This window comes from Cibotium barometz, chromosome 43 (genome assembly GCF_041138505.1).
Source record: "Cibotium barometz isolate CiBa-2024 chromosome 43, ASM4113850v1, whole genome shotgun sequence".
In the NCBI taxonomy this organism is placed as follows: domain Eukaryota; kingdom Viridiplantae; phylum Streptophyta; class Polypodiopsida; order Cyatheales; family Cibotiaceae; genus Cibotium; species Cibotium barometz.
The window spans coordinates 47,581,629-47,653,717 of record NC_141088.1 but is presented as its reverse complement, the minus strand read 5'-3'; the positions used below and the strand labels follow the sequence as shown (position 1 = coordinate 47,653,717).

The 72,089-nt window shown below is 43.0% G+C and overlaps 1 protein-coding gene across 1 annotated transcript; it reads left to right on the top strand.

Annotated features, from left to right (window-relative positions):
* Positions 1 to 22,645: 22,645 nt before the first annotated feature.
* LOC147613993 (cytochrome c oxidase subunit 5b-2, mitochondrial-like) lies at positions 22,646 to 58,865 on the top strand. The gene is made up of 6 exons (XM_086781979.1): positions 22,646 to 22,960; positions 23,319 to 23,398; positions 23,484 to 23,534; positions 49,724 to 49,790; positions 49,907 to 49,986; positions 58,447 to 58,865. The coding sequence occupies exons 1-6, from the start codon at positions 22,774 to 22,776 to the stop codon at positions 58,495 to 58,497; spliced, it is 516 nt and encodes a 171-aa protein (XP_086638105.1). The 5' UTR covers positions 22,646 to 22,773; the 3' UTR covers positions 58,498 to 58,865.
* Positions 58,866 to 72,089: the final 13,224 nt, after the last annotated feature.

Genomic DNA, 72,089 nt, shown 5'->3' with positions numbered 1-72,089 from the left:
TGCTGCAATTTCCCATTTTGCATGTTAGCCTGCTTCTTATAACAATCTGCCTACACATGTCCAGGCTTACCACAATAAAAGCATCCACGTGTATCATTATACCACCTTTGCGAGTTTCCACGACCTCTTTGACTCCCCCTGCCTCTGAATTGGCCTCTTCCACCTGCGTGTTGTTGTTGTGTGAATTCTGGGACTGTTGTTGTTGCTGCTCTACTGGCCATAATTTTGATTACCTATTCGGCCACTTCCTTGGCCATCCACGGCCTCCTCTACCTCGTCCTCTTCCTGAACTTGTGTAGAGGGCCAGTTGCTTTGAATTGTTTTTGTTTTGTGAAGACTGTTGGTCTTCACCCAAGCTCTTCTCTTCTATAATCAACAGACACCAAATCTGTGAAATTGGGAATGTTTTCCAGAGTCTGAATAGACGTCTTGAACACCTGGTATTGTGGCCCGAGACCACGTAGACAGACTTCCACCTTATCATCATCATCTACTGAAACGCCAATAGTTGCAAGGGATTCCACAATACCCTTGATCTTCAATGCATAGTCATTCACAGACATACTCTTTTTCTCTATAGTATGTTCATTCTTCAACTGTATCTTTCGTGCCTTGGTATTCATTTCATAGAGTTTTACCAAGGTGTCCCATATCCCTTGGGGGACTTGGCATCCTGTATGTGCCCAATCAGGTGTCCTCTGGTATACTGATAGAGAGCCAATACATAACTTTCTGGCATCCTGTATATGCCCAATCATGGTGTCCTGTGGTATACTGATAGAGAGCCAATACATAACTTTTCTGGCTCCCTGGTTCCAATCCTTGAACTCTTTCACATCTGCAGCAGTCGGATTGATCTCCAGTATCTCTGGTGTCTCTTCATGCTCACCTTCTATTTCTCACCTTCTATGTAGTCCCAGTAACCCTTTCCCATCAGAAAATTTGTCAACCTGAATCTCCAAGCATGAAAATTGTTATTATCAAGCCTCTCAGCAACAATCTGGTTTATGCCATCATTTGACATCTTGCCAGACACACAAATTTACTAGAAACAACACTCTGGTTTGTCCTGCACAAATTGCTGTATTTTCTACAACGGTATTGTACTACACTCAAATGTCACAACAACCAGTGACCTCAATGTGCATACATACACCCAATGGCAACTGTTCCTTGTAGCACACACAATGTGTGCATAACCAATATGTCTTCTTGCAGTTCTTAAAACAGAGTTTTGCATAGAAATGATGACTTACTGAAATCACCTGCTTTCTGAAAAAGGGAGGTCCTAACGCGCCTGAAACGCGTTTTTGGCACAAAAAATGACGTCTAATAGGACAACAAAGTTGCCCTATAGCTTTACTCCCGCGAAGAAAGCTCCTCAATCGGAGATCATTTGCTGGTGCCTCCCATAGAGCTCCCGATAAGGGTGTAGTCACCAACACAAATAGGGAAGAGTAGATGAAGCTCTTACCCTCATACCACTTCCTGTGCTTCTCTTGCTTGCAGCTCAACTCTGATACCATGAAAAGATGCAGGGGGGAAGAGAGCTTGAGCTCTTTCAAGCACACACACACACACACACAAAACCCTAAAAGAGAACACACAAGGTGAGAGGCTGAAAATCTTCTTCTTCTTCACTCAACACTCAACACACCATATACAAAGATAAGAGTACACACGATATGAAAAGGCACTCAACCAAATACATACTAGGGTTCTCTATAGTGTGAACCCAACTAAATGAGTTGGCGCTATAACTATGCCAGTCTCTAGAATGGTTGTCACACAGCCTGTCATCCCACTGGCCGCATATCACCCATGATCTCACCAACCATGCCAGTGGTGTAAGTGTGGGGCCTATCTCCCAGGCAGGTCATCAGTGTCCACTGCCTCTCACTAGATGAGCTTGATATCTCAACATGTGTAGAGTTCCCTCTTGGAGATGTGGTAGCCCATAACATTTTTGGCTTCGTTGTTGCTGGGGAAACGCCTTTGTTTCTTTCATCCTCTTTGAGTTTCAGCTCCCATTGCATAGAATTCATTATTGCCTTTGTATTCTGGTAGTGTATTGTATGGAAAACGAAGGGATAAGGTATGTGTGGTAGAAAAAAAAAGATATGGTTTTTGATACTGTGAATGTTGTGGTGGAGTAGTTTAGGAAAGGATTCATTGGGTTACTTTTGATAATTTTGAATTTCACGTCACCAAAAACACCAACATGAAGGAGCAGGTTGTGTATTATTTTCTTCTTTTTTAAAAAATTTATAAAAATCAAAAACATAAAATACCATTAATTGAGCCAGGAACTTGCATTTCATTCCTTAGGAGTGGCACAATCTAATTATCATCATTTGGATAAGTATTATGCACCCAAAATCATAGACTGCCTACAAGTTCCACGTGAAAGTGCAGCAAAGTCGTTCATGCCGTGAACCATTTTTCTGTGCCGGGATTATTGCCAAAAATCACGGGATGACCTTCCAAAAATAGAAACCCTTATCGTGACACCTCTGACACGATGCAATCCACCGACATTTTGAGCACGTGAAAGTTCAGTAAACCTTTCACGGCGTGAACCATTTTGGAAGCGGTTCATGGCATGAAACACTTACTATTTCCACGACGCAAAATATTTTTTGCAGATTCACGTGTAGGCCAAACCAACGGATAGACAATACCAAGGCTGCGAGCATCGACTAAGGAAAGGGACTTTGAGTAAAAGAAGGAATTTAACCCTAGGTGGAAAATTTTTGAGCACGTGAAAGTGCAAGAAAACCATTGGATGACGTGAACCATTTCTTGCAGTTTCACGACATGAAACACATCCTACAGTTTCACGACGTGAAACATTCTTTGCTGTTTCACGGCTCCTGAACAGAGCCATAGAATTAGAAGTAAAATCAATTTGGGTCGATTAATAGCTTATCATATCGTACATACATGCACTTAAAATCTGGGAAACTCATCGGGGATGATCTATCATATAGTACATACATGCACTTAAAATCTGGGAAACTCATCGGGGATGATCTTACGCCTGACAATAGTGCATGTATGAACTTCCTACCAAAGAAGTGTGGGATCAGGACATTCCGTAAAGCACACACTTGAGTGTTTTGAGAAACGTGACCACCGCTGAAACTAATAGCGAAGAATCCATGGAAGAAGGGTTGAGATACGATGGGTTTGGGGAAGAGGATAAACCACACTCCCCAACCAATTCTAATGGGATCATTGATATCGCCCGGGGATTTTTTGGTCTCCAAACTAGTCATGATGAAGAAGCATCTGCGGGCATGGGTCCATCAACTAGTGCTAGACTCGGTCCAAGACAAGAAATGCCATTCCAAATGTTGAATTCTAGGCCGTCAAATACTGGCACCCCTCGAATTAGACGAGGTGTGGAAAGTGCGGCTAGGTTGGATCAAATATTTTTTCCCACCACTGAGGAAGTGGAATTAGACCTCCAATGAAGTGATGTAGAATGACAACTCCTAGAATTGAGCTTAAGGAAACAAAAGCTTGATACTTGTAGAACAAGAGTTGAGAGAAAGGAGACAGGAAGTGTTAACCCACTCCAATCACAAGGAAAAGAACCTGAATTTGTTACAAGTAGAAGTGGGAGAAATTCCAAACTTGGAACCCGTCAACAAGGAATCCAGAATGGAGGAAGGGTTTACAACCAGAGAAGAAGAGAGTAACCTAGCTAACATGGCTGTAGAAGTAGAGAACTGACTCTATACCAAAAATGATATTGAGCTAATGATCAATAACCCTACATTCTTACAAGACATGGAGCTCTTAATTACACAAAGACACACAGAGGCGACTAATGGGGAATCCCACCAGGGTGGTACAAGAACTCGACCATTCCATGAACCCAAGATACCTAGAAGAGCCAATACAGGCAGGGGACGAGGTCTAGGAAGGGGGGAGCAATTCCCCAAAGGCCTAGAAACGATCTAGCCATGGACCTTAATGTGGCCCACAAGGGTAGACCTGTTAAATACGGCAGCAAAGATGGGCCGGGGGATGGTCAGGGAACTAGGCTCTACTCGAGAACCCCGACCTTCTGTTGAAATTACAGCAATGTGATGAGCTATGGTGGATCAAATACTAGAATCAACATCATTAACAATAACAAATAATTAAGATGTGATTAGTGAGTAATTAACAAATAGTTTAATGTAGGCATGAATAATCAAAAACTAGCAAATTCTCATTAGGCCAATGCCTCAATTTATAGAGTTTACATCCAAGCATCTAATCCCACTGATTTCTCCTTGATTCACTCCACCTCTTTTGCTTGATTCTCTCCACCTCTTCACTTTTCCCAGAATATCTCCCAAAATATCTCCACACTACCTAAATCTTCTCATGCTACCCTTTATTCTCTCCCAGTAGATTCTTCTCACCTTTTCACAGGTTCTCTCACATTTACAGATTCTCTTTTACAGCCTCTTGCCAAGGGCTTGTTCCCGCACACACCCTATTCACTTGTATATTTCAACACCTCCCCTCAAGTGAATACTCCTAGAACACCTGGACCCTATACCAAGTTTCCCTCTTACTTGATAGTCCGTGACCAGTGTCTAGCACTCCTCCCCTCAAGTTATCTTAGCACACCTAGAGCCTGTACCAAGTTTTTCTCTTACTTAATAGTCCGCGACCAGTGCCTCAAGTCCCTAAACTCATAGTCCTTGACACTCTCTCTCTCTATGTGTCCAAGGCTTACTACAAGTGCCCGCGACCTTGACTAAAGTCCTCACACATACATCTACCACGTGGCCTACATCATCGGTAGCTCTCAGAGGTGGTTTTACTTTGTTGGGGCAGGTTACATTGGGTTGTGGGGTCTCTCTCTCTCTCTCTCTCTCAGAGATTTTCACATGGCTCCTCACTCTTTGGAGCCTCACATCTTCTCTTGTCTTCAGTCTTCTTGTCGTGAGACAACTTCTCTTCATGCGTCCATGTCTTCCTCTTCTTTCAGTCTTCTTGTGGCAGCTTCTCTTCTCATGTCCATGTCTTCCTTCAATGCTTCCTTTAGAGTGTGGATCTTCCTCTTTTGGAAAGAGATGTGCCATGAGCTTGTCCGTCTCAGGTCTTTTTGCTCCATGTGAGCAACATGTTTAAATGTTTGATTGACAGTTCTTTTGGGCTTTTGATGTTTATCTTGTATCATTATGCAATGCAAACCCAAATTTATGCAGGAGGTCTTACCTCTTGCCTTATTCTGGGGACAAGGGCAGTGTTTGATCCCATTTTTACACTGATGCAATGTGCCCAATACATAATGCGTATAGCATGCACATTCCCAAATGCAACTCTGGATGTGAATAATCTTGAATTTGAGTGTGCTTTATAGGTATTAACCAAGGGTTAAATGCAAAATTATGATTATCACAAATTTATCAGCACAATTTTACCAGAAATTACATTAAATCAAGGGTAACCAATTTGTACGAAATGGTTGGAGTATCAAACCAACTCTGAATTGAAATCTGAAGTTATAGGGATCTGTATCAGATACCTAATGGTTAATTTGAATCCTCAATTGCACCAAAATACAGTGATTAGCATTGATTAATCATTGATTAGCAAATTAATCCTCTGTTTTGTGTGCAAAAAACAGAGTATGCGGGGAGTCCAGATCTGGGACCTTAGACTTCAAATGAGCTCAAATGCTTTCAAGGCCATCAATAGCAATGAGTCTAGTAGAGGATTAAGCTAATAAACACAAGATTTGACCAAACATTGAATGTTTAATCTCTATTTTACCAAAGTCACCTACAGATTTGATGAAGAGCTTGGATCTCACTGTAGACTTGATCAAATTGAATTTTGCTATGACCTTTATGAGAAAGATAATACTACTCCATAGCTTTTCTTTTAAAGAAAGAATAGTATGATGTAACCCTGCAAGAGAAGGCTACTTTGCCATAGACCTTCGAAAGAGAGAAAAGTCAGAGTACGAGTAAGACGAGATAAGGCTTGGGAATGATCGAATGATTTCAATCGTAAAAGAGAAGGTATTAGAAGATTCTCGATTCTCATATATCAAGTTCTGAAACTCTTATTAGCTAGCAAAGACAACGATAAACGATAAATTTTTAAAAGGTATATATATATATATATATATTATTTTTTAATTATATATCATTCTTAAGGGTTGAGGTATGGCCCCGACTTCTCTATTAATTGTTAATAGTGATCTTTGAATGATTTACTAGTTAAAGTTTTTATTCTTTTAAACAATAGCACATGCCTTAATAAAGAATGTCTTATCGCAATCTCAAGTTGAAATGCTAAAATCTTTTTGAAAGGGTTGTTTTCTTAAAAAGGTAACGTGGATTCTAGTCCTGTAGTGCATGGATAATCAAAAACCAGCAAATTCTCATTAGGCCAATGCCTCAATTTATAGAGTTTACATCCAAGCATCTAATCCCACTGATGATTTCTCCTTGATTCACTCCACCTCTTTTGCTTGATTCTCTCCACCTCTTCACTTTTCCCAGAATATCTCCACACTTCCTAAATCTTCTCATGCTACCCTTTATTCTCTCCCAGTAGATTCTTCTCACCTTTTCACATGTTCTCTCACATTTACAGATTCTCTTTTACAGCCTCTTGCCAAGGGCTTGTTTCCGCACATACCCTATTCACTTGTATATTTCAACACCTTCCCAAATTAAGCCCTATATCATTTCAAAACTTGTCCAAAAGTTCTTTGGGGATGGGGATCCTATCTAACATGTAGAGATTTTCGAATCCACATGTGAAACCTGTGGACCGGTCAGTGATGTGACAATGATACATGCCTTCTTGACCTTAGAGGGAAAAGCTCATCAGTGGTTCCGAATCCTTAAGCTTGAGGATAAGGTTAACTTCACAAGGTTAAAGACTATTTTTGTGCCCAAATTTTCCCACAGTGGTGATGAGACAGATAGAGCCCTATGGCACAGTTACATAACATCAAACAAAAGAAAGATAAGTTGATAGAGACTATGTCTCTTATCTAGAAGCACTTAAATTCAAGGTGCAAACTTCGGGAAAGGTTAACAGATGATCAATTGTTGCCTTGTTTTCAGAGAGGGGTTAGAGACCATAAAATGCATGATTACTTGGTACTTGCCTGACCAGCTACTCTTGATGTATGCTGCAAATTAGCAATCAAATATGAAGATAATATGTTAGAATTGCCACAACCCGAAGATGTTAAATTCAAGGTGCAAACTTCGGGAAAGGTTAACAGATGATCAATTGTTGCCTTGTTTTTAGAGAGGGGTTAGAGACCATAAAATGCATGATTACTTGGTACTTGCCTGACCAGCTACTCTTGATGCATGCTGCAATCAAATATGAAGATAATATGTTAGAATTGCCACAACCCGAAGATGTTAAAACATCTACAGCAAACCACGACTTCGCGTGTCTCGAGGCACCAAGAAATTGGAGCTCAAAGTAAACAAGTCGAAAACATGACTGTGGATGAGCTCAGCAATTCCATATTAGAAAAATTAAAAGTCAGGGAGGGAAGAGAGACATCTGGGCATGGGCATAACCACCTTTACCCCCTTGGCGCAACAGGGAATTGGTGTGGTGCTCTATGTGCAGATTAAATCATACCACCACCAAATGTCCACAGTTAAGAGCAAGGCCATTACTTTATTGTGCTCACTGTGTAAAATTGGAAAATCATGACACTTCAATGTGTAGATATCCAAGGTTTCAAAATGTGGCACAGCTACCCGCAATTAGAGCCCCATTGGCTCTGCCGGTACCACCTATGCAAATCGCCGCCATTGCTAGAAAACCAAACTCTTCTTACTTACCTAGGGGGATGTTTCGGGTACAAGACGCTTCACCCTTTCCACAACCACCACAGGCGAAGATCAATCAAGTAGTGATTGAAGAGCCATCAGAAGATGTTGACATGGGTGCGAGAAATAGAACTTAGCGGGGAATACTATGAGGACACGGCTGAGGTTACGCCAAAATATTACATCCTACAGAATAACATGCCAATACCTGTGTTTCAAACCATGGTACAATGGAAGGGCAAGGAAATAAACTCAAATTTGAGAAGAGAACCTTTACAATGCTTGGTTGCGGTGGGCCACATCAAGTAGCCGAGTGCCCAAATAAGAATATGAATTATACACACCAACCACAACAAGTGGCAGCCATGCCCAATGACATGCCAGTGCTCACTTGCACTAAATGTGGAATTGATCACTTGTCCCTATCGAGCAAGTGGCTCTGCTTCTACTGCTAAAATCAGGCCACCATCTGGACCATTAGTGTACAATCTGGGAAGCTAACACCACTCAATGTCCTAACATGAGCTCAAGCTCAATTAGGAGAAAAGGGAAGAAACTGGGCAGATGTGACTATTCCCATATCTGGCCGCTGAGGAGAAGAGTGAAGAAAGTAGGAAAGGGGGACACACGGGTTCCAATCCAAGATGGATCCGAAGAAGATACAATTGATACTGGATCCACCCAATCAAAGGAAGAGGGGGGTCAAGGGATCCATCTTGGAGGATTAGACCAAGGAAAACAAGGAGAACAACCAGCAAATCCTAAGGGGGTTGGTGAATATCCCAATGCCGACGAAGAAATAAGAAAGCTCGAAGATGCCAAGGCCTTAGTCGAAGAGTACCAATGACTTCATAAAACTAAGCTAAGGACCAGCCGAGTAAGGGATACCATCTATACACGAGATGAACCGACCCAAAATAGGGTATTGAACATGCCAGGCCTGATTTCGGAAGGAACAGAAGAGGACTCCCAAAAATGCTACTATGAAAGTGACGACACGAACGCTACCACCCGATATATCATAATGGATACCAAGCATTGGCTATCTTGGAAGGTGAGGTAGGGGTTAGCATCATTACCAAACGTTGCTGGGAAAACTTGATCTAAAAAAAAGCAGACTTAATCGTTAAAATGGCTGAAGGAACATTTCAAGACCCATTGGGGTCTTGGAGAATGCTAAATTCAGACTTTTTACATTTCGCCTATCGTCATACATTTGTGGTCATGGACTTACTACGCCAACCTGATACATATGACATAATATTGGGAAGACCTTTCATGAGACAATCCAAATTGGTGCATGATTGGGCCTTGGATCACGTATATGTACACAAGGATTCACAAATCTTGAAGATTAATCTGAGAGCATGGAAAGCACACCCCATGGAAGGGCAGTTGTTTGGTAATGATTCGGTCACAACGGAACGAACCACATCCATACAGATATGCCAACCTCCTGCAAAGGAGGAATCCAAGGATGAGGAGGAAACGAGAATGTATGTGTCACTACCTCCTCTGGACTTTAGTGAAAAATGGATGCATGTGTTGGCTACCATTGATGTTATACAGCCCAAGGGAACCTAGTATTTGGAATCTAGAACTGTTCCCACGACTTCTATCTACATGGTTAATTGGCAGACAATTGATGAGGAATCAGGAGGGAAGACATCAAGTACAAAAAATACTGTGGCACGAAGCTGTACCAGTGCTCAACGCCTCAGAAGACGATGGCGTAGACAGAAACAGTATCTAGCCCAATGAAGCACCATGCTACAAAGCAAACCTATGGATGCCCAGTGGTTGAGATACCTTGAGGCTACTAAGGTACATGATGAATTCTCAAAGGACTAGGGCGAGGAGTTGAGTAAAGTATCATTGGAAGGAAGGCACAAAGAGAAAATCGCCCTTCAAGAAATCGATGCACCTAAGCTTACAAAAGCAGAGTGTCAAAAACACAACAAAGCCCTAGCAGAGGCAAAGCGTGAGGCCAAGAAGATCATGGCAAAAGCCAAAAGTGACAATGAGGACAAACAAAACTTGCTTTCAATACCCAACCATTTCAAGAACTATACGGTGGATGATCAGAGAGTGGTCTGGCTAACAGCTACTAGGGTAAAAGAGGAGGGGCTGTCGGCATCATATGATGGCTTGGCAGAAGTCAAGGAGGTTGATATTGCGGGACCACGGGAAGAAGCACGGCCCATATACATTGCTAAAGATTTGACTTCGCGGAGGAAGAGGAGCTCATTGTTCTCCTCAAGGAATATAAGGAATGTTTTACCTGGAATTACAAGGAAATGAAAGGGGTACCGCCTGAGGTGGTATAACATACAATTCCAATCATGGAAGGTTCGAGACCAGCCAGGCAGAAACCATACCAGATGAATCCTAAGTATGCATCAACTGTAAAGGAGGAAATCGATAAGCTCATGCTGCTACGGGCTTTATTGAGATCGAACATACAGATTGGTTGTCACCAATTGCGATAGTGTCTAAAAAGAATGGGAAATTGAGAGTATGTGTCGATCTTAAAAAAGTAAATGCGGCCACTCGGAAGGACCATTACCCATTATCTTATACCGAACATGTTTTGGAAAGAGTGGCTGGGAGGGAAGCGTACAGCCTCTTGGATGGGTTTTTCGGGTACAATCAGGTGTCCATAGCACCAAAAGACCAACATAAGACAACCTTCAACACAATGTGGGAGACATTTGCATACAAGGTTATGCCGTTCGGTCTCACAAATGCCCCTGCAACCTTTTAACGGTTGATGTGCATAGCTTTTAAGGACTACTTTGCAAAAGTAGTTGGAGGTATTCATTGATGATCTATGTGTGCATTCTCGATGGGAAGATCATATGATGGCCTGCTTGAGGAAAGTGTTTCAACGTTGCCGATTATATTGTATATCACTAAACCCCTTGAAGTGCCAGTTCTGGGTTAAGCATGGTGTGATATTAGGACACGTTGTCTCAAGGAATGACATATCCATTGATGATGATAGCAAGGTCAAACTGATCTTGGAGCTACCACCACCTACCAACTACAAAGGAGTGCAAAGGTTTATGGGCCATGTGGGGTATTATCGACACTTCATCATTTTCTATGTTGATATAGCCAGACCTTTGTACAAACTTCTCTTTGTCTTTGAGTGGACTAAGGAGTGTCAAGAAGCTTATGATCGTCTGAAGCAAGCATTGGCAAGCGTGCCTATTTGCAACCCCCCAATTGGGATCTCATATTTCACGTACACATCGATTCATCAAATTTTGCTATTGGTTGCATGGTGCTAGCCCAGCCTGGTGAGTTCAAATTGGACTATCCAGTTTGCTTCACTAGTGTCAGTTGAATGATGCATAGGTGAACTACACCACCACGGAGAGAGAAGGATTATCCATGGTCTACGCCGTCAAAAAATATTGACATTATCTCTCAGCCAACAAATTCATATTTTTTGTAGACCATCAAGCCTTACTATATCTAGTGAATAAACCTTGCACCACGGGAAGAATCACGCGATGGCTACTATTGTTGTTGGAATTCGACTTTACTGTCGCGTAAAGGAAGGGAACATAGCTTGTGTTGGCCGATCACTTGTCCAGAATTCCAAACGGGGAACCAGCAAATTGGTGTCGATGATGACCTTCATGATGCATGTTTATTCAAGTTGGACATGGTACCTGAGTTGAGCGAAGAGATCTCAGAGTATCTAGCTTATGGTTTTCAGCCAGGACATACCCTTGAACAAAGATAAGATGTGGTGGCTTATCAAGCTTGTAGCACCATATCAATTGATTGCGGGAGAACTATATAGGCTTGGAAAAGACAATGTGCTCAGACGGTGCGTAAGAGAGGATGAATTCGTAACCATATTGGAAGAGTCTCATTCAAGGATAGCACGTGACACCAAAATTCAAAAATCTTGGACAACAGTATCAAAAAACTTGATCTATTTGTTCCAGATGGCATACCAAAGACGTCAGCCAACTACGAGGTGGTAGCAAATACTTATCAATAGTGGGTTATCAGTCATGGGTGACTGGAGGTGTACAACACTCACCAACATTTGAATCTTTGTGAGTCTACATTATATCACCCTGTCGGCATACTTAAACTCTATACTAATATCCACAAGCATTTAGAAGCTATGCTCACCAATGTACAATATAATTTTGATGCCACTCACATAAACTACCCTGATATCAAAAATAAAGAAATTCTCAAAATACAAAACTTTTTTAAAGCCCATAAGCCTAGCCACCCACCCCCTAGCACCGGTCAAGGTCAAGAAGAAGGTCCCTCTTCACATTCAAAATCCACTTACCCTGTATATTCTAATATAGCCAGTAAGCTTCTCAATCCCTATCCAAGTGTGCCACCTACTAAATCCTCCCAAGCTGACTATATTTACTCTTCTTTCTCTCCTCCCAAGCTAGATTTTCCCACTAACACTCACCCCCGAGGAGGTACTGGCACCTAACCCATCTCCACCACGGCAACCTCAGAGCTACGCAATCTCACTATACAAGATAATATTGTGCCTTTCACTGAAAATAATGTCTTAGATTCTTTGACAGCTGCAAAGTACGAGTAATTTATTCAAGCAGGCAATCCGCTTTTAAAGCCAAAACTTATGTTCAAAGTTCTCATGCAGATTGCTCCATTCGACCCTACCCGCCACATCACGCCAGAGGCATACTCTGCAGTCACACCAATAAGACAGCATTATGTACCATACCCTCTCCATGCCCCACACCTCGACTTAGAAGAATTACTTCCTTTGGTGGGAGAGGGTACATGTGAGAAAATGTCGCAAAACACACAAGGCTCGCCAATCCTCAGTTGGTTGACTTGCTAGAAATTTGCATTGTCACATTCATGATCAGCTACTGTTTTAGGAGATGGAACGACACATCCTGTGCACACAAGAGGTGGCTACGCCAGCATCATCACTAATGAAGAACAACCACAAGTGATAGATTTTGGAATCCAACCCACATGGAGGAAGGAGTTTCTGTCAGTTCCAAAATACAGCCAAGTATACATGAGCGTGCCACCAACAATGAGGGTAGATCCATTGTACATGCCTATCAAGAGAAGGTGGACGCCATAGGAATTCTAAGAGGCCAGGGACTCCCATGTGTGTTACAACTTCCCTATCTTCACACCAGCAACATTTGGCCATATTCAAGAACAAAGACAGTAGATGCTTACATGGATCAGAGCATGGCGAAGAATAGCTAATCCCGCCATTGTGGCAAGTGTCAGGTTTATGAAATTATTGGTGGTGCTAATAGATCAACCAAAAGAAACCTACGATGGCTTTGAAGCAGAGCACTTGAAGTTTGACATGAATCAAGGGCCTTCAAATAGAGGATTAATGTTGTACTACCACCGATTAACGATGTCTTCCAGCCTACATGCATGTTACATTTGAAGACATGGTGGACACTGGATTTTGGAAGTCACACTCAGCATTCTGTCGCACTCTTTGGTAGCTCCAATCCAAACAAAATTTCTACCAACTTGAGTTCGATGACCAGGTCTTCCGATCTCGGTAACAGGTTCTGAGGATAGAACCTACATCAGGAAGGGGGGGATGTCAATCCCATTTTGGATTAATAACATGATCCTCGATTGAGGACATTAATAAGTGTCATGAAAAGGCACTATAAAGGTTGTACATTATGAGATATTGGCCACCCAAGGCCTAGTAAGTTTTGGGCATCCAAGTGTGAATAAGAGCTAATTGTATATAAGGCATTTTCTCATAATGAAAAGACACAATCCCCTTTGTGCTATTGAGAGCTCTCTCCTTGTGACTTGAGAGAGAGTGAGGATAAAGAGCATTCTAGCATTGTGCCTCTTCCATGCTTGTGTACTTATGATTGCATGAGATGAAAAGATGCAGGGGGGAAGAGGGCTTGAGCTCTTGCAAGCACACACACACTCACAAAACCCTAAAAGAGAACACACAAGGTGAGAGACTGAAAATCTTCTTCTTCTTCACACAACACTCAACACACCATATACAAAGATAAGAGTACCCACCATATGAAAAGGTACTCAACCAAATACATACTAGGGTTCTCTATAGTGTGAACCCAACTAAACGAGCTTGCACTATAACTATGCCAGTCTCTAGAATGGCTGTCACACAGCCTGTCATCCCACTGGCCGCATATCACCCATGATCTCACCAACCATGCCAGTGGTGTAAGTGTGGAGCCTATCCCCCAAGCGGGTCATCAGTGTCCACTGCCTCACTAGAGGAGCTCGATATCTCAACACATATATGTATGTATGTATGTATGTATGTATGTATGTATGTATGTATGTATGTATACATACATACATACATACATACATACATACATACATACATACATATATATATATATATATATATATATATATATATATATATATATATATATATATACACACACACACACACACACACACACACATATATGTATGTATATACATGTATATATAAATTTTTTGAAACGTGGCTTTTTAAGGATGAAACCAAGTTTTTTTGAAAACTATGGTTTTTTTAGGATTAGAACCATTAATAATCCCCATTAATTCTAAAAAATCTCAAAAAGCTCTAAAAATAAGCCCAAACTAGCTCTCAAGTTAGCGATGTGAGGAGCCCACAATCCTTCGGCCTTTAGATTCACCAACTGGTTCTATAAACACTACCATAAACTTCATGAAGAGGGGGCATTAAATCGCTCTATTTTTGGGCATGGCTCTAGTGGAGCAAAGAGAAGGACCAAGAACTTCAAGGTTCCCGCAAACAAAAGAAGCACTTAAACAAAACATTTAGTGGTGTCAATCTTGAGTTGGTTTATCCAAAAGCAGACTATGACTAATAAGTAGCCTAACAATTGTAGTTATGGAAATTAGTACTCGAGCACTTGCCTCAAATCTTCTTTTGAGGCTTAGTGAGCTCTTTGAGTTTTTCTTCCTCCTCTACCTCAACCTTAATGTTTGTTGAGCTTACATCTGACGGCACGATAGAACTTGGCCTTCTCAAAGCTCGTGGACTACTCATGGGCTTTTCATAATCTCGTCAACATTCTTGGCAACTGTGTTGGCTTGAAGATTGATCTTGTTTAGGTTAGCTATGAGTGTCTGGTGTAGGTCTCATATGAATATTGATCTTATTTAGGTTAGTTCTGCTAGTGTAGGTCTTGGCTTGAAGATTAATCTTGTTCAAGTTAGCTTCGAGTGTCTATTGTAGGTCTCATGTGAATCCATGACCTCAACGTAGTAAAGCAACCAATAAAGATCCATCTCCATGGGGAGAAGAGTTTTGGTCTTGGCTTGAAGATTGATCTTGTTTAGGTTAGCTCTGAGTGTCTGGTGTAGGTCTCATGTGAATCCATGACCTCAACATAGTGAAGCAACCAATAAATATCCATCTCCATGGGGAGAAGAGCTTTGGTCGACCTACTCTCTAAACACTAGTAGTCACTTGCATATAAGCCAATTTTGACAATAAGCAATACCCATTCCTTCCCGTGCAATAGAATACTTGTGAGATCTTCTTTATTCTACTCTTTCTTGCATGCTAGATGGTTTACTTGCTTGACTAGGTTTGCTTGTAGGTTTCTCCCTCTCATTAGCTTCTTTTTCATCCACCTTCTATGAGAGAAAACCACTATAAAGGCTATTATCTTGTTGCCTCCATCTCGGCATAGAAAGCTCTTCCTTCACCCCTATATCCATGGAGCATTCCGGTGTGACAATGGAGTGTATGAGCTAGCACATCCACATTATAGCCCAAAGGCAAGACACAATGACAAATGATTTGGCAAGGCTAAGGTAAGCTCTTGATTTGAATATGTGTTAAGTTTAAAAGATACGAATAAAGTCTTTAAGGTTTTGAAAAAGTGTAGATTGGGATGAATTTGAGGTGACATGGAAAAGTTTAAAAGATAAACTACCTCAAAGTTTACATGATATATAATAACCTTTTTCTCAATTAGATAAGGTGAAGATATTTTTTTAATCAAATGAATCTTTGTGTGTATTAAATTGTGATAACATCTAGCATTTGGTTGTTGCTTCCTAATTTTTAGTCATAAATATGTTGTAATCACTTCTTTGTAAAACTTGTAAAATGTAAGGAAGAGACTTGTGTGCTTGGCAGTTTTTGTGGTGGAAGGACACATAAAGAAACACCTTCAAAAAAAGGAAGGTGTGTTTTGATCCTTTGAAGATGCTCCTTTGTCGAGGGGCCCTTAAGACGCTTCATCAATTTTTAATCCACCATTTTTATTAGATTCATTAATGGATGGAAAAATCCTTGTTCTTATATAAACACCAACATCCAATAATTTGCTAAAAATAGGGAATATAACTCTTCTTAAAGAAGTGCTTATAAAAATAGTTAATGTGTAGGCTATATCTAATTAGCCCTCCCTCCTCTCTTGATCTCTCTTGACATCACTAATTCTCTTCTCTGCAAGAGAGCCCCCTCCCCCGTCTCTCTTTCTCTCTCACACACACTCATAGGCCATCGTATAAATGCCTCTCTTTTTTCTTGATTGTAGCCTTTCTACACATGTGTGTAGATTTTATCTAGTTTCAATATTAAACTAGGAAGCCACAATTGTGCAGCAAAAGTAACCATTATGTTGATATTAATCTGCACATAATCAATTCATCATTTTCAATCTCTTATTATGCTTTTTTGATTGGGTCTCAAAGGCCATACTTAGCCTCAAATGATGTAAATATAACCATCACATGAGATTGCAATTGTAAGAATCAAACCTTCATAAAAATGTGAGTGGATCTATAAATTGTAGAATACCTAGAAAATACCTTGACCATACAAAACAGTATGATAAATAAGGTAAAGCATCTTGGGATGCTTTTTTAAGGTTGTTAAAGTGAGATACTCTTGAAAGGGAAATACGTATCATACAGCACTATATGAGTTTCTTCGAAAGCACTAAGTTACATAAAAGCTCCTATACGAGAAGAATATAGAGATGCTAGAATATAGTCTGACTTCCAAGACTACCAAACTATAACACATGAGATCAAACCAAATTGTACAGAGAAGCATTTGAATATTGCATAAATCTAGGAAAAGATGTGGCCAAACAATCCAAAAACCAAATTCCATGGTTAGGACAAACAAGGAAGTAGCTCTTGCTAATAGTACAAGCCCAACATAGCTAGAGTAGCATTTTGTTTTCTAGGTCCTTCCTAATAATCTATAACCAAGCTTGGTTATCCTCCTCCCTATGAAGTTTTATTTAGCCAAGCTTGGTTATCCTTGCACATGTATATTAAGAGCCTCGAGAGTATTGCAACAGGAACCTTGGGCCTAGATAAACTCATGGTGCTAATGTGTAGAAATGCATTTCCATGCATGGTCATGTATGTATGTGCATGGACATGGTCATGGACATGGTGCATGGCATCCCATGTACCTTTCAAAGATCGCTCTTGTGTTGGTGCTGAATGCTTGAGAGTTGTTGAGTTATTTGCTTGTCGTTGCTTGGGCCTCCATTCTTGCCGAACTTTAGGTAAAGTTGTTGGGATTGATGTTGGTGGTGAGGTTTTTTTCACATTGTTCGATTTTGGCAACCATATGATGGAATTACCATCATAGTATCCTTGTTGTTGAAGTACATGCACAGGCACCCATCTTTGATTAACACTGTAAATTGGTGTGACTGACGTTCTTAGTGTTTAGGCTTTCTTCTTTGTGAAAGCTTAGGGGACTTTGTGATGTGCTTGGGGACCCAAGCTTTGGTATTTCTTTGGTAGCACCCTTGTGCATGCAGCATTATTTTTGGTACCCACACTTGTTGCATTGGTGGAGTTCTTTGAGGAACTCGCATAGGCTTTTGTGAACGGTGTTGTGGAGTACTTTTCTTTTTTCTTAGCTTTCAAGTGCTGCGTTAAGGGAAGAGGTTTTGATTGTCAAGGCACCCAAATTTGACTGGCACCTTCATAGTAGCCTAGAGCTACAAGTAGCTGCTTCTCCACCCACATTTTGATACTAGTAAGATATCATGATTGTGGGAGTTTTGGTGTAGTTTTCTTTAGGGTTGATGTGGAAGGTTTGGGGCCCTCCTTAACTTTGGTTGGCGTACTGAGGCTGCAGGTTTGAGACTCATGGGTATTGTTGATGAGTGGTTGTCGATGACAAGTCCTTTGAGCATGTGGCTGTCTCCTTTGGTGAGGTTTGTCGGATGAATATGCATAGGATCCGAGGTCTTTCCTTTGAGTTCCTTGTTAGAGATAGATGGTTTGGCTGTGGAAACTTCTTCAGGAATAGATATTGATTGCAAGCTCTTGGTATCGAACTTCGTAGGTGAGGGTGGGGTTAAAGGAGTAGATGCTTTATCAGAGTTGGTCATTGATGCAAATGGTAGGTCATTGTGTAGAGGGGCTTTTGTGGAAGAGGCTTGTATCCGTTTGCGTTCAGCATCATAGATATCCATTAAAGTTAGATCCTCTTCCTTTTGTAGTATGGTATTGTCAACTTTTTGTCATTGACCATCATGACTCCATCACTAGCAAAGAAGAGTGGTGCTTGGGCAATAATAGTCCATTCATGCCCCAAGATTAAATCTACTTCCAACACAATCAACCACAAAAGACTTGCAAGTAAGGGGGTTAGTTTCAATATACATTGTATGTTCAAAGTACCCCAAACATGGCATGTTCAAGTCTTGTGTAAAGGTAATCCTTATAGGATGTGTCGTGAGTCTTGGTTGACCTAACAAATCCTATAGCTCGAGGGTTATGAGATTGTGTTCTCGTGTTGGATAAAGTTATGCTTGAGCTGTGGTGATTTTATTTGAAATTTTCAATCCCACCAAAATCCTAGGGATCTTTTCAATAAGATATGTTGGAAGTTCCAACTCTAGCAAGGTCTTTTCCTCTTGTAATAGCAAATATACGTTGCCTGCAGGAGTGTTCAAGAAGGTGACTATTTGCATGGATTCATCTAGTGAATACAACGAATCACCTATCCAAGTTCTGTCCATCAAGGACGACATCATACTCAAGGGAATCTAGGGTAACATGGAATGCATAATTTTTTTGTCTTAAAGTGATCTTTACCTTAAACTCCTCTAATAAAGAAATAAAAATCATTGAGATTATAAGCAATAAAGCCTTTTTATTGAGTGCATCAGCTATTGCATTGCCCTTACCTTCTCTATATTTTAGTTTAAAATCAAATTCCTAGATTGTCAACATTTATCTTCTATGTGTCTTGAGTGAAGATCTACTCCAAGCTTATTCAATTAAGTAATGTATCCATATCTTTAGGGCATGCATAATTATAAGTAGTTTCTAGATCATACACTACAAAGTTTCTCTATTGTAGTATGAGTTTCCTAGACTCATATGCAATTGGTCGCCCTTCTTGAGTTAGGACTCTCCCACTTGAAAACCTGCATGTTTACTTCAAATGTCTCGTCAAATTTTGGTAATTTGAGAACTAAGGTGGATTTCACCATTTGAATAGGACTCCCTTTTTGAGAAGTGCATAACGGGTAAGCTATTTTTGTATACTTGGGTATAAAAATTATATACAAACATGTCAAACCCAAAAATCCTATGACTTGCTTCATAGTGCTTGGTTTTGATAATCTACAACAGGTTTGGTTGGGTCTACTTAGATTCCATCCTTTGACACTATAAAGCCCAAGTACTCGATATGTTTAGTGAAAAATGTACACTTACTTTTCTTAGCAAAAAGTTAGTGTATCACAAGGAAGATTGGAGATCATGCATTTGAGCTTCTTCTTCCTTCCCATCTTAAAGTCCTTAATATTTTTCATTTCAGCCTATTGAAGAAGTATTACTCGAATCTTAAGCACGTTTAAGAGGATGATCAGATCATCATGCCAGTTCAAGGACATATAGAATTAGAACTAGAGAAGATCTTGGATATTAAAGAAAAACCTCCAAGGAATAGAATCTCAAGGGAATATCTCTAGTAAAATGGAAATTCTTCCCTGTTGAAGATGCAACCTAGAGAAGGAGGGGAAGCTAGCCAAAGACTATTCCTAATTCACAAGATTGAGATGAGAACATCTCAGTTCTTTAAATGGGGGAGAATGTAAGATCCCTATACCCATACTTGGTAAATTCAAAAGAGATAAAATGAGAAATTGATTGTTTTTGTTAAAAATTCTCAAGACTTTGATTTTTTTTAAAATAAAGTAACAATAGCCTTTTTCAAATAGAAATGGTATTCCCCATGTGCAAAAATATCAAGAGAAATTCCCCAACCATGACCCCAAGTGCGCAAGTGCACATTTTCTACACACTCACCAAGGATCAAGATATTGAAAGGTAAGTAGGAAATTAAAAATAAATTAGACCATTACCTTGCCTAGTAAAATTAATTGAAATAAAATGATCAAGGTTTCTATGGAAAATTTTAATTCAACAAGGGCCATGTCTAAGGTGTGCACATTTATTAATTTAATTAGGTTTAAAGTTATTTTGTTTAAGGCCATAAACCATGGTTTTTGGTAAAACCACAATGGATTTGGATAAGTGGGGAATGGCAAACCCTCCCACCTACCCATGAACTTAGCATCATAAGGATTGTTTAACTTATTATCATACCTGAGTACTAGTGAGCCTTTACTTTATCATTGAATGTCTCCCTTATCTTCTGCTGGCTAGAGTGAAAGTTTATCCAAGCATCATCCCCACTTTCATCCATGGTTTCTAGTTGTGAGTGAGTCTTTGTTGTACTCCCCCAGAATCACCCGAACCCCACTACATTGAGAGCCCGAGAGACTCGATTTCTAGCTCCACCGGAAACACAACTTCAAAACCATATGTTAGGCTGGAAAGGAGTAAATCCTAATGTTTCTGTAAAAGTAGTTTTATATACCCACAAAGCAAAAGACAACCATTGATCCCAATCTCTCTTCTCCTCTTGAGTTAGCATTGAAATGATACACACATAATGGCATTGGTCTTCTCCACAAGACCATTACATTGAGGGTAACAAGGAGAAGAGCGTCTATGTTATACCTTGAGTCATGCCATAAATCCCTCTAAAAAGTCCCTCTAAAGCCAGGTTCCCTATCAGAAAGGATTTCTAATGGGCATCTAAAATGAGTATAATGTCCATTAGAAATGATTTAATTAGTCTCCTCTTTAGCATTAGCTAGTGACAAGAACATATCCCTTCCTTGAAGAAGACCTTAGTAGAGGTCCAATAAAGTCTAGCCCCCACTTCTCAAAAGGTCCAAAGGCAATGATTGGATGCATATGACCACTTCGTAAGACATATTTGCTAAAACATTGACAAGTGTGACAAGGCCTACACCAAAGTATGACGTCCTTATGCATACTTAGCATGTAATACCTTGCAAAGTAAGATCTTTCTTGGAGTGGCCTCCTCCATAAAGACCTTCATGATATGCTTCCATGATCTTCTTAGTTTCATCGTGGTAATTGACACTCCCTTCAAAACACCATCAATGTGCCTTGTCTTTACATGACTTTATCCAACATAGTGTAAGCTTTTACTTTTTAAGAAACTATTACGTTTGTGATTTATTTAAACCAGAGGTATCTTTCCTTGTTCAATACTCTCCATTTAAAAAGGAGAAAAACTAAGCACCATCACTTGAGCATCATCTTGAAGACTTGATGTAGCTAAATAAGTTAGCCTCAACATTATCGTTCCTTGGTATAAAGCAAATGACCCTATGTAGAATTTGGGTTAGCTTCTTAACTACCTAATCATATAAAAATTTAATAGTTTATCTCTACCTTGTGATTGTTTTACTACCAAGAAAGCATCACCTTTGATCTCACCAAGGATTGAACTCCAAGATCCACACATTTTTAAAGCCCAAATAATAAGGCCATATATTCAGCTTCATTGTTGGTGATGAAATCTTTTATAATCTTAGCCTCTTTTACAACAACCACTTTAGAGTTTGAATCCTTAAGTACTACTCCAATACTGCCCTTACCCTTTCCTTGTGTAAAAGCCCCATCAAAAAATAAAAACATGTGCACCTTTCACGTGTGCTCCCTGGATTGTTGAAAGATGGAGGAGAGATCTTACCCTTAGCCTTAGGGTGCACTTCTTCCCAGATCTCCTTATGAGTGAGAAGATTAGCTAGTGTAGCTCTAGTAGATCCCTTAATGAGAGAAAAGAGAAATCATACTCCTCCTGAAGCGTCATTGGCCATTTGAACAAATGGCCATGAGGCTATATTTTCTTTGCAAGAAAAGGCATAAGCTGTGATGAACTTAACAAAATAAAATGTTTAGGCAGCAAGTAAGTTTGAAATTTCCTTCATAGATCTCCTCAACTTTTGGACTACATGTTTGGAGCCCTCTTTGAGATTAATATGATCCTTAACCCCTTCAATGCCCCTCAAATCCTCATACTTTGAGAAATTAGAATTCTTTAGGATATTTGGAGTAAGAATTATTTACTGGTCATCAATTTGTAATCCAACTAAGAGTTTCCTCTATGTAAAGAGGAGTAAGAATTATTTGTTGGTCTTCGTTTTGTAATCCTTCTACATCACTAACATCCACACCATGTCTCCTTGGAGGAACCTTCTTCATCAACTAACATCCACAGTGTGTCTCCTTGGAGGAACAATAGATCCACCACTAATTAAATCACTTTTTGCATTAAAAACAATAGATCCACCACTCTTTTTAAGACCTACGAGAACAATAGACCCACCACTCTTTTCAATACCTACCTTCTTCATCACTAACATCCTTGGAGGAACAATAGGCCCACCACTCTTTTTAACACCTACCTTAGCCTCTGCCTTCTAGAGAACATTTTTTTTTTCGCAATTGTAATGGTTCCATTGAATGAATAACGATTTGCAGAGGCTGTAGTAGGGTTTTCTGCTGTGAGAGATCGTCTTCGTCTTCATTGCTACAGCCATATCCAGCGAAAATGTGGAGGTCTGCCTGCAGAAGGCTTGTGCCCCTCCTCAGCAACACGTCGCGGGCATTGCCCTCCGTTTCCGCGTCTCGCCGACCCCTTCATCCATGGCTCGGGCCTCTCCCTGATCAACCGTCTCCTCTCTGCCACAGATGGTTATCTGCCCAATCCCTAAATCCCACCGAAGGTCCCCCTGAAGGTACACAGACTCACCTTCATTTCTGTCTCAGAGTACATTGGAATGGCAACAGCAAGATTGTCGATTTTTCTTAAGCATCTTTGCTGGAATCGATCGTCCAATTGCTCTATTTTCTGTTTAAACCCTAGAACTGACAATGCTGTTTGCCATTCGACCCCTCCTCAGAAAACGAGGAAGAAAGATCCTGAGTAGGGTTTTGGTCTGACCTCCCAAAGTCGTCTCTTTCAGAAATCACGTAATATTGGAGTTTCTCTACACGCGTTTGTAATGCTTAGGGTTTCGATTTAGCCTCTCAGAGTTGTTTATGACATGCAGTGACATGCTTGCAAGTGCGCCACATAAAATCTTGTGATGACAGATGAAGAACTGCTGGAAGCTGATGAGGACCTTGGCATCGCAACTGGTGTTGAACTTCAGGAACTCTTGGCAGAACGGCAGGTGTGTGGCCTCCGCCTTGGTGCTAGCCATACTTCATTCTCTTGTTTCACCCAGGCTTCTACAACTTCTACACACGTTCTTACAGGGTAAAAAGCTTTTTGACCTTGAACCTTCCCGCGGGCCCTTTGGAACTAAGGTGAAAGTTCTAACTTTCCTGCTCTAACTTGCAATATGTGCAGATTTTGATGCTAACTAGGCTACATTGTATGCACAGATTTTTTTGCTCTTTTGTATGCTGTCACAAGTCTCATTATTTCCTTGAATTCTTAGCAACATGTCTGTGATATGTTCGAAGTGGGGTTTCATAAGTAGTAGTAAGGGGATAGCAACTGAAGGTAATAACAATACAATATGGAACATACACTGGTCATACAATGCTTCTGGCCTTATATATGACTGTTTTATGCAGACAAAGGTTAAAGACAATGAAACGATGTATGGTTTTCTTCATTGTTTACATTCCCTTATGATGCTGTTCACTTCAAATATCAATCTACCTAAAAAGATTTTGTGGGAGTTTGTTTCATGGTTGGTTTCTAGATTTATCAGGCCCTTTACACTAGTGAAGGCCTGTCCCAATGGCCCCCTCATTGCTTTGCTAGGAGGATGGATGAGCATTCTTGCCCGTCCATGGCATAAGCCTCTAGAGACCAATGAGTAAGGATTCTTTCATTGAGTTGCACTAAACGTTAGGCCAAATATGCAAAAGGCTGGCTGAGTGGAGTTAGTTGGACAAGAATTTTGCCTATAAATAATAGGGTTTGGGTTACCAATGAGCAAGAGGTGAGTTGAGGATCATCAAAAGGGCACTTCTTGGGAGCCAGATCTTACCCGGAACAACTTGAATAAAAACTTTTTCCAGATGTTGCATCAATGCGCAGTCTAAAACAGCATCGTACATATTCATCTTTTGCAATGTATGTAGTAGTCTGTAGGCTAGGTCTGTCTTGATTCTTGCATCTTGTGAGTGTATTTGGAGTTCAGTGATTAGGCCATGTGATTGGCATTAACTAGTAGAGAAATAAGCATTAATTAGCAATTATCGAAGAACGTTTCCGCAACACAGGTAACATTAATTGCAGTCCAAGTAAGGAGCAACAAGAGGCAAGCTCAAGATCATTAGAAGGGCTTTGTAGATTAGGTCTATCTCACCTCTTCTATGTGTATTTGTAGTTAAGTGATTAGTTCATGTGATTAGCGTTAACTAGCAAAGTAATTAACGTTAAATAGTAGAGTAATTAGCTTTAATGCAAGCACACTTTTGCAGAGCATGTAATGTATATAGGCTTGGGTTAATACTAATGCAAGAAAGCATGTTTACTAATATATATAACTTGTTATAGCTTTTCACATTAACCCTTGTCAATAAGCACCCATAAGTTACTAAATCCTTGTGTGTATGATTATGGGTGGCCCTAAGTTTAAGCGTAGCCCCAAATTACACGCTAGCCACATTATGACCTTTGGGATCATAATATACTCCCTCCTTTAAAGTAGACTCCGCACTCAACTATTGGAGTTGTATGTTGTAACATGCTACTGTCACCAGTTGGCCACCCAAATGGTCCTTACCAGTTGCTCGTGCCCGTGTGTGGCAAGAAGAAAGAATCCAAATTTCCTTATCCGAACATTATGGCCAGTGTGTGGATCTGAGTGTTTGGGATCCCAGTCTTGCGCATTCCGATGTGCCAGACTTGTGACCTTGAAATTCCAGTGCTGTACTTGTTCCATAACTGGGAGATTTGCTGATAACAAAGTGCACATGCACACATGTTTGCATGTGTGAAACTATTCTCGCGTGAGCTGTTTTTGTGTGTGTGCCTGCTGTGAATGTCTAGTTCATGGGATTGGGATACCTATCGTGAAGTGTGCGATTGCTTTGTATTCCGATGTGTTGTGGCACGTGAACAGGTGGTAAGTGCACTCAAAAACTCTTGTATTATTGTATTAAAATGCTTTGTAATGTTTATAACCTTTGTAGGTTCACATTTATAAAAAACGGGTGGACATTTTTTGTCAAGTGCCCGGGCCAACCCAGTGGGCACCCTGTTGTGCACCTTGGTGGCCTAGAAGTGTGGTGGACACCCCACGTGGGTGGCCCAAGTAGTTGGCCACCTACTTTTTGCATGTATGTGTGGTTCTCAGGAAATTCTCTTTTTTCTCTCTCTCCTACACGCCTACCTCTCCATCGTTTATGCTCACTACTGGTGCTACACACACTCGATTGTGATTCCAAGCACATATCGATCAGCAAGCAAAGGGCGATGAGCTCCAGTTTGCCGCAAGCGAAGATCAACTTGGCATTGAATTAGTTGTACGACCAGCCATTTAGTAAGCCGTACACTGTATGGACAGTTTTTGTGGTCCCTCTCTATTGGCGGGTTGTTTTGCTGCTGGCCGCCTTCCATCCTAGTGCTGAATACTATTTTGGGTGCTGTCTCTGCCACCATTTGGTCACTCAACTGGTCCACCCTTGCTTTTTCATTATGTATATAGGTGTTGTATCAAGAGGAGCCTTCAGCAAGTCCCACACTTACGTTTATGAATGGTTCACCACCCACTTGTGGTGAGAGAAGATGATGATGACAAATAACTGTCCTTCCCTGTCTGCAGTCCCTGTGTGTGTGAGTGAAAGTAGATGAAGATGATGGCGTGCTGTACCACCCTGTATGCAGCCCTATGCTATGGGGGAGAGAGGATTTTGACAAGCATTTATTAACGGACATGCAAATTTCACATTGTGAAGTTTTTGTCCAAGTTGTAGCCAATTGATATTGTGTTAATTCTTTCTATCTTTAGTGGTGCATATGCCCTATCAACTACCTTATGCAAAGGCTAGTTGCCTCCTTGAACAGGAACAGGTGTAGTTGGTTCCTACACCAAAGCAGGGACAGAAGAGGGTAATAACCTCTTCAAAACAATGCTGTTTCAGCACTGTTTAGGTGCTGTTTTTGGGCTGTTATGTTGCCCGGTTGATGCCAAAATGCAGTAGGACTTTGCTTTAGTCCTTCAGGACAGTACAAGGGTTATTTTGGGCTGAAAACAGAGCTGAAAACAGGCCTGTGCAGAAAATTACAGCAAGCTGAATTGTGATGTTTTGGACTCCATTGGGTAGCTTGATGCCTATGGAAGTGTGCCTGTCAGTTGGGATTCATTCTGAGATGTTATGGAACAGTTTTACTGCAGTTATGCTGGCAAATTTCTCCTAGAATTTGTAAAATTCAGTTGATGCAAGTAGAGTGCTTTGTTGCACTTGTGCTTTGTAATTTCCAACTTTTTAACAATAAAGAAATACCGCAAGGGGCGCCGGACTTCGGGGCCAATGTGTTGTTGAGCGAGGGAGCGAGGATTCTGTGAATGTGTGTCTCAGTAAGTCCAGGTTATTTGTGAATGAATTACCGCTTTATGTGTCCATAGACCGGTTTTATCATCTTTGTCCCCAGTGGACGACTAGGTGAACTCCATGTCCTCTGAGTATCCAGTCTGACAATGTCCTTCCTGATAACCCTGTTCCGCTCTGTGCGGGTGAGAGCAAATGATGGGGCCTCTATGCTGTAGTAGTGGAAGGGGGGGAGTGCCTCCATATGCATACCGTGCATGCCAAACCAAGTGCCTACTTGTGCATACCAGCACTCTGTATCTCCCTCAAGTGTCAACTGTCTCGAGGACTCCAAGGCTAGCCGGGGGTATCTATCAAGTGGAAGCTCCCATAGCCTATGCCAGTATATCACTGTCTGGAATAGAGCCTTTGTGACTATCGGTGCAGCGCCCATCTCTGCCCGCACAATCTCATGTGGCACTGATGGTTTACTCCTAATCTTTTCCACTCTAAGGGTGGCGACTTGGGCCTCCAGCTCCGTGATTAGTGAGGTGTGGTGGCTGGTTTTTGCGTCCAACATTTGGACCATTTCCTCCTGCAGCTTGCTTAGCTGAGTTGCCATGTATGCCTGCATGTCTGCCTTCCACCAATCCGTCTCCTCTTGCATGGAGGCACGCAACTCATGCCCAAGGTCATCACTATGCCCAAGGTCATCACTATCCTTGTTCTCCCCGAGCTTCTTTTGTAGGTGCTCAATGTCAGTATCCTGCAATTTGCATACTTCTCTCATGGTGGTCAGGCATGTTTTGATATGGGGGTCGCCGATCTTCTATGAGCTCACCCAAATCGAGCTGTATTTCCTCTCCTTCTCACCTCTAGTCCTTGTTGCCGGCGAGCTGTCCATGTTGGACTGAATGGGTCCCCCTTGTAGTATTGAATTTGCTCCTCAGCTGGTGGCCCCCATAGATGGCCAGCTGCAAGTGGGGAGGCAAGTAGTAGCAGGTAGGCATGTTGCTGCCTTGGGGGCCTGAGCAAGGTCGGGTGGGGATCAAGGGGGCACGGAGAAAGAAGCGAAGTGAAGAGAGAGAGGGCGGGTGGGGAGCAAGGGGGCACGGAGACAGAAGCGAAGCGAAGCGAAGAGAGAGAGGGCGGGTGGGGAGAAACGGGCGCACACAGAGAGAGAGAGAGAGAGAGAGAGAGAGAGAGAGAGAGAGAGAGAGAGAGAGAGAGAGAGAGAGAGAGAGAGAGAGAGAGAGATTTTATTAACGTCTTCCAAAAGACCGAACTCGGCCTATGAGACAAATCGGAGTACCTGTATGGGGTATCCTCTGTCATCCCAACAAAATGAAAAAGCACTGAATAAAAAAAAGCTGAATCTGGGTGTGGAGGGGATGGAGCTCTACTACTAGGAGAATGCAAAGCTATATGCATGGAGTATACAATCATGATATGCAATCTATCTAGCTCCATCATGTACCATACATGGAGAGAGAGAGAGAGAGAGAGAGAGAGAGAGAGAGAGAGGAAATGAAATATGTACTAACGTCTTTGAAAGGCCAAAATGACCTACGAGACCAAAAGTTACAATAATCTGGTCAGATGAAGTACAAATGTGAGTGGTGTGTAACAAAAAAAAGTGAGAAAAGATCTAAAGATCTATAGATCTAGAGATCAAGGGTAACATGGGAAATGCGAAACATGGGAAACCTGGGAAGGTACTAAGAGGGGACAAAAGTGTCCACTCAGAGACATCTCTGGGCACGTGAGGTTCATGAATGTGTGAGGGTATAGACGGGCCCTCAGTGAATGAAATCCCTCATAGGTTGCTAAAGCATAAAGACAAGCTTGTCGAGGGTGAACCGCAGAGAGAGAGAGAAGCGAAGCAAAGAGAGAGAGGGCGCACAAAGAGAACGGGCGTAGAGAGAAGCGAAGCGAAGAGAGAGAAGGTGGGTGGGGAAAGGGGGCACAGAGAGAGAAGCGAAGCGAACAACAGAGAAGCAAAGAGAGAGAGCGAGAGAAAGAAAGAAAGATTTTATTAATGTCTTCCAAAAGACCGAACTCGGCCTATGAGACAAATCGGTGTACCTGTATGGGGTATCCTCTGTCATCCCAACAAAATGAAAAAGTACTGAACTAAAAAGCTGAATCTGGGTGTGCAATAAGTACAATGAGTGGGGGAGGGGATGGAGCTATTCTACTAGGAGAATGCCAAAGTCTACGAGAGGCCAAAGTCGGCCTATGAGACAAAAAATAATACAACTGTGTTCTTCCGGTCATCGGAAGAAAAGAAAGCAAAGAAAAAGTGTGCATGTGTCTGGATACAACTGTGAATCATCATGGAGTGGTGGAGCCCATATACAAACAATATAAAGGGGGGTGGGGATGTGGATGGAGTGCTAAGGCAAGATGCATCTCTATATGCTGAAGGGGTAGTACAAGCATGCTATGCAAATGTATGTCTAACTCCATCCAGTGCCATAAGAGGGATATAAGATATCATACATCGCCGATGCTGAGGCTGTGAATGGCGTGAACATGTACCCTGAGTCTGAATGAAAGCGAGCTAGCCTCTCCTGTGTCATCTGGTGTCTCATTCGGATAGTTGCTATCTCTTGGTGACGGAGTCGGGGTGCTCTATATCCAGTCTGTCTAGGTCTCCTCTTGGCTCTCAATTCCTCTGCTCTCTGTGCGGTCACCCCACGTGGTACATCAGCTGGCACTGGCATAGCTCTCTGGAAGAAATCTGTGAGCTGGGACTGTCTCCCACCCCTAGTGGGAGCGGGTGTCTGGAGGAGTCTCTCTCGAGAACTATGAAGCTCTAGTAGTAGTCTGCCAAGCTGTCGCTGGTCCGAGGCCTCCATCAACTGATGCACTGAAGAGTGCTCCTCAAACAATCCTGCATATCTATCTCTGACCCCCTGGTGGGCTCTACATCTACATACAAAGTGATCCTCAGTCTCCACCTCCTCGTGGCACAATTTGCATATCCGCTCAGCTCTGGGAACCCGTGCCGCTCGCCCAGCCTCTATCTCTAGCTGATGTGATGAGACTCGTAGCTGTCCAATAGCAACGCGAGAGCTGTGTGGCATGTATACATCCATGTACCGCGGTCGCTGTATAAACCCATCCCCTGAGATGCTCATAAAGTGGTCTCTGTAATAATAAAGCATCTTCGGTGGTAGTGGGCTCTCTGGTGCTGTCCATGTCTCCTGTATGTAGCGCTGCCATATGTCCTGTCTCATCACTTTGTTCCTCTCATTGAGAGAGAGGTAACCCCGTGAGGCAGACTGATCATACTGAAAAGGTGGCAACCGCTCAATGTCTATCCCATGATGTGAGAACCACTGTAGCATCTGTGCATACCAAGATCCAGTGTGTCCAGCCTCACCCAGCTGTTTGGATGCCTCAAAAGCACGGCGGGATAATCTCTCCGTGGGCATCTCCCTCATCCTGTATATAAAGGAGATCGTCTAGAACAATGCCTCCACTGCCATAGGTGGTGCAGCAAACTCAGGTCGAACAATGTTGTCCGCGACGGATGGTTTGCTGCGTATCATCCTCGAGAGCATCAAGATCTGTGGTCTCTCCAGCTGTACCCATGTGGAGGCTGCAAGCCCTGGTGCCCAAACTGTTGCTGCATACATCAAGGTTGGTGTCACTAATGTATCAAAGAGCCACCCCTTCGTGCGGGGTTCCTGAAAATGTGCCTGATGATACTGATGCTCAAGGCCAGCAAGAGCTGCATACCCCCGGGTCACTCTGTCTCGGACTGCCTGAGCCATGGAGAAGCATCCAGCTGAGCTAGTAAATGTGATGCCAAGGTAAACATAAGAGCTCACCACCTCGACCCGCCCTCCTGCTAATGTGAGAGTAGTGTGGCTCCTGACTGTGGGTGAGGTGTGGAAGATCATAACCTTGGTTTTCCCAAGGTTCACTGTGAGACCCTGTAGTGCGCAGAAGTCATCAAGAGCCACAAGGTGTCTTTGAAGCCCAACCTGCGTGTCGGATACCAAGACGATGTCATCAGCATGAAGCATAACGTGGACAGTAATACTTGATAGCTCAACCTGAGAGCCTCCTCCCTGTGTGATGTAATCGACCACCTCATCAATATAGAGCCCAAAGAGCGTGGGGGAGAGCGGGCACCCCTGCTTCACACCAATGGTGCTAGCAATTGTGTCGGACAAGCCCCTCCTGGGCATCGGACTCTCCCAAAGACCTGCTCATATTGCCTGTATATGCCCCACATCATGTAAAGGTATGCCTAGTGTCTGTAGTCGCCAAAAGAGACGCCTCTGGGCACAGTATCAAATGCCTTGCGGAAATCTACAAAGCAACAATAGAGCCGTTGCCTCCGTGCTGTAACTCGTAGCAGCGGTGCCCGGGGGACTAGGGCCTTTGACACACTTGTTGATACCATCAATGCATATTAAAACATTTAAACATGGCCACAGCCTTAACACATATCCATCATCACTTTGCATAAAACATAAAGCAGGACAAAACATCCACAAATGCTGAAAATGGAGCTTGCACGTGTGACACCGCATAGAGGCCGGAATGGGCCGACCCCCCCCCTTGGAGTATTTATTACCCAAGGAGAATAATATCATGTACAAGCTTTGAGGGCCTTACTCTCCCCACGGGAGATGCCGGATTATCCATATACAAGTGCCATAACACAGCCCAACACAAGGCAACTGAGTCGGAACATAGGCTGTAGAAATGTCGAGCCAACAATATAATCCATATACCTCCGTGTGGGTACTGATTCTTCCCCAAAAACCATGGTTCTTCATGCAATAGAGCTGGTACAGCAAGTACAACTCTCCATTCAGCCGGTACAGCATGTACAATGGCTGGTACAGCCGATACAGTGGCTGGTACAACAAGTACAGCAAGTACAAATGTTGGTACAACAGGTGCAGTGGCTGGTACAGCAAGTATAGTGGCTGGTACAGCCGGTACGGTGGCTGGTACAACAGGTACAACAAGTACAATGGCTGGTACAGCTGGTACGGTGGCTGGTACAGCAGGTACAGCAAGTACAAATGCTGGTACAACACATACAATGGCTAGAAATCATAATAAATGATTGAATACCCTTGCCTTCAGTATTTCTTCGCGATGGAAGCCTCCAAAACAGTCCCCAACAGCCGGTATTCTTCATGGGCAGCCTTCAAGAGAGAGAGAAAGAGAGTAGCCATCATTAGAGAAGCCTTCAACGGTGGTAGAGGCTAGTGTGCAGCAAGAGAGCCTCCATTAATGAAGAGAGAGCTCTCCAATTTATAGATTTGGGCCTCCCATGAGCTAAAATGGCAAGAGAAGGCTACAATGACAAGTGGAGAGCCACACAATAGCTGAAGTGACAAGTGTGAGGCCACTTGTCTCATTTTGATCCATTTTCTAACAAGTGTCAGGCCACTTGTCTCACTTTGGTCCACTTTCTTGCCACATGTCCCAATCTAAGAGATGGGTCCTTCCATAATCTTTACCTCTAAAAATATCCCAACTGGTAGACATTCTGTCATAGGCACTTTGCCAACTCTTGGTATCTGCTCAATTCCACATGTAATGACGCGAACAGAATTTCCATTGGAGCGGGCCAAAAATAGCAACTCTCCTAAATTTTAGGAGTGTGGTCCTTTGTATTCTAGGATAATCCCCCATTCCCAAAGCTTGTACTTTCCAAATATTTAGACATCCTGGAGTCCACCAGACCCCTTTTATACTGGGAAATGTCCAGGCTGGTGACATCCTCCCCAACTTCTTAAAAGTTGTCCGCAACTTTAAGCTTCAAGCCATATATTCAAGATATAATCATGTCCCATCGATTGGGCGAGACGAGAAAGTCTCAAAAATCCAATATAACTGAAGAATCCATGTCCCAAAGAAATGGGCGAGACTAAATAAGTCTCCATAATACCAATATCAAAATCATGTCCCAAGATAAATGGGTGAGATAAAAACAATCCCATAAGTCCAGATATCATAATCATGTCCCAAGATAAATGGGCGAGACAAATCAGTCCCATAAATCTAGATATCATAATCCATGTCCCAAGTAAATGGGCGAGACAAAACAGTCCCATAAGTCCAGATATCATAATCCATGTCCCAAGTAAATGGGCGAGACAAAACAGTCCCATAAGTCCAGATATCATAATCCATGTAGATCACCAAGGAGCTGCCTTGACGCCCGGCCCGACTTCAGTGCCCATATTCTCTACCATTGGCTCTATGTTCTACCAAGCAAGGTAGCAACATCTTGAAGAGCACTTAGGTCAAGAGAAATACTACACAGGGCGGCTAAACAAGGAGTCCTGAAAACAATCACTCGCAGGCATAGATAACCTGGTGTTCCATACGCATTTCTGCTACACATAGTTTATAGGCATTTCGGCCACCAACTCACACTACCCTCTCAAGTGCCCATGTTCCCTTCCATCTGCTCTCTATTGTTCCACCCACACATGGTAGAAACAATCTTCAAGAGAGCACGTAGGACAAGAGAACACTACACAGGGTATACTGTGCTTGTCACTACCCTTTGAAGTGCCCATGTTCCTTGCCATCTGCCCTCTATTGTTCCACCCTCACATGGTAGAAACAATCTTCAAGAGAGCACGTAGGATAAGAGAACACTACACAGGGTATGTGAATCATGAGTTTCATAAGTCCAATGCATCCCAAATAAAGGGAGCCAAAAAGAATAATCCATCCCAGTAAAAGGGAGCCATAAACATAATCCATAAACCTGAGGATGGATCCAAATTCCTAGAAAAGAAGTCCAGGAATCCATAGACCTGTATACCATAATCCTTGTATACCATAACTCTTACCACATACTCCGTGCTAACCACACACCTTGGAGTAGAGGTGGACTTTATCCATAAAAGCATCATATCCATGAGATATCCAAAGATTTCTTCTCTATAAACTCAGACAGATTCGTCCATAGAAATTGCTTGTGAAGCCCAATATCTATATAAATCTCGTCCAAGAAAGAAATCTCCATAGATATAATCCATCCCAATAAAAGGAGCCATGAAAAGAATTCATCCCATTAAAGGGAGCCATAAACAGTGTTTCCCTGAAACCATCTCAAGGCAAACAACAACACCTTTCTCCTTGCATAGCTATACAAGGGTTAGTGAACATCAAAAACGCTTCATAGTAAATAGCCAAAGCACCAACTTTGCAAACTCAAAGTATACTTAGCTGTTCTTTGCCAGGTTGGTCATGAAGCCAAAAGAAATATCTCCTCACCATATCCTTAAGATATCCCGAGGGCCGAGATATTTCTCCATATAGCTTGCCTGTAAGCTTGATAATATAATCCACAATATCCAGAGTGCTAAACGTGTGCACATAAAGCCAACTCCATACTTCCAAGATAAATTTTGTGAATTCATAAATCCTTAGACCAACAAGCTGTCTACTGCTCATGCTCTTGCTTCATAAGCTATGAAGCGGCTGGCCATGCTTAACAGCATGATGGTAAGTGTGGTCCCCACTCCAGATCTTTTCTCTTCCTTATTGATAGAAGGAAGCCTCCGCTTCCAAGAAAGCCTATGCTCTGATACCAATGTAACTCGTAGCAGCGGTGCCCGGGGGACTAGGGCCTTTGACACACTTGTTGATACCATCAATGCATATTAAAACATTTAAACATGGCCACAGCCTTAACACATATCCATCATCACTTTGCATAAAACATAAAGCAGGACAAAACATCCACAAATGCTGAAAATGGAGCTTGCACGTGTGACACCGCATAGAGGCCGGAATGGGCCGACCCCCCCCCTTGGAGTATTTATTACCCAAGGAGAATAATATCATGTACAAGCTTTGAGGGCCTTACTCTCCCCACGGGAGATGCCGGATTATCCATATACAAGTGCCATAACACAGCCCAACACAAGGCAACTGAGTCGGAACATAGGCTGTAGAAATGTCGAGCCAACAATATAATCCATATACCTCCGTGTGGGTACTGATTCTTCCCCAAAAACCATGGTTCTTCATGCAATAGAGCTGGTACAGCAAGTACAACTCTCCATTCAGCCGGTACAGCATGTACAATGGCTGGTACAGCCGATACAGTGGCTGGTACAACAAGTACAGCAAGTACAAATGTTGGTACAACAGGTGCAGTGGCTGGTACAGCAAGTATAGTGGCTGGTACAGCCGGTACGGTGGCTGGTACAACAGGTACAACAAGTACAATGGCTGGTACAGCTGGTACGGTGGCTGGTACAGCAGGTACAGCAAGTACAAATGCTGGTACAACACATACAATGGCTAGAAATCATAATAAATGATTGAATACCCTTGCCTTCAGTATTTCTTCGCGATGGAAGCCTCCAAAACAGTCCCCAACAGCCGGTATTCTTCATGGGCAGCCTTCAAGAGAGAGAGAAAGAGAGTAGCCATCATTAGAGAAGCCTTCAACGGTGGTAGAGGCTAGTGTGCAGCAAGAGAGCCTCCATTAATGAAGAGAGAGCTCTCCAATTTATAGATTTGGGCCTCCCATGAGCTAAAATGGCAAGAGAAGGCTACAATGACAAGTGGAGAGCCACACAATAGCTGAAGTGACAAGTGTGAGGCCACTTGTCTCATTTTGATCCATTTTCTAACAAGTGTCAGGCCACTTGTCTCACTTTGGTCCACTTTCTTGCCACATGTCCCAATCTAAGAGATGGGTCCTTCCATAATCTTTACCTCTAAAAATATCCCAACTGGTAGACATTCTGTCATAGGCACTTTGCCAACTCTTGGTATCTGCTCAATTCCACATGTAATGACGCGAACAGAATTTCCATTGGAGCGGGCCAAAAATAGCAACTCTCCTAAATTTTAGGAGTGTGGTCCTTTGTATTCTAGGATAATCCCCCATTCCCAAAGCTTGTACTTTCCAAATATTTAGACATCCTGGAGTCCACCAGACCCCTTTTATACTGGGAAATGTCCAGGCTGGTGACACGTGCCTTGGCCTGATCAATCAAGCACCTCAATGTAAAAATGTGGTCGATGTATATATGGCCAATGTTGGGGTAAAGGCATTATGCCCACCCGTATAGTGTGTACTAGCCCATAAGTTTTATAGTACATAGTACACTTAGTACTTTTAATGTACTAAGTGCACTATGTGTACTAGTGCAAATATACATGTGTGATAGGGGAGTCACACACTCATACACTTGATGAGTTGACTTATCCCCATATATGTCTCTCTCTCTCTCTCTCTCTCTCTTCTTCTCTGTGTATGTCTCCCACATGAAACCCTAACTCTTAATCTCCCTTCAACTGGTATCAGAGCCTGCTGGAATGCCTGGACCTGTCCGCCTTCGAGCTACTGTGGATGGACCTGTGTTCACCTTCGAAATCTGCTCTGGACGGACTTGCTTGTGTTTGCTTGTGAAATCCTGCCTGTCGTTGCACAGTGGGCCGGCGAACCTGGAAGAGCCACGGGCAGAGCTGCAACGCTGGAAGTCGCCTGTGTGCAGAACTAGTCGCCTGTGTGCAGAACTGGCCACGTGTTGCAGCCCCTTCGCTTCAGCGACGACTGGATATCAGGTGAAGCGCAGGACTTGCAGGTGTGTGTCCAAGCACGCAAGGCTGAAGGTCGACAGCCTGTGCGTGTGAGCATTGGAGAAGTGCGCCAGCCTGTCTGCGCTTAAACAAGCAAAATTCGCCACCATCGTCACTTGCAGCCGCAGCTATTGCCAGAGCCAGGCCTGCCCTCGCCATCACCATCACTTGTGCGCGTGTGTGCGCTCACAGGACCAGAAGCGATATTAAAGCCGCCGCCATCCAGACCCCGTTCACAGTCGGTCACAACTACCTGCTGCTGAGAAGCTGCGCTAGGCCACACACGTGTCTCTGACAGAGTCGTCTGACTCTATCTTCACCGTGAGAACCTATGCCCAGCCACAGCTTACCGTTACCGCCACTGAAGACACCAAGGGGCAGCGCTCGCAGCAGTCTTCTACAGCACGCTTGAGGATACTCACGCGTGAGGAGTCTTTCATCTGCACAATAAATCTGCAGTAGCATCAGCACGACCCCCCCTTTCCTGCAACAGAAATTTGCCTGAGGTATTTGCTTCAATTTTGGAATTTTCATGTCCAATCATCAATTGAGCAGGTACAATCATCAATTGAGCAGGTACAGGTCCAAATTGCTCAATTTTTGAGCAAAATTGGCAACATTGGGTGACATTGGTCACATTCAGGATCAATTTGCAAGAAATTGGATGTCAAAATTTGGGGCTTTTGATGTAATTGTGCCATTGGGCATTCATACATGCTGTATGATGTGAGCAATCTCACATTTGGGGCAAAAATGCAGGAAATTGCAGTGTAAATCAAAGGGCTTTTGTGCCAATTGGGTTGATTTGCATGCAGGTGGGCAATGTGTTGATGCCTGTCAAGCACTCAATGTGCCTGTAAATCAAGGGGCTTTTATGTATTGGATGTATATGTGGCCAGGGGGAAGCATTGTGAAGACTCTGGATGCCTTCATGTGCGTTAATGTACCATGTATGATCAGAAATTGATCTTGAATCAAGGGGCTTTTCAAGATTTTATGCTTGTTGAGCTTGGCAAAGCAGCAGGGAAGACTTTTATGCCTTGAATCCTCAGAAATCCACTTGCAGTCAAGGGGCTTTTGCCCAATTTCTGTTCGGGACTGTTGTATGCAGTGGTGGGGACTGTAAAAGTCTGATTTTCACTCATTCGGACAGCCAGGAGAGCATTTATTGATGCTGTACTTGTTGGTACAGATTTGGTACAACTTTGTACAAGTTTTGGCATGGCTGTACATTGATTTGAGTGAGGAAAAGGCTCATTTTCAGCTGCTGTACTTGCCGGTGCAGATTTGGTACATCATTGGTGAGCACTTGGTACTGTTGTACAGTACTTTTGAAGGGGAACAGAGCACATCTAAGGTGCTGTCCTAAATCTGCAGCAACCAGATTTTGGTGATTTAATCACATACAGTGGGAGTAGAGTTGCATTTGTGCTTCCGCAGTGGGAGATAAACTTTGGGAGAACAATTGTGAGCACTTTGTGTGCTTTGGTGCAGTGTTTTGCACATCTTGCAGGGAGTCAGGCATTGACAAAGGTTGCATATTGCTATGGCAACCACAGGTGAGAGCTCTTCATTGCTTCACATCAAGAAGCTTGAAGGCTCACATAATTATGACATTTGGCAAACCCAGTGCTATAATGTGTTGCTCCAGAAGAAGCAGCACAAGCCCATCAAAGAAAGGGGTGTAATGCCCGCTTCTCTTACTGCTGAAGAATGGGAAGATATGGATGAGTTGGCAAGATCTACTATCATGTTGTCTGTGTCAGACTCTTTACTTTTCAGCATTCGTGAAGAGAAGACAGCTTGGGGAATGTGGCAAAGATTGCAGGACTTGTATGCCCAGCAAAGTGCCTCAAGCAAAGTGTATTGGTTGAAGAAACTCATAGGTCTTCAAATGAAGGAAGGGGCGTCTATGACAGCCCATCTAAATGAGTTTAATGGTGTTGTCAGCCAGGTTATCAATCAAAAGTTGGCAATGGACGATGAGTTCAAAGCCACCATTCTTTTATGCACTTTGCCAGAGAGTTGGGACACATTCAGGACAGCCACTAGCAATTCAAATGCTATGCTGTCATATGCAGATGTGGAGGGTGCTCTCCTTCAAGAGGAGATGAACAGGAAAAACAACTCTGTTGGAAAGTCCAATGCAATGAATGCACGTGGGAGATCCCAGCAAAGGGGTAAAAGCCAAGAACGGGAAGGAGCAAGTCCCGCTCCATGGAATGCCATTATTGTGGCAAGAAGGGACATATCAAAAAGCAATGCTACAAATGGAAGAATGATCAAAAGGAAAAGGGCAAAGGAAAAGACAAAGACAAAGATGAAGATGAAGCCAAAGATGCAAAGGAAAAGGACAAAGGAAAAGACAAAGACAAAGATGAAGCCAAAGATGCAAAGCCAAAGGGCAAAAGTGGAGTCAAGATTGAAGAAGTCAATGTGTCACATGCAGGTGAGGATGAAGTCCTATTCACGTCTTCACTTGATGCCCATTCACTTCTTGCTGGAGATGGTCATGGTATGCACTCATGGATCATTGATTCAGGTGCCTCCTTTCATGTCACAGGTTGCAGAGACTTGTTTGTCAGGTATACTGCTAGCAATGAAGGAGTAGTTTATTTGGGTGACACCCATGCATGCAAGATTCTTGGCAGAGGTGATGTGAGGCTTGTGTTTTCAGATGGCTCATAGCTTATGCTCCATGATGTCAGGCATGTGCCTGAGATCAAGAAGAACCTGCTTTCTACTGGACAGCTTGATGATGCTGATTATGTTACCACATTTGGTCGTGGAAAGTGAAAGATTAGTAAGGGCTCACTGGTTGTTGCCAGAGGCTCTAAGGTGGACACTCTTTACTTCATGCATGGAGGTGTTTGTCACCATGCTAATGTAAATGCAACCGAGCTGCCGGAAATCTCTCTGTGGCATAGCCGGTTGGGACACATGAGTGTCAAAGGAATGGAGCAATTGTCTCGTTTTGGTTACTTGCCTTCTCTAAAGTTCTCAAGTTTTCAGTTTTGTGAGCATTGTATATATGGCAGGCAACTCCAGTGCCCCCACAAGAAAGCTCTTGGACAGAAAGATGCTCAGTTAGAGCTTGTGCATACAGATGTATGTGAGATGCCTCAGCTTTCTTTGGGAGGGGCAAAATATTGTGTGTCTTTTATTGATGATGCCACACGCAAGGTGTGGGTTTATCCTCTTCGTTTGAAGAGTGATACATTCTCAGTGTTCGAGAAGTTTGTTGCTCATGTTGAGAATCAAACTGGCAAAACACTGAAGGCTTTGCGTTCCGACAATGGTGGAGAGTATACGTCCAAACAGTTTCAGGACTTTTGTGGTGCTAAATGCATCAAGAGGGAGCTCTCTACTCCTTATGATCCTCCACAAAACGGGACAGCAGAGAGGATGAACAGGACCATTCAGGAGAAGGTCCGTTCTATGTTGTCACATGCTGCGTTACCTCATGGTTTTTGGGCTGAAGTTGTTATGACAGCCGTTCATCTTATAAACAGGTCACCTAACACGAGGCTTGGTGGGAAAGTGCCAGAGGAAGTATGGACAGGGAAGCCTCCGACCTACAAGCACTTGAGAGTGTTTGGTTGTGTTGCGTACGTGCACATACGCAGGGAAATGCGCACCAAACTTGATCCTAAGTCTCACAAATGCATATTCCTAGGATACGGTGACAGAGGTGAAATGGGGTATAGACTTTGGGATCTAGTGAATAGAAAGATTATATGCAGCAATGATGTCATTTTTGATGAAACATGAATGTATAAGGAGCCTGCAAGGCAACAGGAGCCTGACAGAGTCATCTTTGATGATGATGGACATCATGGACAACAACCAAGGGCTGTAAATCAGCCATTACAGCAACAAAACCAGCCCTTAAATGGTGCTGAAGATGGTCCAAATGGACAGCCAGAGATGGCAGAAGATATCCCTATGGATATCCCACGGTTAGAGGAGATATCGGGCATGATCTTTCAACCTTATGGCATGGAACAGGAGCCACCAATAGGTGATATGCAGGCTGGACAGCAACCTGCAAATGATGGTCATTGGGTACGGATGTCCACAAGGCCCTCCAGAGCCCCTGACAGGTTTGTTCCAGGGGTTGACTACTTGATGCTCACTGACTGTGGAGAGCCCTCATGTTACAAGGAGGCTTTACAGAGGGCAGACAAGGCTCTTTGGGAGCGAGCTATGAAGTCAGAGATGGATTCTCTGCACAAAAATGGAACATGGAAGTTGGTGCATTTGCCTACAGGCAAGAAGGTTTTGCCATGCAAGTGGGTTTACAGGCTCAAAGTTGCACCTGATGCAAAGCCAAGCTATAAAGCCAGGTTAGTGGCTAAGGGCTTCAAGCAAGAATATGGTGTGGACTTTGATGAGATCTTCTCTCCAGTGGTCAAAATGACCACACTTAGAGCTGTATTAGCTTTGGTTGCTCATGATGATCTGGATTTGATTCAGATGGATGTGAAGACTGCTTTTCTTCACGGTGATCTCCATGAGGAGATATATATGCAACAGCCAGAGGGTTATGCAGTGAATGGAAAGGAGAAGCTTGTATGCAAGCTGAAAAAGAGTCTTTATGGGCTCAAACAGGCACCAAGGGAATGGTATCATAAATTTGATACATTCATGAAATCCCAAGATTTCAGGAGAAGTGACATAGATCACTGCTTATACACCAAGAAAGCTTCGGATGGCAGTCTATTGATCCTCATCTTGTATGTTGATGATATGTTGATTGCCGGGAAATCTTGTAAAGAGATGGATGCCTTGAAGAAGAGGCTGCATCAAACCTTTGATATGAAGAATTTGGGTGATGCAAATTACATTTTGGGTATGCGGATACTTCGGGACAGAAATCAGCATGTGTTGTATTTGTCTCAGAAGGAATACATTGGCAAAGTATTGCAGAGGTTCAATATGGAAGGGGGGAAGAAGACTAGTACTCCTTTGCCTCCATATGTGAAACTCAGTGCTATGGACAGCCCACAGTCGGATAGTGACAGGGCTGATATGGCCAAGATTCCGTATGCTTGTGCTTGTGGCAGTCTCATGTATGCCATGGTTGCTACCAGGCCGGACATTGCATTTGCAGTGGGAGTGGTTTCTAGATACATGGCCAAACCTGGCAAGAAGCATTGGGAAGCAGTGAAAGGTGTCATGAGATACCTGAAGGGCACACAGGATATGTGCATATGCTTTGGCAAACAGGATGCATTAGTGCATGGTTACACAGATTCGGATTATGCCGGTCATCCAGATAACCGGAAGTCTACTACCGGTTATGTGTTTACATTCGCAGGAGGTGCTGTGTCATGGATATCCAGGATGCAGAAGTGCACTGCCTTATCTACTACAGAGGCCGAGTATATTGCAGCCACAGAGGCTTGCAAGGAGGCATTATGGCTATCTCGGTTAGTGGTTGATTTGGGTTATATAGGGGATATTCCATTGTTGCATTGTGACAGTCAGAGTGCCATCCAGTTGGCAAAGAACCTTGTCTTTCATGCAAAGACGAAGCATGTGGATGTGAAGTATCACTTCATCAGAGAGGTGATAGAGAACAAGCAAATTCAGCTTGTCAAGATTCATACGGATGACAACCCGGCTGATCTGTTGACAAAGAGTTTGCCTCCAGAGCGGTTTGCTCATTGCAGACACTTGATGGGCATTGGATGAGGCCAGTTTCAGCCTTGATATAGCCTTGTATATTATCATGTACATGCTGATTTTTCTTTTCCTTCATTTAAGGGCACTTTGCCTTTAAGTGGGAGGTTGTTGGGGTAAAGGCATTATGCCCACCCGTATAGTGTGTACTAGCCCATAAGTTTTATAGTACATAGTACGCTTAGTACTTTTAATGTACTAAGTGCACTATGTGTACTAGTGCAAATATACATGTGTGATAGCGGAGTCACACACTCATACACTTGATGAGTTGACTTATCCCCATATATGTCTCTCTCTCTCTCTCTCTCTCTCTTCTTCTCTGTGTATGTCTCCCACATGAAACCCTAACTCTTAATCTCCCTTCAGCCAATCATGATGGTCCTGTAGTTCCCGGGGTCTAGTACATCTCCCGCTTTATGGATCGGCACAATAGTGTGCATCGTCCACTCAGCCGGAAACCCCTCTGAGAGAGCTCTGTGGAAGAGATGAGCAAGAAATGGTGCCAATGTATCAATAGCATAGATGAGATGCTCTCCCTGTAATCCTATATGATCCGTCGCGCGTCCATGTTGGAGTCGGCATATGGCCCTCCTAACCATAGGTGGGGTGAAGAAGGTGGAGACTGTGGAGCATGGCTCTGTGGGCTGTGGTATAGGGGGCTGTGTAGGCACATCATAGAGTCTCTCTGCATATGTCTGCCAGGTCTGAGGATCGGTAATAGGTGTGGGAGGACGGGGCTCTCTGAGTCTCCTCCAAGCAGCAGCATCTCTGCTCATGAGCATGTGATGTGTGTCCCACTACTGAGCCTCCTCATAAGCTCGCCGCTTATGGCGGGTGAGAGTATGCATCCTCCTGCCTGCCTGTCTCTGGGTGATCTCCCCGCGAGTCCTCTGCACTCGGAGACTGCGGTAAAGGTTTCTGCACTCATCATCATACCATCGGTTCTGGGGCATGCTCCCAGATGTAGGTGGCTGTCCTGTCTGTATGTGGTATGGGAAACTCCTCGTGGCTACGGAGTGCAGTACATGTGAGAGCTGGGAGGTGAGCATAGCCATGGGTGCCGATGGGTCTAAGCAAATAGCTGATCATGAACATGATAGTCGTACACATCGGCTAGGTCCTGAGTGAAGTGGAAAATAGTGCGTGGTGGCTGTATGATGGGTGGGTGGGTCTCCAGTAAGCTCCTGAAAGTGAGGGATAGGTATGTATGATCCGCCCCAATGGGGCATGGTGGTACGGTGAAGTGAGACACCATATTTGCTGCCTCCCGGGATCCCATCACATAGTCCACTGTACTACTGCCGCCCCGCACTGGAAGCAAGTCAACCCACCTGAATCTGGCCACTGAGTCATCCCGTAAAAAATAACGAGATGGTGTCGGGCCCCAAGCTCCAGCAAAAGTTGCCCATATCCAGTGCTGTTAGCTCCTCCGTCAGCGGAGATCCGAGTGGTCCCTGTATCCTCTGTAGCTAGCGGCTCTAGTCTCAAGGGATCCTCAAAGTCATAGATCTCGCACTGTCTGCACTGAGTCCGTGCATTGAAGTCCCCCATCAAGAAGACTTCTCCCAGTGTCGAATAGTGTAAGATCTCCTCAGATAAGACAGAGTATGGAGACTCACTAGCCTCTCCTCCACCCGGCTCCTCGGTGGTGGCAAACCGCGACCCCTTCGGAGTAAAGTAGCAAAGGGCGATATAAATCCATCTGGTCTCCGAGAGGCGTAAGCTAATCCACATGTATCTCGCCTCCGAGTCTCATGCTACGACTCGAACATGCTCATGTAACCCATGTCTGAAAAGCGCTGCAATACCTCCTGAACCTCGGGAGGTGGCTTGTCTCATCCCCTGTCGGTGAGCTGACTCCCACTGATAACCCTCAACCCGTGGTAAGCCCCTCTCCGGGCTCTCATGTGTCTCTGTCATCAAGATGATATCCCGGCCCTCCATCACCTCCTCAAGTCTCCTTGGATGTGTCCATAGGACTCCATTACAGTTCCAGACTGCTATGTGTATCTCTTTGTCTTCATGTTGTTTCCTCCGTGTCTCATAGGCTAGATGGCGCTATTCGACCCTCTTCCCATCAATGTAGATGTGACCATCCCTATAATGTGCCTTCTTCCCTTCTTTGCGTGCCGCCTTGATCTTCGGCATGCATAATCTTCTGTGCTCCAGTTGCATCCATGTGAGGTCATCATCGAAGTAGATGGGGTCCCCTGGCAAGCTCCTCAAGATAGCCCGTCTTCTCATAAAGCTCATCCTTCTCTCCTCGTCCAGGAACTGTAGCACTAAGGCCTTGTCTTTGGTGGAGTCCTTTGGGGTTGTCCTCCATACTCTAGTGAATGGGAGCGGCTTATCCTCCTTTAGTCCCAGCTTGGTACATAGGTTCCGCCTGTCAATCTCGGGCATGGAGGCAGTGCTCTCTGGTATCCCTGTGACTCGGATGTTGAGGCGCCGGATCCGTCGCATCTGTACTAATGTTGAGAGAGAGAGAGGAAATGAAATCTGTACTAACGTCTTTGAAAGGCCAAAATGACCTACGAGACCAAAAGTTACAATAATCTGGTCAGATGAAGTACAAATGTCTTGTGCACAGTGTGTATCTAGCGTGTGCTACACGCACGCAAGACTAGCTTCGAGGTTTGGGGAAGCTTGGAGCTAGGCAGGCTGATTGGCGAGCTGAGTTAGGGATAGACTAACGGGTGGACACCCAAGTATGGACAGGCGGGCGCCCAAGTGTGGACGCTCGATAACCGGCCAAGAGCCTATAAAAGGGTGGCCAAGAAAGTCTCGCGTGATTTGTGAGAGCTCTATGGTGTGGAGCCTGGATCTAGTGCAGACGTGCACTTGTGTTATGCAACCGAGGCCGGCAGCAGTCTCGAGGTCCGCAAGGGTAGCTTCGTAGCGGTATGGGACGTCGAGGTAGAGATTGGTTGGTACGTCCATCTAGTTAGCTCAACTCATGGCTCGGTGGGGACAGCCAAGTCTGTGGGCTTGCCTACAGCTGTCGTTGTTGGGAGGTGAGTCAGGCCTGCGCCCCCCTTCTTGTTTGTTTGGTTTGTTTACAGGTTTCGAGTCTCGTACCAGGAACATTCCACGAGGAGATCCTATGGGGTTTTGACATTGGTATCAGAGCATGCCTCGTGAACGAGCAAGTCGGTAGGTAGAGAAGATGACGTCGAAGATAGGTATGTGTTCAAGAAGCTTGCTATTTTGTTTATGCATACTGCTGTTTTTTTAGACTAGTATGTTGCTTTTTCATCAAAGAAACCCGTGATGAGGGAGTAGGTGGTTTAGCAGGGTTGTTTTGCTTTGCAAGAAGAAGGCTAGGTGTGTTTGTGCAGTCGCATGAACAGTTGAGAGAGAAAAAGAAAGCACGTTGGTTTTTGCTTGTAAGAGAAAGAGAGAGAGAGCACGAGAAGAGATCGCTGGCTATGCGCAGTCGGGTGCTGGCCGGGTTTTGCTGGTTGCGTGCTGTTGGCCGGGTGCAATTTGGTGCTGTCCGGTGGTTGTAGGCGCAGGCGCATAGGTGGCCAGGCCTACGTAGGCAGCCTAGGCGCAGGCGGCCAACGACATCTGTGCGTCGGTAGCAAGGCAGGTGCCGTAGGAGGGGAGGAAAAAAAACAGTAAAAGCATTCGAACGCTGAATTGAGCTTGCTTTTGTTTTTTTTGGATTAAACTTAAAAAAAAAAGAGTTTAAAGACCTCCTTAAGGTTTAAAGGTGTTTTTTTAAGAAAACAGAATATATATATGTATATATATATATATATATAAAACACAAAAGCAAAAGCTCAAGTTGCTTTTGGGGAAGCTTATATAAACCCCTTAAGTGGGCTTCTTGCCACACATCTCTCAAGTTTTCAAGCTCTCAAGCTCTCAAGTTCTCTAGCACTTTTCTTGTGCAAGATCGAATTTTCTCTCCACTTGTTCTCTTCACGATGTCGACCCAAGAATCCGAGTTGGAGTCCTTTATCGAACGCGAAGGCTTGCCGGCTACGGAAGATACCGATGCCGATCTTTTTGACGATTATGTGTCCAAATCAGATTTCCAAGAGTTCAAAGTTGCTCTCGAAGCTTCTTCTTCGGAACGTCAGGCACAAATCGCCGCGCAGATGCAAGCTTTGCAGAACTCCATCTCTCTTTTGACCACTACTCTATCTACTCTTTCGGGTATGGATACCTTGGCCTTTGCTTTAGGCCCCAACATTACTCCGGAACAGTTCGGGGGCGAGCAAAAGTAGCGTACCAAGGAGATCGTGGACACTTGGCTACATAAGTGGCAAGTCCATTTTCAGTTTCATCCATATGATGATGGAAAAAAGATCCAATTAGCAGCAGGTTTCCTCCAGGCAAAGCTTTGCTTTGGTGAAAGGAACTCAACCCTAAGCCAACGACTTGGGCACAATTCGAAGATGTCTTCAAGAAAGAATTCCTTAAGAAAGAGGATGATTATGATGTGGTTGCTCGGTTTACAGCTTTGACCATGACCTCGCAACATCTCACTTATGAGGTCTACCTCCAGAAATTTAGGGACTTGCAGATGAAAGCTACGAAGATGGATTCCACAACTCTTTTGGGGTTCTTCATAGCCGGTTTACCCGACTCATACCGTTTACAGGTTAAAAATAACAAATGTAAAACTTTGGACGAGGCCATTCATTCAGCTCGTATCTATGATGATACAATGGTCTCTTCCAAGTCTAAACCCGTTACCAAGCAGGGGAACAAGCACAAAAGAAAGTTCTTCGCACCAATAGCTAATATGACTGAAGGAAAGTCTTCGGACGAACCTTTGAAGAATTCCAGTTCGATACCAGCGAAGAAGAAACGACTCCTTAAGGCTTTCAAGCTTAAGAAGGAGGGATGTTGTTTCATCTGCGAAGAAAAAGGACACATGCGTAACGAGTGCCCGAAGCAAAAGGGTGCAAAGACCAATATAGGACCCAAGCCAAAGGCAGCCAACCAGTTGTCTTTGACAGGTACGTCAATTACTATACTTTCTCGCTCTAGTACATGTTCTGATTGTTTGTTCAACTCTAATGTTTTTGGCTTGCATGATCTTCTCCGAGTTTATGGAGAAGTGAATGGCCATATAATCCACATTCTTCTAGACCCTGGGAGCTCACACAACTTTGTTAACTACAAACTTGTGCAGAAATTGAGTCTTGATATGACACCCAGCGATCATACCTATGAGGTACGCCTACCTACGGATCGGCAAGTATGGGATCGAAAGGTGGAGATGCTATTAATCCGGATTCAGGACTACAAAGATACTCTAGAATGCTATATTATGCACCTAGAACATGTAGACTTGTTATTAGGGATTGAGTGGTTCAAGACTCTTCAAGTCTAGATAGATTGGTCTAGTCATATTTTTTCTTTTCAACATAGAAATACCCAGTATAGTATCTTAGGTGATTGTATACGTCCCTCTCAGGGACCTCTTGTAAATACAGTTGATTTTGGAAATATAATGGATTCTTCTTTGTATACTGCTTTCCATTGTGTATTGATTCCACTTTCTTCATTTCTCATACCTTCTATGGATGTCAATGAATTAAGTGTATTTGAAAGCAAAGAATTACAGAAGATACTTGATTTGTTTCAAGATGTATTTCACTTTACAGGATGAGCCAAGCTGAGGAAGATGAGTTGGCTAAACAACTTGAAGATTATTTGAGGATGGGTCAGATTCGTCCAATTAAATCACCTTGCGGTGCACCTGTGTTGCTTAGGAGAAAGAAGGGCAACTCCTGGAAAATGTGTATAGATTACAAGAGATTGAACAAGTTGACAATTAAGAACCGTTATCCTCTCCCTAGATCAGATGACCTGATTGACAGGTTAGCAGGAGCGAAATATTTCACGAAGATCGATTTACGTACTGACTATCACCAGATACGTATTCATGAAAGGCATGTCGAAAGAATCGCCTTTCGGACTAGGTATGGCCATTACAAGTTTCTCGTATTATCTTTTGGGTTAACTAATGCTCCAGTCACTTTCCAGCAAATGATGAATGATCTTTTGAACATTTGGAGAAATTTGTGGTTGTGTTCCTGGATGATATTTTGATATATAGTCGTACTCTTGAGAATCATGTTAGACACCTCACGATTGTCTTATCTATTTTAAGACAGAATTGACTATATGCTAAATTAAGTAAATGTGAGTTTTTTATGACAGACATCATATACTTGGGACACAAGATCACTAGAGATGGATTGAGCATTGACTATGACTGAGTTCAGGAGGTTTTGGACTGGCCTATACCAAGAACAAAGAAACAACTTCGTTCTTTTCTCGGTTTTGTTCTTTTTCTTCGGAAATCTGTGCGGGAGTACTCTCAGCTCACACTACCGATGACCGACTTGTTGAAAGGTCGTGGACGTAAGTCAAAGCAGCCTATCACTTGGAATAACGATTTAGATATGGCCTTCAGACTTTTGAAAGATAAAGTCAAGGAAGCACCTATCTTAGCATTACCTGATTCTAGTCGGCCTTATGTTCTTGAAACTGATGCCAGTGACTATGCCATCGAGGCTGCTCTATTTTAAGATGGTAGACCTGTTGCTTTTGAAAGTAAAAAGCTAGACGACACTCAATCTCATTGGCCAACCCTTGAGAAGGAGCTTTATGCTATGATTCATGCTCTCAAGGTTTGGAGACATTATTTATATGGCTCCAAGTTTGTAGTATTGACTGATCATCAGTCAATCAAGTATGTGTGTGATGCAGATGATTTGAAAGGAAGGAAAGCTGGTTGGGCTGAGTTAATGCAAGATTTTGATTTTGAGATTCGTTATCGAAAAGGGTCCATGAATAGTGTTGCAGATGCGCTTAGTCGAATTAGAGAGGTGAATACTTTGTCATTCACTGAGATTTCTACTGACTTATTTCAGTCATTGAGAGAGCTTTGCAGGACTGATAGTTATTTTGGTCCATTTTGGCAGAAGATCCAAGACGGGAGCTCATTGATTGACCAAGACTTGATGACTGAACAGCCTACCATTCAGGTTGCAGGAGGCCAGTGGATGATTCGGAATGGTTTACTATTCCGTAATGACAAAATTTGTGTACCACAGATCCCGGACATTAGGTTCAAGATTCTTAAGGAGTGTCACAACGCCCCTTCTGCTGGACACCCTGGGGTACACAGGACACTATCATTAGTGAAAAACACTTTTTATTGGCCAAAATTGAAAAAGTATGTAGAAGATTATGTTCTCAAGTGTCAAGTTTGTCAAGCAAATAAAGCTGAACGCTTTAGACAGGCTGGGTTGTTACATCCTTTGCAAATCCTAGGTAATAAATGGAAAAGTATTTCCATGGATTTTATTACCGGATTGCCAAGAACGCAGCAAGGCCACGATTCTATTTGGGTTGTGGTAGATCGCTTGACAAAAATGGTTAGATTTTTACCGACCCGGAAGACTATTATAGCTACGCAATTAGCACGGTAGTTTATCGAGCAATTGTTTAGACTGTACGGGTTACCCCGCAGGACATATAGGCCACTTGGGTCTTTAGTAGACGCTTAATATATCTTTCTTTCTTTCTCTCTCTCTCTCTCTCTCACTGTACAATATGATTGGAAACATTTGTAGTTTATCACATGTGGTTAATCATGGAGTAGATTGTACTAAGCAGCCTTGTATCTTTCAGCAAGACCCACTGTCTTTTTTTTTTTTTTGTTATTAAAGAAGCCTACCTCTTGTTTGATTCAGGAAAGCCCAGCAATCATTCAGTCACGTTATGATGAGCGAATTGTGGGCTGCTCTGGAGGAGTAGGTGGTATGTATTTTTGAACCATCTTTTTTCTGCATCAAAACCAACTTGATATGTGCGTATAACATGCTGGAGATGAAGAAACAGAGCTTATAACATCCCCTTGACCTTTTGTGGTTCAGAGGATGAGCATGATGTTGTTTGGTTCAAGTTGAAGAAGGGGGAATTGTATGAATGCACAGTTTGCACACAAGTGTTCAAGGTGCGTGCTTTAGCTACTCAATTTTGCATTAAATCCAAGCATCCTTCAGGATCTCTGTGCTTCTGCTATGTGGATGCTGCTCGTTAGAAAGTTTTTAATCTTATGTGGGCACAATTTTTTGGTTTTCTTATTTTACACTATCTTGAAATCTTAGGGCAGTAAGATGGAATATGACCAGAGAGTTGTGCTTTTCTTTGTAAAGCTCATTGCTTTTTCTTGCGATACTTACTCCAGGTTTTTTGAAGCCATCTGGTTCATTTGTGTTTCAACAACAGTGTGAGGTTTTTGAGGAGAGGAGTAGATCATTCACATTGTGTCATTTTTGCTACATGCAATTATTGTACACTGTAGGATCAAAAAGGAAAGATGGAATGTTACTATTGCTTGGTAAGAGATAAGAAACTTACAAAGATTCCTGCTAAATTGATAAGCTCTTGTGCTCTTAGAGATGTAGGGATGTAGGGCTGTGAATACAGCAAGAAAACCTCCTTCAATATGCTAAAGTTCATTATTCATGTGTGTTCTGGTCCCTTTTGACAGCTGAATCTGCTGCTTTTTCAGCTGCTCCTCTCTCTTGTTTGGCAACTCCTTGATTTTCATTACCTGCATCCTTATTATGGTAGCCAACCTACAGCTATCCATTCTGTTTGCCCTGCCTCACCTCACCATCATAACTTCTCTTGTCTCGAAACTTAGGGCTCACAGCATGGGCTGAATTCTGCACTAGCCGTTTCTAGTAGCCCTGGCACAACACATGCATCTCTATGTATGTGACAAGATGGAAGAGTCCAAGGAGAGATACTGAAGCTAATGAACTTTTTTCAAGTATTTAGCTAGTTATGTCTCTGTCTCCTCCTTAAAGTATTCAGCTAATTGTATTTCAAGTCAGTAGTGTGAATCATTGAATGAATATAGTTTCCTTCTATGTATCAATAGAGGGCATTGAATAGCTTTAATCTCTTTTGCTTTTTGCATGTCAACACAAGTGGTATAAAGCTGCTCATGTCTTTGTGGTCTCTTTTAACTACTAACACTTTATGGCTCCTCAAATGCCAAATGTCCATCCAACTATTGATTTCGGTACATGCTTGCCTAGTGCCAAACTTCAATGTTAGCTTATGGCTTTTTCCAACAAATCATTATCTTAACATTGGTTGGCTATTTAACTCTCTGATGTGGCAAAACTTCATGCTTGTAATGTGTCTTCTTGACCCAAGGTCAAAAAGCAACTTCTTTAGGCTTTATCTGCTATTCGTGATTTGTGAATCACCTTCTTTCATGTCCTCAATCGACCTGCAATCTTGATCATGAGCTTTATATTGAGTTTTCTCATTTGCAGCCATTCTGACGGACATCCAACCTGTGGTCACCAGCAGCAGGGTTGCTTGTGTGTTCTGGAGGCCTTCACGAAGGCCAGGCTGCCTATGAGTGTAGCAACAGGAATCAACAATGGGTGAGGAGCATGTTTGGGCTGCCAGATGTGGTTGGATACTTGAGTTAGGTGCTTGGCTGTGGATGTGGGTTAGGTTGGGCCTTAATAATCCTATTTTTTACCTTTACCAAGAGTCAGCCATGTTTGTGTGTTTCGGGGTTCAAATACCATTCTGGGCACGTTGATAGTGGAGTTGGGCACTGAGGTGTGGACACACGCTGATTGAGTATAGGATTATTTTGTCCCAGCTGAACTTGGTGCCAGTTTTAGGACAATTTAAGGAACCCATACTCCCAGTTTATGCATGATCAGTAGCAGGCAACTTGGGCACAATTCTTCCAGCGTTTGACTGTCACTAGGAGGGGATCTTTGGATTTTCTGTTTTCAGCTTGCACAATAGGTGCAGCTAGTTGTATACTCTCTTGCACAAGATATTTCTTGCTTATTATTTAGAAATATATATTGAGTAGTTTAGGATATTTGCAGTTTTGGATGTGTTTGTGTGAGTCTTGTGCTATTTCTCTCTTTATCTCCAAACTAAAGTGCAAGTAGCCCTACATTTGGTATCAGAGCGAAAGCCTTATAGTTCCTTGCTTTCGGCCATGTCATAGTTGCATGTTACTTGCATAGGTCTGCAAATCTGTCAAAGTACAATGAGAGTGCTTCCTTGATGTGAATTGTTTGTTTCTTCTAGAGATCTTTTGTTACATCTTGAACAAGAAGCTTAGGAAGGTGGTTCCAAATAGGGTGTACTTTGAAAATCAATATCGTTGCTGAGCTCAACGTGTGGGAACGTAGATGCTCTTTAGTTGGGAACCAAAAATCAAGCTACTCGAGTTAAGTGATGGAAGCAGACAATCATCCTTTTTATTTAGCAAACAAGATTTCTATAGCGGAGCTTGAGATGTTAGGATCTTCCCAAGTTTAGGGGGAGAGATTATTGCAACATGGGTGCAGAAGGTTGATGCAATTCTTTCTTCTGTTGTGGATCTAATATCTTACAGGCAATGCATTTTTTTGGTGGTATGATTTTGAGTAGTGGCATAGAGTCCACACATGGGATGATACTGAAGGAGTACATGTCAATTGACTTTTGTTTGTGAATGAAGCATGAGTAAAAGAAAGGCGGTAATTACTAGGTTTCACAACTTGCTTCTGCTTTTGTATAAGAAAATGGACCATGCTAAAAGGTTTGTGGGGACTTTCTTTACAATTATCATGACGGAATGCACAAGCACTGAACTGTGATTGATGCTGTCTTCTTGGTGATAGACAACGTATGAGCAAAAGGCAACATTTCTCAGAGTTGTGACAATGGTCAGAGTCCCCAAGATGAGATCCTGAGCAGTGTAGGACTACTTTCTAGAGTGAAGAGTGGCAATAATGCTAGCAGGGAAGTATCCAAGGGTGACAGGAGATGGGCGTGTGGAGTAACAAGAAGCGGTATTCTTGTCAGTTGCAGGTGCTTTATCGAAGAGGTGCTGGATGAGGTGCTTCATTGAGAAATACACTTGCAGGTTCTTGTGTTACCAAGGTTACCAAGGTGAGATTGTAATGAAAGCTTCAGAAAGGGTGGTCTTTGTGGAGCGGCAGGATGAGGTGCTGCATTAAGAGACAAGTGCTGGTTCTGGTGCTGACAAGGTGAGAGCAGAATGCAAGTTCAGAAAGGGAGTTAGAGCTTTCTCGGAGATCTCAAAGCGTCCAATGCCTTGGATGAGAGAAAGACTTGAGTTCGTAAAGTTAGTGTTGAGTGCCTATCAGAAGCCACTGCATTGAAGGACAGCTGCACTCTTAATGGGGTAGAGCGTGAAGCATATTCAACCTGTGGTCACACAGCAGGAAGGTTGCAGGCGCTCCAAAGACAAGCGGGCAGCATTTGCTTAGGGCAGGCTGCGCACAGGTGCAGCGGCAGGAGTCAGCTTTGTGCAAGCAGCAAGGCGACAGGATTCATCTATATGCAAGCATCAGCTGGATAGAGGAGGGGGCTCAGGTGTGGAGGTAGGCTGGTTAATACCTTAGGAAAGTACATTTAAAAAGGTGGTACGCAGGCCGACAAATAAGTTTGGGCAGTTTTGGGCCTATTTACAACAAGCACCCCCACGGTCCCCAACCCCCCCCCCCCCCCCAATCGCCAACAATTAAAGGGAAAGAACTGTCAGTTTTTTCATTCATCCTCATTGATTGGTAGTTAGCGCTCTCTAGCATGCAACTTGGGCACAAGTTGATAGTATGAAGCTTTATGAGTAGACTCTCATGGAGTTAAGACCAAACTTTGTTTTGATAAATTAGGGAAATAACCTGAGCTTTCCATTGGTATATATCTTGGTCAGATTTCAGCCAGCATTTGACTTGCTCCAGAGCCGGATCTTGGGATTTGCTGTTTTCAGCCTGCACAGTAGTTGCGTATAGCAACATTTTCTCTTGTTGAATATTCCTTGTTCGTGATTTAGCAGTACATTTTCAGCAGTTTAGGATATTACTGCATTCTAAGTGTACAAGTCTGTTATCTCTGTCCTAAAAAAGTAAGTGCAATTAGCCTTACAACTCTGATTTCCTCCATCATCTTTTTTAAAATATAAAGCTGTGGCACAAACAGTTAGAACATGACTGTTTGTGTAGAACCTTTGTGCCTATGTGCTAGGGTTTTCAGAGATAGAAAGAAGAGCGCACGGAATCACCAGCACACACGAATCATAAACTACTGATCTGGATTATGTACAAGAAGAAAGCGCTACAATTGAATCTCTAGTACAAAAGATGACTAAGAATGAAGACGTCAGTTCTCAATTCTAAGAATGAAGAGGTGTGTCACAGTTTGGGTTCCTGTGGCCCAAAGAGTTGGCGGACAGCATGGGTGCGAGAGAATGTATGGTGGAATTGGTGGTGATATCAGACTCAAGTGGCTAGCTGCTGGTCTTTATGGACAGCCCCTCTTTCCCCGCACATTCAAAAGCATCTTGAACTTCATCTGCTCTGCAGCCTTCAATGGTCCCTTCTCGCATTTTCTTTTTTGTTGTGCATATTATGTGATGCATTCACTACTCAACGCTATACACACATTGCAAAAGAGAGTAGAAGCTAAGGGGAATGTATTTAATAATTAATTTTAGAGCCCATATGGTCTGCAGGGGCCAAGCAGTGCAAGTTGGAGCAATAGAGGCACCAATTGGTACAATTATAAGTGTGGTTAACAGTTAATGTGATGAAATGTGGTGGAGATGGGCTGGAAAGGTGATGGGCATGAGCCTAAGGCGGGCCTTCTTTATGGGTGAAAAGTGGGGAAAAAAGGGCTGGCCAACTTGCAGTTTATTTGTTCTACCAATCGACCCACACTTATAAGGGGTTACAACTTGAGTCTCGAGTTGCAGTGAAGAGCAGAGAGAGAAGAGCCTGCCGGTTGTCCAGATAGCTTTGAGAGTCTTTTAGAATGTTGCAAATTTCAGGAAGTCACTTTCCATCTTACGCTAGCTATGCATATAGATGTAATTGTGTAAAACATTGGACATTACTCATTATTTTAGAAATATATTGAGTTGTTAGGTATTTGCTGCGTTTTGAGCTAGTTTGTGCAAGCTATCTGCTGTTATCTGTGTTCTCTCTTAGAAGTGAAGTGCAAATAGCCTTGCATATTAGGATTTAAGCAGCAGACTCTACACATCAAGGTCCTTTGCATCTCTGCTTAACCTTGTTAGGTGTTTCTCAATTAAGCACACTTAAGCTCGTGATTAAATCACACAATTGTAAGACCCTAAACAATGCACTAGCGGTCAAAGACGGGTCGACACCCCGCCCTCCCCTCCCCTCCCCCCCTTTCTTCTTTTCTTTTCTTACGGTGTTTTATAACCAAGAAATGAAATGAAATGTTATATTAACGTCTTCAAAAGGCCAAAGTGACCTATGAGACCAAAGTTACAACCATGTGACATCTGATACACTATCTGGAATAGAAAAGAAAGGACTGAAGGTAAGTATCTAGCCCTACAATACATCAGTAGGGAGCATCCGGAAGCAGCAACTAGGGAGAGTGGGAAGCTAATGCTACTAGTCAAAATGGGGTACATGAGTACATGGATACATGAAATTTGAATACATGAATATGGGGGAGTACAAAAGTGACAATGAGTACAACAGTATATGGCTGGAGTGGTAATCATCCTAGGAGCTCTAGCATGGGTCTCTGCCGGATGGCCTGGATATCTGCCATAGTGAGATGCCTGGTCGGATGAGCCTGATGCCTCGCAGTGATGCTTTGAATCCTCCGGTGTAGGCACCGTCTTTGATGTAAGGATCCGCGAACTCTCGGGCGTCTGGATCTGCCCAACTGGATAGCTCTCTCAACTAGAGTCCCACGGGGTGCCCACTGTTGGGCTGTCGGCTGTGTCTCCTCCCGGGTAGTCCCTCTAAAGAAGTCAGTAATCTGTCTGTGTGGACTCCCTGCCGGTCGGGCGTCTTCTCCTCATAATGGACTCTCTGAGCCTGCGGATCTCCAAGAGATAAAAACCCAAGCATCGCTGATCACAATAGTCCACGACTCTAGCCAGTGGTCCAAATCCCTCTCTGAAAAGGCAATGGTAGCGCCCTCGAATCTCATAATATGCTGTGCAGCGACAGATGTAGTGCTCCTCCGTCTTTGGCTCTATTTAACAAATCTGACATATCATGTCCCGTGGAGGTATGCCTCTAAATCTGCCTGTCTCTATCTCTAACTGATGTGAAGAGGGGCGGATCTGCCCAATGGCGCACCTCAATCCATGAGACAAATGGGTATCCATGTAGCTCGGTCTAAGTATAAAGCCATCCTCAGTGGTGTGGAGAAGATGGTCTCTATAGAAAGCCATCTTCGTCCCTAACTCCTGTGAGGGCTCTAGCCATGTCCTCCTGGTGTCCAATTGAATGAGGTCCTGTCTGATGACTCTACTAATCTCAGAATGTGTCAAGGTGAGAGAGGGTGCCTCTAGAGAGTACTGGAAGGGTGGAAGTCTGTCTAAGCTGAACCCGTGGAGCTCAAACCAGGATGCTATCTGCGCATACCAACATGAAGTGTCTCCCTCCATGGCTAGCTGATGAGAGGACTCTAAAGCAAGTCGTGCATACCGGTGTCGGGGAAGCTCCCAAGTGCTATGAATGAAGGACACTGATCTGGCAAGAGCCTCGACTACGATCGGTGGTGCTCCCATCTCGGCTCGGATAATCTCACGGGGTACCGAGGCCTTAGCCCGAATCATCTTGGAGACCATGGACACAAGTGGTCTCTCCATCGATCTCCATCCATCGTATGTGCGTCCTGATCGACTGTGACGATCTAGGCTAGGCCCCCAGATCTGTACTCCATATAGCATAGCTGATGTGACCAGCGTGTCAAAAAGCCACAGCTTAGTGCGTGGCTCTTGAAACTGTACCTGTGAGCACATCCTCTCTAGACCTCCTAGTGCTGCATATCCTCTAGTCAATCTGGCCTCTGTTCGGAAGCTACCTCCACTGGCTCATTTTGCATTATCTGATTACAATGGAGAGGTGGAAACATTGAAAGAGTATAGAGTGTCGGTCAATTGGATCATAATGATCATGCAATCATGGACTTACCACCACTGAAGTGAACTCACTAACAGGGTAATCCGATTCTCTTACAAGCCTTTAGAAGCTGTTCCATTGCGTGAACATTTTCAAAATTGAAGCATAAGTGGATATGTGCTGCATTTACCTCTTTTCCATGCTTGTGTAGTGGTAGGGCAGCCTCTCATAGCTTCCAGACAGTCCGGACAGCACTATGGAACCTTCAAATCAGCCCTTAAACATGCTAACCAACAGTGGAGCTTCTCTGAGCAGCAGTAGGAAAAGCATTTGGAGTGACATTTCTCAATGAAGACACCGAAAAGCAGTCAGTCAGGTAAAGAGGTAGAGAGCAAGAGGCAAGAGGCAGAATCAGTGTGAGCTGAAAATTGTGTGTAGAAGAGAGAATAAAGTGGTTGCATAGCCTCTTGACGAGTGTCCTCCGTCGTGTGTCCAGACATGCTAACTGGCATGTGGTGGGCTGCCTACGCTCACACACGACCACTATTTGGTACCGTCCACACTTAATTAATGAAGCAGCGGCCAACTTATAAGTTGTCCGTTGTGTTGTGTTTATTATTTGTCCGTAGGTTTTTAGTGTAGTGTAAACTTGATTTGGTCACATTAGTTGTAAAACTACAAACTTAACTTTTATAAAAGGACCAAAATCATTACTTACCACACTTGCAAAACACATAAGATAGCTTGAAAAGTAAGGTCAGTGTGGGGAATTAAGCCTTTGAGAAGGGTAGCCATGGACAGGACCAAAATCATTACTTACCACACTTGCAAAACACATAAGATAGCTTGAAAAGTAAGGTCAGTGTGGGGAATTAAGCCTTTGAGAAGGGTAGCCATGGACATGGCTCAATATTTTGCAACCAGAGGCCAACTGAGAATGCACTTGACAAAACTGGAGGGCTTAATGTTTGCAGATGGACGCTGCCATTACCCTAGACTTCACCAATTACTTTGACGAGTACTCCTTCGATGGTATTTTGTGCCGAGTAATAGAAGTGAAGAATGATGATTATTTTATAGCTTTGGGTCCAAACTTAATGCACAGCTTACGGGGTTCCTGGCTATAGCAGCCATGAAGCTGACTGTTTCACTTCCCTGCAATATAGGCATAGTTGCAAACAGAACCTGTTTCATACCCTGGAAAAAGTACGAAACATTTGGGAGGATAGTTATAGACAAATAAAAGCGCGCGCCCGTCTCATGTGGCTACTTGACTGCCTTTTGTTAATTGGTTTATAAACGCCTTGACCACTGTTCTCTCAACATGTGGATGGTTTTCTTGATCAGTGAGCTTAGCAACATTGATAGCTTTGGCATAGAGTAGGCAGTCTGTTGTTTTTTGCTTAGTCATGCAGAGGAAAGGCTGTTTCTTCATGTCTTCTGGCGATCTTTTTTGAAGAAGGGCGAAGTACTTGTTGTGATGGCATTTTTCTTTTTTTTTTTGGACAATATTGCAGTTGGAAGTGGTGGGACACGGTGGACCTCCTGGAGGGCATCACCATCATTAGTAGTGCTTGTCTGTTGCCAGGATGCTTTAATCCTCTTCACAGTAAAGATTCCAGCAGAGCACTTGGAGCCGAATAAACTCTGCTGCAAATCAAAAGTCTGAATGTTCAAATATGTTGTTCTACACTGAAATTTGATCTTAGAGTTTTTCCTTGAAATTTTTCAGCCCACTTTCCCATCATGGAGCCTTATGTACTATCAAAACCCTACTGTGTCTAATTCCATCGGAGGCTCATCAATAAGAGTCACCGTTTCAGACCTTGTTTTTGAAGTCAGATACTAAAAGGCATGTTAGCTTATATCTTCTCGGAACTTTTCTTCCTATTCCTTTACTTCTTCAAATTTTGTTAAAGGTCTTGGCCGTTTTTCCTTCTGAGTAGAGGACATACATGGATGCCTAAAAATATTGGATACTGCTTTTCACACTGAATTGTCAAATGTTTTTCTTGATTCCGTTATGCTGTATTTGTATAAAGATCTTAATTCCCACCGTGGTTTCTAATCAGCTCTTATATGTGACATTATGGCCTAGAGTCCCTATTGAAATGCTATTTATTGTCCCTGTTCCTGTGTCTAATATTGAATCTCGTGCGGTGACATCTTTCCGGAATTTACTGTGTTTATTGTTAGAGTATATACATGTTTCAAGGAATCAGGAGTCTTAGTTCCTCCCATGCAATATTCAAGGCTGTCTTTTCTTTGGAGGAATTGTCACGTTTATACTTTTGGCCTTAGAAAAGAAACGGTTGCTAATGTCCTCCCCCCTTCCCCTTGGAAACAAGATCCTTCCATTAGTTAACAGAAAACTGCCTCAAAAGGCTAGATACAAACAAAGCGAGGATCAAAGAACAAAAATAGGGGGGGAAGGATGCACTTTTCCTCCACAGCTGGCCACTCTATGAGGAGAAGGTTGTCTCATACAAGTTGTGGGAAAGGGAATAACCACATGGGTGGTATGTATTGCCAAGTTTGACAAATCTCACATCTTTGACTCGAACAAGGACTTGAGTGATGAGTAGGTGGGGTGGGGACTAACACTATCGAAACGCGAAGGCGAGACTTGAAGGTCTATAGCCCCCCACCTGCCTCCTCATAAGCCATGACAACGTCAATCTCAGTGGCCCATAGCCCCACTATCAAGATGTGAAGGTGAGACTTGAAGGTCTATAGCCCCCCACTTGCCTCCTTATAAGCCATGACAATGTTAGTCTCAGTGGCCCATGCGTCGGTGCCCCATGTCATAGTACGGAAGAGGCCCTGTCCATAGTGAAGAAGCGGAGAATGAGCTAGCAAACTTGCTGAGCCTTCGGGCAATCACGAAGACAATGTTGACGAGACTCTTGGGAATGGCCACATCTTGGACATGTTGCTAGTGTACCTCCAATGTTGAACCACATGCCAACAACCACCAAACTCCTATGTGCTAGCAGCCACAAAAAGAGAGCTTTTGAGGTCACGAAGACAATGTTGACGAGACTCTTGGGAATGGCCACATCTTGGACATGTTGCTAGTGTACCTCCAATGTTGAACCACATGCCAACAACCACCAAACTCCTATGTGCTAGCAGCCACAAAAAGAGAGCCACAAAAAGAGAGCTTTTGAGGTCGAAAATTGTCCCAAAGCCTCTTCCAAAAATTTAGAGAAAGTGAGATGAGCGGCCTTGAGACTACAGTGTCTTGTTGCTACCAGAGTGCCCTTGACCTCGGGTATTTGGATCCTACGGCCAAGCCGTGCGGTGTATGCAAAAAATGGGGTACCGAAGTCTCCTCCCTGTCTGCAGGATCACACCAAGTGCACTCCCTCGGGTCCCACTAGAGGTGCGTGATGGGCTGGCTCTCCCAAATCCATGAATGCTTGAGTCTCTCCTTGGCCAACTTGGTCGGAGGTGGGTCAATGTGCCACTCATGTGCATGGAATCTGACCAACCTTATCCTTTGTAGTGTGCATCCCCTAAAGTTCTCCAAGGGGGGCTTTGATCTCAGTAATCTACCATGAGGTCCAATTGAAAAGGTGAGCAAGGCGGAGCTCTCATTTGCACCATGAACCGCTAGGAGAACCAACCACTGTGGGGAACAGGGTCAGGGATCGGGGTCAGCCACTCTGTAGGAATGACAGAGTCAATGTTGAGGCTGAGTCTATCCTTGCCCTAGATCCCAGTCAAGCCCCTCTCTTGAGCCATTGGGGGGAGCTATCTGAATGTAAGCCAATCTCCAAGGGACCTAGCAGGGTCCGTGCTCAAAGCTCCCGAGGACACATGAGGGCAAGCCCTTAGAATGTGATCACTAGGTAAACAGATCGGGGGGTTCCAAATCAAGGGCTATCGTTCGAGACACTTCTCGGAGGCAAATGGAACATATTGTTGGAGGGCCGGCTTGAGATGAGAGCCGAAGCTCGTAAGATTGATTGCAAATTTGTCCTCAAAAGCTAAGTTAAAGCCATGGGCCCGCATCTTGGTGAAGATCCATCTAGTGCTGTGCGACCGAGGGTCCTCCAAACTCGGTGTACATGCATATATTCTGGCCAGGAGGGAATCCTTCCATTACTTGCCGCTTGGAAGAAATCCTTTAACAATCAACTTGCCCATAAGAGCATGATTTTGAATGGCGAGGGTAGATGATGCCTAGTCCACCCTTTGTGGTGTAGTTGTATGATCACTCCCTAGGTCACCTTGGTCCAAGTAGGCCTCCGAAATGGTTACGCTAATGTTACCATAAGAATCAATTTATGTGCAGCTATATTATTTGTGATATCTTTTTTTTTTGGGTGATCCCTCATCAAATTACGGTCAACTACATCAAGAAAATGATCCTATTACATGTCTTGCTTGCAAAAAAGACGAAAGTTTGCATTTGAAAGGCTATGAGGGAAACTACAATGTAAGTATCAATTCAATGGTATCATGCTTGTGGGGCGGTATCATGCTTGTGGTGCCTTCTTAAGCCCATACACTTCTTCTATAGCCTAAATACCTTGCTTTTGGTCTTGGGAACCACGATTCCTAGTGGCTACTCCACATGTACTTCTTCCTTGAGGTTCTCCTTAAGGAAGCTAGAGTCTTAATTCATTTGGTGAACGAGCCACCCCTTGTGTGCTGCTAAATTTAGGATAGTGCTCCAATCTAGTTGTGGAAGTAAAAGTTAATTAAAACTCAAACCCTTCTATATGTACAAAACGATTAACATTGGGTCATGCCTTGTATTTTTCTAAAGTACCACATCTTTGTATCATTTGGTACCAATGATCTTGTATTTTAGAGAACAATCAACAAGGTCCTTGGTGTGGTTTTAAAGGATGGAGGCAATTTAGTTTTTTTTTTTTTTTGCTACAACTTAGTTTGGGTTTTCATCCCCTTCGGCAAGATTTTGGGTTCCCAAATCTTGAGTACCTCTAATGTAAGAATAGTAAACCATAACTATTATCATTCTATGCTTACACAAAGTACATACCAAGAGATCATCACCAGATTAAATATATAGACTAAATACAATGATCCCAATTTCAAAAGGTTCTCTAAATTAACACAAACAGTGTGGTAACGGAATGAGGACATGATGGACAAGCTAGCGCACAGACATTTGGTACTTGCATTTGTGGCTTGAAGGCAAGGATCCAACAACACTTGATTCGGCAAGGCTAAGGTAAGATCTTGCCTTGGAACATATTTGACGTAGCAGACAAGGACTAGCTTAGGGCAGCATAGCTTCATTTTTCATCTATTTTTAGCTCTTGAGATCACCCAATATTACTCGGTGTTGGTTAAGAAGTCACTCCAAAAAACATATGATTTTGGAGCTTTGGATGTGTCATTTTGCATGATTTGGAAGTCCATAAGGCTTTTGATCTGGTTGCATTAAGCTAAGAAATAGCTTAGCAATTGTGATCAAGAATGGAATCCACTTCAAAAACATAAGCTTGAGCTTCATTAAGTGTGGATAGAGTGGGAATCTTTGAGCTCGAATAAGTGGATATAGAGTGGGAGGCTTAATTTTAGTTTATGCGCTACATAGTTTTCCATGCATTGTTGGATTTCCTAGCTTAGAAGTATGAGAATCCAACAAAAAACTACTTAATCACTTACATGATGGAACCATAATCTCCTCCATCAAGTCCAAAAAATCTCAAAATATTCCAAAAACTATGCCAAACTATCTCTCAAGTTGGGACAGGTGATCCTATTGTCCCACGCAAAAGAGGACGTGAGTCAACACACATGAGCTTGGAGATGTGAGCCGTGAGTCTGGAGATGTGAGCTGTGAGTCTAGAGGCATGAACCATGAGTTTGGATGCATAAGTCAAAAGGTGTGAGGAGTCAACAGCATGAATCTAGAGGTAGGTGTACCTAATATTATATCAACCCATTAAAATTGCCTTGAAGACTTGTAAATTAAGATTTTCATGTTTATCTTATAATCACAAAATTGGTAACGGTTGAGACTTTAAATAAGAAAAAGATAATTCTTTAAAATTTTGTAGAGAATAACTAACAAGAGATTTATACTAAGTTTTAGCTATGATGCCATGTAAGAAGGCATTACAATGTGGGATGCCTACATGAAACAATTACAAGATTTAGGAATCATATTGTTATAAAACATAAAGTGTACACTAATAGAGATTGATATCAATATTGTGTAATTTGATATAATAGAAGACTACATATGAGCTCGACACCCATGTACTCTAAAGGAATCTTTGATAATTGATCTAAAAACTTTTGAGGTAGGAGCTCACATGCTAATAGAAGCTAGGGTGAAATAGATAATAATACAAACAACTAGTGAATGGATGGGTGGGAGTGTCATTAAACAATGTCATTAGATAGCATGTCTAAAATGCATTTGATTTAGGTGGCCCTTTTGTTAGGTGTAGATTAAATTGATACAATTGTTATGTGTTTACGACCCATGGTCTTGTTTTAGCTTTTGATCCCATTTAGAACCATTAAGGTACCTGTTTGAGCCTCCACAACCTTGGGGCAAGGTGTCCAAGGGCACATCCTACCAACTGTGTTGTGGATCATTACTAGGATAATAGTCTATGAAAGCATGTATCCTATTTGTCAATGTATCTCATAGTGAGTAGATAGCTTTAAGGCTTGCATTGGCTCTAGCCTTCTATTTTGGTTAGTCAACAATATATTCAATCTTCATCTTGGATGGTTGTAAGATCCTTTCTTGGTTGCACGTATATCTCAAGTGCCACAAACTTCAATAGTAATAAAGCCTCAAATCATGGCTCTTCACTACAATTAGCAGTACGCAAGCAAAGTTGTACAAGGCATTTGCTGCACCTAAACCCTTTTCCATTCAATGAAAAGTAGTTTAGTATTTATCAACAATTTCATGGTGGATTCTGATTGTGAGCTCCCCCACTTACACCCCCCCAAACAACCACCATCACCACTAAAAGGGGGTGTGGTGCTGGTGATGGATCTTTCAAGTAGAACTTTGGCACTGTCCCTTCAAAACTACTCCAGAGCTCCACGAGATTTACCATCATGATGCTTCTTCTTGACCTACATTGACACTAAGACTATCATAACCATGCCTAAACAAAAGATGAAATAAAACTTAAAATTTTGGACATGCTAGGGTTGCTCAAGGCAAGTGATGAACTTCATGATTGAATAAGAGAGGTTAACACGAATAAGAAGATTAACACTAGAATAAGATGCTTCATTAAAGTTTTTTAAATATAGAATAATCATACTATTAATCAAACTCTCAATTCTAGCCACACTATAATATAGCTCCATTGAGCTTACAAGCACCACACATTAATGCCACATCACTTGCCACACAAGTTATCGACATTATGATAAAATCCATTCATAACCGTTAAATCTTCTACACCCTTTTTCCTTTTTACAATTACCCAATTACAAATGAACACATGAACTCTACAAAAGCCAAGATGCACACTCCCCCTTAACAATAGTATTGTAATTGAGCCACAAAAGTGGCTCAAGCTTGATATACGAGTTTCACAAAAATAGAAGGAAAAGCAACTTAAAATTTCATGAAAATACTTGATAATGCATGTCTAGCATGCATCTACATATGGTTAAAAAAATGCATATATCTAGTAAATTTACAAATCCTTAAGATTCAATTCTTGGGATTTAAATCCAACTCTAAAGTCCCACATGCTTCTTATGGGAGCCAATGACGAAAATGTAATTTTTTCTTTTTTTTAAAATAGTTTTATTGTTTTTTTTTCTACCTCTACTTCTAAGTTTAGACAAGTGCAAAATCTCTTATAGAACTACAAAATGGGGATGCAAGCTAAATCTTAAGATTTGGATTGAATCCAAAAATCCTTAATTTGAACTCGAGTTTGAAACTACTCATTGATTTATACCAAAGGAATCTAGGCTGGTTTGGATTCAGGGGCTTGACCCTTAGATTTGGACTCAAGACCTCACACTAGTTTAGGCTCAAGGACTTGACTCTATGATTTTGATTGAAGACATCACACTAGTTTAGGCTCAAGGATTTAGCAAACCCCTTAAAAATCCTTTGAGACTCCAAGGTGCTATCATGTACTTCTTTACTTACTATACCTACAATTCTCATCTCCTTGGTATGCAAGATGCATGGAGTGCTAACCAAGGGAGTTGTTATCTACCCTATGCCACCCTATCATCTATGTATGTAACCAACTAAAATGAGACCTCAAAATTGTTGGAGATGCTACGCTTGCTCCTCCCCCTCTCGGCCTAACACGTGGCACTTATCCCACATGGCACCTTGGCGTGAGTTCATATACCACATTGTATTCCCCCCTATTGTCCCCGGATCCACCCTTTAGGGATGGTAGGGGGTTTGGGTGGCTAGGCGACAAGGGAGTGGGACCCCTTGCACGTGGCCCTTCCTATGGCTGCTACCATTTCCATCCTTGGTATCAAAGCCTCCGCATTCAGGTGTTGGTGTCCATATTCGGCATCGGCATCCGCATCTGTTATGGCCTTGACGCTCTTCCTTCGTTGGCATTGGCTCATGCTGGTCCTCCTGTTGTGTAGTTTGTGTGTTGGAATTTGCATGGAGGGGAGATGTTGGAGATTCTACCCTTGCTCCTCCCTAAAACATGGCTTTTATCCCACATGGTGTCCTCCTTCACCTTGGCGTGAGTTATATACCAGTGGGACCCCCTGCATGCAGCCCTTCCTATGGTTGTTGCCGTTTCCATAAAAAAACGAGACATCTATGTGGAAAATTCGACATGCAAAATTTGCTTAAATGATTTGGTGCTAAATGAAGGGTTTACTACACATGAGTCATGAGTCATGAGAGCATCATAACTCCTAGCGTCTCTCTAATTGTACTCACGTGAGGTGAGATCCATAGCCCAAAATAATGCTTCATAGATCTACTAGTTTAACTTGTGAATTAAGGAGAATTTAGGCCTACTGGAAGTGTACTTTGAAAGAATTACATCTACAAGTATGCTAGCAGTACATAGCCCCCTACTAATCTCGCCATTGTGATTGGTTCCGTGAGGAATATTGGGCTTGAGGATATACCTACATGTGTATTCCCTCCTCTATTCCGGCTTTGTGTCCCTCGATTGCAAAAGTGCCTTTTTGTAACCCTAATGCATTGCATGAAAGACCATGACATTTATCTTGCCAAGGTTAACATGCGAGCTCTACTTTACCTTTGAATGGAAAGAGTGCAATGCATCCAAGTGTTATCATTCTCTTCTAAGAGAGAAACTTGGTGGGGTATTTAATGAAAGTTTAAAGAAAGACAAATGGAGATGCTAGACTTTCAAGATGATACATTGCCAAGGTCATGCCACAAATGGTAGACATAAGTGGATGCTCATCTGGGAACAAGGACTCTATAGTCATGGCGTATGGCAAAACATGATCAAGATGGGTGCACCACTCGATTTACTCATATTTAATGAGATTAGATGTCTCACCATAAAAAAACACTTACTACAACTATAATTCTAAAGAATTTTGCCTTGGCTTCTTAGAAAGAAATCAACATGCCTCCTCGTTGACCCAGCTATATGGTAAGCCTACACAACTTACCTACAAGTGTAAATCTAAAGAATTTTGGCTTGGCTTCTTGGACAAAAATCAACATGCCCATTCGTTGACCCAACCATACGGTAAGTCTACACAAACACATTCCTCAATGTCTTGAACCAACCTCGATGGATGCCACATATATACCCCATATTCTCTTTTGTGTTGACTGGTGGCCCAATCTATTCAAAAACTCGAGCATGGAAAGGCAAAATATAAAGGGGGCTTCAACGAGTCTACATGTCAGATATCCAGCATCTGATGTACGTACCCAACCCCCTTGCGAGCACCATAACAAGGAATAATATATTCTGTAGGGCTTGCAAGTGAAAATGTTTACCCATGTTACATGAGCCTCACTCATTCTAGGCCTCCCTGAAACTTGGTCTAAAAACACCACTATACCCAATTATAATCAAGGGATCTCGTGAAACCACAAATTACTAAACCATTATGGTAGGTCAACCCATGGATAAGATATTTGGCTCAATAGGAGCATCACATCTTAGTGGTTGGTAAGGGAGACAGGGGACCAAGACACTCTAGATTGTCCACATCTTCACCCTTTGGGCAAAGGAAAGTATCAAGGAATAAAATTTTACCTTTATGGACTTTTTTGACATGGTCTCAAGCTAGAAGATTGGCCGGATGAGGCCCTTTGGACCACAATCACACTATATGAGCAAGTCAATGATCATTGACTATCCTCTCCCCCCCCAAGCTAGTATGGAGCAAGATTGGTGTAGATAAAGACTATCCTCTCCCTCCCACCCTATTATGCTCTATATATATTAATTAGTAGATTTTTTTAGAACACGGTGGCAAGGGCTCCACTTTAGATGAGATAGAAATATCTGTTCTTCTCTATGCAAATGATGTAATTTGCCACACAACGCAAGGGTTTCCATATACAAGGCATGGTAGGGGGATATTGGTTCCAGTCTATCCAAATTCTTTGAGTGGTTGCAATTATCAAGGGGAAAGTAGCATACCACTCTTGTGGCTATTTATACATTTGAAGTATCTGGCATATACATCTCATACTCCTAACAAAATGCTGCTTAAATGTTACACTTAAATATAACATGTATAGCAATACCACTCCTAACTCCTTGACCCCTATTAATGATATAAATGTTTCACTTTTGTAGGTTGACTCCAAAATGTAGCCTCATACATGTCGTAAACCCTCTTTATGAGCTTTGATTGAGTCTTTAGGTAGAAGGTAGCATTCCAACCTTTAAGAGTCTTGGAAGCTTATTAAAAACAGGAATGTGTCATTATAATTCCATAGTGATATGCACACATACCCTACTAGAGGCTAAAATAACCTATGGACCATGAAAAGTATTCAACATAGTTGAGAGTACTAAATAAGAAACACTAAAATTGAAATTCCCATTTACTTGGAGTATGGTTTGGAAAAAAAATGTACTTAAAGACTCACAATATGGTGGTGATGATTTACGGTTTTTTTCAATAAGGACTTTTTGATTTAAGGAAGCCACCCATCTACCTAATTATTGTAAGCTTTGTGTATTGACTAATTTTGCACATTTCGATTTCACCTCTGCTAGAGTTAACGTGCTCACCACTATCGCTTTGGGTTCTTTAAGGTTTTTGACTACATAAACTTCATTTTGGTGTGTGCATAACCCTTGGCAACCAATCTTTCCTTATACTTGCTTAGATACCTATATGAGTTATGCTTCACTTTATACATACACTTGCATCTAATTTCCTTCTTATCCTTAGGCAAAGACACTAACTCCCATGTTATAGATCATTGCCAAATGCTTTCAAGGGTGCTCTCATCTTTCTCTCATGTTGTATATGGTAACTACGTGGTCCACAATAGTTAGTGTAAATGGTTCTAGCATATTCCATTTGATTGTTGATGGTAATGGATATTGACTTTTGTATTCATCGTTTTTCTGCCACTTCTTTAGTAATCCAACTACTTGGTTGTGAAGATTCTAACTTTTGTATATGGTAACTACATGGTCCACAATAGTTAGTGTAAATGGTTCTAGCATATTCCATTTGATTGTTGATGGTAATGGATATTGACTTTTGTATTCATCATTTTTCCACCACTTCTTCGGTAATCCACCTACTTGGATGTGAAGGTTCTAACTTTTGCATTCCTTGGCTTCCAACTTTGGCAATCTATCCAACTACTTATCCACCTACGTGGATGTGAAGGTTCTAACTTTTGCATTCCTTGGCTCCCAACTTTGATGTGAAGGTTCTACTTTTATGTTGTATATGGTAACTACGTGGTCCACAATAGTTAGTGTAAATGGTTCTAGCATATTCCATTTGATCGTTGATGGTAATGGATATTGACTTTTGTATTCATCATCGTTTTTCCACCACTTCTTTTGGTAATCCACCTACTTGGATGTGAAGGTTCTAACTTTTGCATTCCTTGGCTTCCAACTTTGGCAATCTATCTAGTGTCTCCTACAAGTCTTCCCTACCTTGTTTTGACAGTTTTCTGTCTCTCATAGGTCAAAATCTTCAAGCTTGGCTTTGTCTCTAGTGCCAATAGATGGTCTTCAAGCGTGCAACGATGTCCCTTTAATGAAGTATTTTCTTCTTGGAGCCAGGCAATTTGTTCTTGCACACACATTTCATTGAGTATTTTGGAAACCACTTAAAAACTAGAGAAATGTTTTCTGCGCTTCATCCTCTACCTCTCACATAGTACCATACTCTACATATCCTCTCCTCTCGTGAGATATACACAATTGGAATAGTCTCTACCTGAGACAATGGGAAAATATCCTGAGCTTGCCAGTTGGAATTCACACATCTTGTGATGTGTGTATGTTTATCTCAAGAACTCAAAGAATCCTTTCTCAAAGAGTCTCAAGAAGTGATCTTTGTAAAACTCACATTGCTTTCCAATCTCTAACAAAGACACTCATGTCCGATGTATGTGTAGTCCGAATAGATCTATTCAGATGATCGAGTTGATATCCTACCGTGAGAGATAGAGATGGGGAGAATCCAAGCTGTACTAAAATGAGAAGATATTGTTCACCTTTATGCTGTTTATATGAAACTATTTTATGCATGTATATGAAATCGTTGAACTCCCTTGAAATACCATGCACCTCTAGGTAGTGTTGGTGGTCGTGTCAAGGAGGGTGTGACCACCACAAACTCTGCACATAATATAATGTTTTGTGGTGTTGATGGCTTACTTGTGATCATGCATGATATCATCACCTGTAGCCCCTATATGTTCCACCACTCATCCTGGCCCCACAAAGTTGGGCCATACATAGCTGTTGGTTGTACTAAAGAGTCTAAAATAATTGCATGTGACAGCTTGAGCATGGAGAAAATAACATAGTCTACTAGCTACATATACAATGTGGATGGTGACTACATTAATGTCCATAAAGATCGGATACAGCCTATGGAACCAAAAAGAAATACATCTCATCACAATAAGAAAACTATAACAAACGTGCTAAAAAAAAGTGTGCAAGTAACCTACAGCCTTGCATCAAAAAGACTAAAAGGTGGTGCTGAGTCTCCATATGTGCAATGCACGTTACCATGGCTACCGTTGAGCCAAGAATTCACACTCTACCTTGTGGCAACGACTCGTCTCACGCTGCAGGTGGTGTGAAACCATGCGTGTATCAAAGCAAATCTTGAGGCTGAGTGCAATGCCTATTTTAGGGTGATAAATAGGCGAGTCATCAACAAAGCCCACACCTCTTGAACCATCGCTTCGTGTCTTCCATCCAACCTGATATTAGGGTTTTCATGTTTTCTGTCTTGTAACTTGCTTCCCAAGCAAGCTATGGGAGACGCCCTTGTTTGAGGCAATTTGATTACCTTTTTTTTTCTTTTTTCTTTCTTCTTCTTCTTCTCTTTTTTTTTTCCGAGAAAAGATCCTTTCATTAGTTAAATAAAAACGCCCATAGGGCTACAAAAGATCTCTCCTGCTCATAAGAGAAACAGAGCAGTGAATACAGCAAGGCAGTCCGGGAGACTCTCCCTAGGTGCTGCAAAATACAAGCATCAGTACAGAGGATTGAGGGCTAAATCATACAATAGGGGGGGGAAAGCCAAACAGGTGGCCTGTAATGCCAACGGGGGATCCCGTGTGTAAGGTGTAGAAGGGGCCTCTGCGCCAGGTGGTGTGAAAAGCCTGGTGCCGCAAGATCGCCTCATCCAAGTCGCCCCGAATGCGGTCATACTGTCCTCGCAGGGTGTGGATCAACTCCTGCCAAATCCCCCGTACAGTCTCTGCTAGTGGCTCCAGTCTCCCCTCAAAGGCCGTGAAACACCGGACCCTCCAGGTGAACCAGATGGTGAGGCTGCTGAGGAGCTCCCATTGTAAATCCCTCTCATGTGTCCAACTGGCGGACGAGAAATCTGGTGCCGGAACCAGGTGAGGCTGGCCCCTAATGAATCTGATGGCCTGACTGTCCTGCTCCATCTCATAGCCCATAGCAGGCCGCCCTGACGAAGTCAACCAAGCAGCGGCACCCCACGTAAACATACCCTCTGGAGAGAGGGGGGCAAGAATACGCAGCATCCAGAGCCAAATTTGCTGCGCCTGAGGGCATCCCAAAGGCAATGTCTCTGTGTCTCCATAGGGTGGCCGCATCGAACGCAGGCCACCTGAAGACCGCTGTAAACAAGCTAGGTGCCAACTGCTGAGCCCTTTGTGGGCGACCAGCCACTGGAAAGTCGAGATCTTGCGGGCCTGTCGACTAGCCCAGAGCCGAGCCCAAAAATCCTCCAGGAACTCCTGTGAGAGTCCTTGTAGCCGCCAATGCCCCGCTGCAGCTGGAGAGACCATCCTCCTCGCCGTCAAAATATGCCGCCCTAGCCGAACAGTATACTGAAAAAAGGTGATCTCTGTGGCCTCAAGGGATGCATAAGGATCATGCCACTCATACTCTCCAGGGTCCCACTGTAGCCTGGCCAAGGAGCGCGTTGCATATGCCCATATGCGCCAATCCGGGAGCACATCAGCAGGGTCGGGGTCAATATGCCACTTCCGAGAAGCGGCGGCCACAACCCGTATCCTCTGAAAGGTGCACTCTGCAACCAAAGGCGACTCCATCTCCACTCTCTGAAGTCTGCCCTCATCTTGAATCTCATAGTAGAGGCATCTGCCATCCTCAGTGCAAGCTCTGACAGCAATCAGGATCTCCAACTGTGTAAAGGCTCTCATCCACCGTGCGATCACTGGCTCGAAAGGCGTGAACCACTCCTCTGTGAGTGCCTCCTGAATATCATCCCTCATAATCAACCCCCCTCTGAAGTGACTCAACCTCTCCACCTGGATCTCCTCTGGGAGACTGCAGAAGGCCTACCAGTCTCCAAAACTACGTGCTGGGCCTGCCGTCGCTCGCTAAAGGTCCCCAGGCTAGACGAGGCCGAGAACCCAGCATATGACCCTGCTCTGTGCGAACCGCTGGGCTCCAGATGAGCGGCTGTCTGGCCCGCTCCTCAACACAAGAAGGAGGTCGCTGAGAGAGCCCTGGTCTCAGCAGCTCCCAAACTCTCAGGATGCTCA

Coding starts and splice junctions, on each gene's coding strand:
- LOC147613993 (XM_086781979.1), top strand. CDS start 22,774: ATGTGGAGGTCTGCCTGCAGAAGGCTTGTGCCCCTCCTCAGCAACACG. Junction 23,399..23,483: donor AACTCTTGGCAGAACGGCAG/GTGTGTGGCCTC, acceptor ACGTTCTTACAG/GGTAAAAAGCTTTTTGACCT. Junction 23,535..49,723: donor GCGGGCCCTTTGGAACTAAG/GTGAAAGTTCTA, acceptor TGTTTGATTCAG/GAAAGCCCAGCAATCATTCA.